The 60,948-nt window shown below is 46.3% G+C and overlaps 1 protein-coding gene across 10 annotated transcripts; it reads right to left on the bottom strand.

Annotated features, from left to right (window-relative positions):
* Window positions 1-772: 772 nt before the first annotated feature.
* On the bottom strand, window positions 773-44,638 carry LOC128326513 (uncharacterized). 10 transcript variants are annotated; one of them, XM_053253457.1, is made up of 8 exons: window positions 44,526-44,597; window positions 35,824-35,956; window positions 21,461-21,625; window positions 19,121-19,262; window positions 15,399-15,637; window positions 7,802-7,885; window positions 3,694-3,891; window positions 774-1,973 (listed from the first exon to the last, which is right to left on the bottom strand). In XM_053253457.1, exons 5-8 carry the CDS (start codon window positions 15,622-15,624, stop codon window positions 1,669-1,671), a joined length of 813 nt encoding a protein of 270 aa, XP_053109432.1. In that variant the 5' UTR covers window positions 15,625-15,637; window positions 19,121-19,262; window positions 21,461-21,625; window positions 35,824-35,956; window positions 44,526-44,597; the 3' UTR covers window positions 774-1,668. The 10 variants fall into 10 exon arrangements, with proteins under 10 accessions (XP_053109431.1, XP_053109436.1, XP_053109435.1 ...); XM_053253455.1 differs by lacking the exon at window positions 35,824-35,956 and having other exon boundaries at window positions 44,526-44,638; XM_053253462.1 differs by lacking the exon at window positions 35,824-35,956 and having other exon boundaries at window positions 15,414-15,637; window positions 44,526-44,638.
* Window positions 44,639-60,948: the final 16,310 nt, after the last annotated feature.

Here is a 60,948-nt window from a genome sequence, read left to right as displayed (position 1 = left end):
GATATACCCCATAGGGAATAGTGCTGTAACTCAGTGGTAGAACATCCACTTTACATGCAGAAGGTTCCAGGTTCACTTCCTGGCACCTCCAGGTAGTCTGAGACTCCTGCCTGTAATCTTGAAGAAGCTGCTGCCAGTCAGTGCAGACAATACCAAGCAAGATGGACCAGTGGCCTGACTCAGTTTAAGGCAGCTCCCTATGTTCTTAGATACACACTATGAAGTGATCAGGGCCAGGTCAACAAACCCTCGCTGGCACGGTAGTGAGAAAATAACCACAGAGATTTGTGATGAGCTGTCCAGTTCTGTCAAAATTTTGGGTACATTGTAAGCTGATCCTCCAGCATAAAGATCAACCAGGCATGCACTATACATCTAAATCCCAACATACAAATGGAAGTCTACCATACTCAGCACTCACCAGCCACCTTAGCCCTATGTAACCTGAGGTCCATGTGTCATGCCCTCCTGCTCCAGACCCTCACTGCTCTTGCCTCAATAGTTTTTCCAGGGTTCTTTTGGGATGGGGGAGATAATTACCATAGGAGTGACACAGGTGGGGAGAAGAAAAGATCAAAGGAGATGTGCAGAGTTGGTACCAGCTGACAGCTGGCCACTGTTGGAATGTGAATAGTGGATTAGATGGATGTAGTCTGATCTAGCAAAGCAACTCTCATGTGCTAAGATATTTTCATATCTACTCAAGAACTTCCCCTTTGAGTGTGGTGAGTTTTGCCACAGGATATACATTTATACTTCGAAGCTTAACACAATTCCCTCCTGTACCTGGTCACATCATTGCATTCTGTTACATTTCGCTGTGAAACAAGACATTGCATTTCTTGATATACGAGGGAAATGTTTTGGCTAAGATCTCCAGTTGTAGCAATAAGCCCCAGTCTCTGTCCATGGTCCTACATAACTCTAGTTCCTGTTATCATTCCTAATTCCTATCCTTTCATACTCTGCAATTCTGCTCTCCCACGTTTCCTAAACCTAGCCAGGGAATGGTCAACAATTTCAGTACGGCAAGTTCCAAAATGTAGTGGAAATGTACAAGTCATATATGTAGCCCAGAAGGCAATTTTGTACAGCCCAAAGATTTTTATTGCATCCTGAGAATACTGGTTTTCAAAAACCTCAAATATTTCTAATCCTTATGGTTGAAAACAAGGCTGCAATTGGTCCTAAAGTTCACCAGACTATCAAATTAGAGATATCTGGGTATAATAACTCATTTGGGGCTAGGAACATTTCAGTGAGGTTATAACCAAACAAGGCCTACTTGCCCACTTCTTGTGTGTGTGCCACATTCAGATTATGTTATATCACATCTAATGAAAATAGGCAGCCTTCCTCAGTAGTGCCTTGCTGGATAAATAGAAAGTTCCAGAAATCAAGACAAAGGTATGCGGATGAGCTCTTAGTAATAATTGTTTTCCCCCCTCCTTAGGCATGCCTCTCTTCTAGTATCTCCAGCCACAAATGTCACAGAGGAAGAACTCTGTAATGTACTCTGGTCACTTTTTCTTGTTAGGATCACAGCTGGGGCTTCTATGGACCAAACCCCTATTACATGCATCATCCTTCCAACATCCTTGTTTTGTGATTGAGGGAATGTACATCATTTCTGAGGGACAGCCTGCTAGTCTCAGCTTTTTATAACTGTTATGGTAACTCCTCATTGATGAAGTATTCTTGAGTAGTTTTGGTGGTCACTAATACAGTTGCCCCAAGTTCAGTTGCTGGAAGTGGAAAAGTATGATTGCATTTTTTATCATAGGAAGAAAGGGAAGGATCCTCAGTGACATCACTTCCTTCAACATGGTGTACATTCTCCTTTAAAATGTCAGCTCTGGCAGTTTTTGCTGTACCGTTGGAATATGGGCATCTACATAGCATGGGATCTTCTTCTGGTAGGCTTATCTCTTTGTGGACTTGATGTTCAAAGGGAATTGGGCAACTTTCATTTTCTAAAAGAAGAACAATGTATGAGTTAAAATACAAGCAGTAAAAAGCACAGACTAAGAGGCTCAGGGTACAACAGTATATTCCGGCCTCTCTTCCTTGCTAGAACTAGAAAGGAGCAATAGCTTGGGGGATGACTACATGTGAGCACTATCTGCTGTAAGATATAGGGATGGGCCCAGACCGTTCCGGAGCTGGGTGGTTCGGTCCGGGGGTGGGGGGTCACTTTAAGAGCGGCGGGAGGGTTTACTTACCCCTCCTGCCGCTTTCCCGATCTGGCGCCATAAATTTTAGAGTAATTGGGGTGGCAGGATGCCTCCCTGCCGCCCCTTCCCCACTGCTCCTCGGCAAACTTCCCAAGAGTCCTTTGCACGCGCGCACACACATCTTCACATCTCTGACGTGCGCGTGCGCGCAAAGGACTCTTGGGAAGTTTGCCGAGGGGCAGCGGGGAAGGGGCGGCAGGGAGGTATCCTGCCGCCCCAATTACTCTAAAATTTACGGCGCCAGATTGGGAAAGCGGCGGGAGGGGTAAGTAAACCCTCCCACCGCTCTTAAAGCAACCCCCCACCCCAGTGCCGGACTGCAGTGTGGCGGTTCTGTGCACACCCCTAGTAAGATATTCCTCTTAGGGGATGGGGCTGTAGCTTAGTGGTAGACCAGAGGTTTCCAACCTGTGGTACTCCGGATGCTGCTGAACTACAGCTCCCATAATTCCCAGCCACAATAAAGTATAGCTGAGGATGATGGGAGTTGTAGTTCAGCAACATCTGGTGTACCACAGGTTGGGAGTCCCTGTAGTAGAGCATCTGCTTGCATGCAGAAGGTCCCAGGTTCATTCCCTGGCATCTTCAGGTAGGGCTGGGAAAGAGTCCTGCCTGGAACCTTGGAGAGCCGCTACCAGTCAGTGTAGACCAAGGATTCTCAACATTGGGTCCCCAAATGTTATTGGACTTCAACTCCCATAATTCCTAGCTACAGCAGCCTTTGGCTGGGGATTCTGGGAGTTGTAGTCCAAAAACATCTGGAGACCCAACGTTGAGAATCCCTGGTATAGACTATACTGAGCTAGATGGACCAATTAGTATATGGCAGCTTCCTTACCACTATCTTCCAGTGGTAGGGAACCTGACTTGCATGTAGGAGGTCCCAAATTTAATCCCTGACATTCCCAGATAGAGCTGGGAAAGATCTCACCTGAAACCCTGGAGAGTAGCTGTCCATCAGTATAGATAATACAGAACCCAATGGACTATATAGTGCAGCTTCATATGTTCATATAAGTAGTTTGGGGAAGTGCTGAGAATTCTCTGTTAAAGGACCCCGGTGCCCTTCGCCCCACAGAATTACAGAGGGAATGACGATTACCAGTTTAAATCCTGAATGCAGATATGGCCAAAGGATATATCGACAAAAAACTAAGGGGTTTCACCATGTGACAGTTTGAAAGCTATTCCAAATTATTACCTCTGTAAGTTGATCATGTGTGGAGGCAAGGAGAATGTGCTCCACAATAACATAAATTAAATACTAGTGAATTTGGTCAGTGGTGGAGCAATTGGCACTTATATTCCACCAGTGACTGTCAGTAGATAATAAGACTTGATAAACTGTTCCAGTTCTCTGGCCTTTACATGCAATAACCACCAAATATATGGCCTATAGTATGTACATCGCCCACCTTGGATTAAAAGTGACTCTGTGGGGAATACTGGTAATGCCTACCTTCAGAATCCTCCTTATCAGTTTTTCTCCTCGTTTGCCTTCTCTTGCGTTGCTGCTTTACAAACCACAGCAGCATAACTATGGCCACAATGAGTCCCACAAGAGCGCAGACACCAAAGAGCAAAGCCGAGCAAACTTGGTATGCAGCAAGAGTTGCTGGTACTTGGATTGTAGTAGAGGTCACTCTCAGGATGGTAGCTGTGGAGGAGAACAGAGGTTGACAGGGGGCCGTGTCAACAGTAGGCTGGTTCACACAACCATTAAAAGTGGGGTAGGAGGAGGGCTACCCTGATTTGTATGATCACCAGAACCCATGCAAATCCCTTCAGCCCAGGTTGCTTCTAGCATGGCTACCCAGCTTTTGTACCCAGTTTTTAACTGAGGGTGGAGGAGAAAAGAACCCTCCTATCTTGATTCTCTGGTTATGAGAACTCACATGCCTCTTCCTCTTCTACCCGGTTGAATGGCACCCTCCCCCATACGGAACCATAGAGAGTGGTACACACACCCTCCTCCATACAGGAACCATAGACAGCATGCACGTGGTGTCCATACATGTGTGGGTGCCATTTGCATGGTCAGCATAGTGGTCATGCAAATTGCACAAATGGCACATGCACGGATGCCATGCAAATGGCCTCTGCATATCCAAGCAAATGGCCTCTGAATATCCAGCGGACTACTACATAGAGTGCATTTGAAGATCTATGCTCATGCAATACATGTAGCAAAGAAGTGATTCTTTTCCTCCCATATTATGTCCCGCAAGTTCACATCTGGCAGAGTTGTTCAGGGTTGTGAAGGGGCTAATATGTGCCCCTTCCCCCTTTAATCGGTACTTTGAACCAACAATTACTCGCTGTGAGGTTTTTAATGAGTTTTTTTGTGGACAAAATCTCTCGTATTCGGACCGACTTAGATTCAAACTCCACAGTTGTTACAGAGTCTGATGCCGAGGTGTCCAGCAGCTCCTCTTATGGCATGACTCTGGATCAATTCCAGTTTGTGATTCCTGAGGATATGGAAAAGTTGCTTGGAATGGTGCGGCCTACCACCTGTCCTCTTGTTCCTTGCCTGACATGTCTTATACTATCTGGCAGGGAGGCTTGTTGTAGAGGGCCTGATAGAGATTATAAATGCTTCTCTGAGGGAGGGCAGGATGCCTCCTTGTCTTAAGGAGGCAATAATTAGACTGCTTCTGAAGAAGCCTGCCTTGGCTCCCTCATTTAAGCAATGACAGACCTGTCTCCAACCTTCCATGGCTGGACAAGGTGATTGAGAAGGTGGTGGCCTCCCAGTTCCAGGTGGCCTTGGAGGAAACTGATTATCTTGACCCATTTCAAACTGGCTTTTGGGTGGGCTATGGGGTAGAGACTGCCTTGGTCGGCCTGATGGATGATCTCCAATTGGAAATGGACAGAGGGAGTGTGACTCTGTTGGTCCATTTGGATCTCTTGGCGGCTTTTGCTACTGTTGACCATAGTATCCTTCTGGAACGTCTGAGGGGACTGTGGGTGAGAGGCACTGCTTTGCAGTGATTCCACTCCTACCTCACTGGCAGGTTCCAGATGGTGTCCCTTGGAGACTGTTGTTCTTCAAAATCTGAACTTTCCTATGGTGTCCCTCAGGGTTCCATATTGTCTTCGATGCTGTTTAACATCTACATGAAACCGCTGGGAGAGATCATCAGGAGATTTGGTGCAGGGTATTATCAATATGCTGATGACACCAAAATCTATTTCTCCATGTCAACATAATCAGGAGACGGCATAACTTCCCTAAATGCCTGCCTGGAGACAGTGATGGGCTGGTGAGGGATAACAAACTGAGGCTGAATCCAGATAAGACAGAGGTACTTATTGTGTGAGGTTGGAACTTGGGAGACAATTTTGATCTGCCAGCTCTGGATGGGGTCACGCTACCCCGAAGGAACAGGTACACAGTCTAGGGGTGCTTCTCGATCCGAACCTCTCCCTGGTGTCCCAGGTTGAGGCAGTGGCCAGAGGTGCTTTTTATCCGCTTCGGCTAATACGCCAGCTGCGTCCGTTTCTTGAGAGGAACACCCTCAAGACGGTGGTACATATGCTGGTAATCTCTAGGCTAGATTACTGCAATGTGTTCTATATGGGGCTGCCTTTGTACATAGTCTGGAAACTATTGTTGGTCCAGAATGTGGTGGCCAGCTTGGTCCCAGGATAATCTAGGAGAGATGATATTACTCCTGTGTTGAAAGAACTACACTGGCTGCCAATACGTTTCTGGGCAAAATACAAAGCCCCATATTACAAACTGAGACAATGTCTGTGGGAAAACCCCCAAATTCCTGTTCTTATTGTCTCATTCTTCAGTTCCAAGTCCCACGTTTTGTTTTATGGTATGATGCAATCTTTTCTTTTACTGATTGCAGCAATGTATCGGTCTCTGAATCAGGCATGCCTTCAATTTTGTGCCAGTCTGCAGGTTCTGGGATTTTCTCCTCTTTGGCTGTCATTGACAATCTTTTAGGTTGAATCCCTTTATTAACTCTGCTTGGGCATCTCACTTCTTGTTTGATCTCTATCTCCCCTTCTTGATTGGCTATTTCTGGTTCCATCTCAATATCCGTTTCTCAGTTGAGTCTCTCTATTATATCATATTCTATGATTACTTGTTCATTTTGTCGCTGTGGTTACTGTTCAGCCCCTTTACTTATTGGAAAATCCAGGTGACAGTCAGACATCTCATTGGCATTTGATTTTTGCCTTTCATCAAAATATGCAACACTGCAGTGTTTAACAGTCTCTATTATAGGATCCAGTATTCTGTAGCTTTTACTACTCAGTGAATAACCTATGAATATTCCTTCTTCACTTCTGCAAACTAATTTTCCGCTTAGTTCTTTAGGAATATATGGATATGCTTTGCATCCAAATATCCGAATATGCTTTGTTAGGTTTTGTCCTATTCCACAGTTCAAAGGGTGTTGCTCCTTTAGTTTTACTTGGAAGTCTATTCTTCAAATAAGTTGCAGTCATTATAACTTCTCCACAGTATTTGTTTTCCAGACCTGAGACAAGAAGCATACTTCTAGACATTTCAATCAACACTCTTTTCTGTCTCTCCATTTTGCTGTGGAGTACAAGGTATTATTCTCTCATGTTTAATTCCTTGTTATTTGAAGTACAGGTATTGCTCAATAGCCTTCCCAGTATATTCCCCACCATTATCAGTGCACAACTTCTTAGGTTTTCTTCCAAACTTGTTGCTTACTCTAGCCACATTTTTAAAAAAACTTTTTGCAAAACCAAATTTTTCTCTTTGAGTAGGTAAGTGTAAGTATAGCAAGAAAAATCATCTATGAAAATCAGGAAATAGAGATTATTTCCTGGTGTCTTTTTTGGAAAAGGCCCACAAATATCACTGTGAATCAAATCCCAAACCTCACTGGATTGCCTTTCTGTGGATGATGAATCTGTGCCCCTTGTTGCTTTTGCTTTAACATATTTGACTTCAGATTTGCATGATTTAACTTGTAGGTTTCTTGCCATAAAGAAACATGGCTGCCGATATGTTTCCGGGCAAAATACAAAGTGCTGGTTATTACCTTTAAAGCCCTGAACGGCTTAGGCCCAAGTTACCTCAGAGAATGCCTTCTTTTGCGTGATCACCACCACACATTAAGGTCATCTGAGGATGTTCATCTCCAGTTACCACCAGCTCGTCTGGTGGCAACTCAGAGGCGGGCCTTCTCTATAGCTGCTCCAGGGCTGTGGAATGCACTCCCAGCAGAAATCTGTAATTTGAGATCATTACTGTCCTTCAGGAGAGCCCTTTAAAAGTATCTGTTTGGCCTGGCTTTCCAGGGTTTTAAAATCAGTTTTAATATTTTAACCCGGTTTCAGGGTTTTTAATTACTATGATTGTTTAATTGTTGTTTTAAAATGTTTTAAAATTGTTAATTGTTATTATATTGTTTTTTAACTTTTGTTTTAGCTCTTTACTGTTTTAATGGTTTGTTTTAATTGTAAACTGCCCTGAGCCATTTTGGAAGGGCGGTATAAAAATCAAATCAATCAATCAATCAATCAATCAATCAATACACTCATGCAATCTTTGTGTGCACACTCACTTGCAACATTAGCTTGCTCTCTTTTGCAATCTATTTCATGCAGTTGATCATCTTTCAACATGCCTTTTATCAGAAGTTTTCCTCCTTTGAAAATAAAGCAATGGTTCCTTCTGAAAAGAACTCTACATCCATGCTTGTGGCTATTTTTACACTCATTAAACTGTTTTGCAAATGTGGAACATAGTATGCCCTTGGAATACATACTTAATTCACTCTATTTGCACCAAGATTACAATTCAGATAAACTGTCCCTTTTCCTTCTTCAAAAATTTGCTGCCCATTAGCAAGGTATATGGGATTTTTATATTCCATGCTTATTTCAGAGAAATCTTGCAAATTATTGAAGAAATGTAAAGTAGCTCCATTATCCAAATATATTTCGTGTCTACTTTGACTTGCATCAACCCTGCAGATGATTTATTTTGCAACACACAATTTTTCATCATTCCCAGCATTATCTCCATTGTTTTCATTTTTGCCTGGGCAGCAAACCCTCCTAATTCCCCCTCCCCTTAGACGAGGTTAGCGGAACGAGCGCTCTACCCACAAACCCTTTTAAGGCGGGTCTCACTGATTGTGAGACTCACCTCAATGTTGCAGAATAATTACTTATCCTCTATAACAGTGTTTCTCAACCAGTGGTTTGTGGACCGCTGCCGGTCCGCAAGGCATTGGGTACCAGTCCGTGAGGCCTCACTGATAACCCCCCCCCAAAAAAAACCCCACAATTTTGGGCCGGGGGACCACCGGGAGCTCATTTCCAGGCAGCCCTCACTGCTGGATAACGTTCATTTCACTTCCTCGAAATGAACATTACCCAGCAGCAAGGGCTTCCTGGAAATGAGCTCTGGAGAACTGCCCAAAATTGTTCATTGGGAGGTGCCTGGGGGTGGGGGTGGGGTCCAGGAACTGCTGGTCCAGGGACCTGCACATGAATAATGTACCAGTCCATGACTCCAAAAACGTTGAGAAACACTGCTCTATAAGAAGCCAACTTTAACTGAAAAACAGGAGTTTGATATTTACTACTAACAAAACATAGGCTAAGAAAACAATATATAGACTAACAGTCTCATATGCAGAGAGAGGGAGAATCTCTCAGCTTGAATTATTCACAAGTAAAGAGGAGACAAACACTGTGACTCCACCCTCAAGCCAGTACATAGATACATTCATATAGAACAGCATGCTCCATACAAAGAAATGAGACAATGTCTAAATGTCTGAGCCATACTTGGAAGGGCGGTATAGAAATAGAAATACATAAAACAAACAAATGATAAATAAATAAATGGTATGGCGTATGGAATGCTTTCTATATAAGGAAAGGTCTCTGCCTTGACAATCTGAAGGAATGGTCCCTTCCATGCTTTAAGTTCGTCTAAGGAGGCTCTTCAGTGAGTGCCTCTCCACGATCTGAAATATTGAAGGTAGCTAGTAGATTGGCCGATGGGGAGGCGCTATTTGGTTGTAGTGCCCCCACCTCCGGAATTCTCTGTCCAGGGAACCACACATGACTAGCTCTTGTTGCCTTCAGGGAAAATGGGTATTTTTCCAGGATATTTCTTGCTTTGCAAGAAATGACCAGAGATTTTCCAGATTGAATTTATTTGGCTCTGGAACTTGGGTGAAAGTTCCTACTTGTGTTGTTTTTAGGAATTGCTTTATGATGGTTGATTTTGGTTGTTTTACTGTTTTTTTGTTTGTTTTTTTAAAATGCCCAAGGAAACTCGCATCAAATAAAAGATAATGATCCTTATACATGAGTAAAACAAAGCAATGAAACATAACAGAGCGTAGTTAAAAACAATCCAAACATTACAGGTATGGCAGCAAACAAAAAACAAAAAACATTGATATGCAGCCCAAGTCAAATGCCTTCCCCAACAGAAAGATCTTCATGTGATGTCTGAACTGTGGTATAGATGTGACCAAAACAGATCTCCCAAGGTAGAGAGTTCCACAACGTATATGCAACAGTGGATAAAGTCTTCTCATGCACACCTGCCAACTACACCTCCTACGGAGGTGGGACACAAAAAATGAGCTCCTCTTGTTTACTTCATCTCTCTTTTATTGGTTGAATTAATATTCTCATTGTAAGCTATTATGGGAACACTGGCTGAGAAGGAAGGAAGGAAGGAAGCCTTCCTTCCAGTATATTTAACTTCTTCAAATATTTCCCTGCCGCAGGATGTGGTGATGGCCACCAGCTTGGATGGCTTTAAAGGGGGCTTAGACAGAAATGCTTGACTAATAAGCAGAAGGTTATAACAAGCCCTTATACAAAACTATGGTGTGGCCACACCTGGAGTACTGCGTACAATTCTGGTCACCACATCTAAAAAAGGACATTGTAGAACTGGAAAAGGTGCAGAAGAGGGCAACCAAAATGATCAGGGGCCAAGAGCACCTTTCTTATGAGGCAAGGCTACAACCCATGGGGCTATTTAGTTTAGAAAAAAGACAACTGCAGGGAGACATGATAGAGGTCTATAAAATCATGCATGATGTGGAGAAAGTGGATAGAGAGAAATTCTTCTCCCTTTCACATAACACTAGAACCAGGGGTCGTCCCATGAAATTGATTGCCAGGAAATCTAGAACCAACAAATGGACATACTTTTTCACACAACACATAAGCAACTTGTGGAATTCTCTGCCACAAGATGTGGTGACAGCCAACAACCTTAATGGCTTTAAGAGGGGTTTGGATAACTTCATGGAGGGCCAGGTCTATCAATGGCTACTAGTCTGGTGGCTATAGGCCACCTCCAGACTAAGAGGCAAGATGCCTCTAAATACCAGTTGCAGGGGAGCAATAGCAGGAGAGAGGGCATGCCCTCAGCTCTTGCCTGTGGGCTTCTCAGGGGCATCTGGTGGGCCACTGTATGAAACAGGATGCTGAGCTAGATGGGCCATGGGCCTGATCCAGCAGGTCTGTTCTTATGTAAGGACAGAAGGATTGATGGATAATAAGAGTTGGATCAAGCCAAAGCACTATCTAGTCATTTAGTCTACCTCCCTGCACTCAGGAAACCAGCAAGCGGGACCGGAGGCACCCCTGCTCTTCCCAATCCACAACTGTATTCAGTGGCCTACTGCCTCTGAGGACCAAACTACATGTGACATGATCACTGCAAGAATGCTGGGGTATTTTCTTTTGTAAACAGCACATGAGCGACTGGGCCTGATCTGGATTGGGTCAACAGTGGAGTGTCTGTAATCCTCTGCCTCCACTGTGATCTGATCAGGCCTCCCATGGGTGCTATTTGACAAGGAATAATAGCATTGATTGGTGCCAAAATGAGCTTTTTTCTTTGTCAGCACCTGTGAGGATTTCTAATGCAGATCAGGACCACCAAATGAGCAAGAGTTGCTGCTTTCCTTCTCCTGCCCCCTTGTGATCCCAGTCTGGATTGGGTCCTCATGTGAGTACAATAATTTTTTTAAGCACCAACATGCTTGCAATGACATTATGAGCATCACACTCACACATTGCTTGACCATAAATCTTTTCTTAGAATTACAGAGTTGGAGGGAACTTTGTAGCCCATAGAAACCAACCCTCTGATCTATGCAGGAAATCCAGAGTCAGTGCCTCCCCAATAGATGATTGCCCAGACTTTTTCTGAAGAACTCCAGCTAGGCAGAAGAACCCATTGGCCCCCTAGGTAATTGGTTCCATAATTAAACTGCTCTTACTGTTAAGAAGTTTCTCCTATGGTATTTACCCAAATTCAAGATAAGGGTTTTCCCCAGTTCTTTCCTGTGGGGAAGTGGGGGTTCATCTTGAATTATTTTGGGTAAATACAGGTATAACCTGTATTTAACCTCTGTCTTTTAAGGCACAATCTTAAATTCAGTGTGGCTTTCTATTCATTGCTGCCCTGAGGCTTTGGAACACACTTCCTGCTGAAATAAGAGCCTCCTCATCTCTTACAACTTTTAAAAGGTTAGTCAAGACGCATTTGTTCACTTAGGCTTTTAATTAGATACTGTTTTAATAGTTTTAACTTTTTAATTTTAATCTTGTTTTGACTGTTTTTATTGTTTTGTAAACTGCCCAGAGAACTTGCATTTTGGGCGGTACAGAAATGTATTAAATAAACAAACAAATATTTGGGTAAATACAGCAATATTCAAAATCTATCCTCCTGTAAAAAGTCATTAGGTTTCATCCTGCAGTGTCCTCTGGCAGAGAACAAATTTTTGCCCTTATGTGATAGCCCTTCAGGTATTTAAAGTTCACTATCATGTTCTTCTGCAGTCTTCTTTTCCAGGGCGCTTTCCAGACTAGACCCTATCATAGGGTCAGGACGTATCTTGGAAGTATGCTCCCACACTTCCTGCATCATGATACCGCAGTCCCTACGTGGACAGCGGGTACCATTCACATTTCCAATGCTTTGTTTCAAATTTAATCGCTGCAATATAGAGCTAGGACATCGTATATCCAGCGTGAAAAAGCTGCTCCTTTTTCGGGTTGTTAGTTGCTGTGAGACTGCTCCCCCTGCTGTTTACATTTCAAATGCAACTTGCCTGAACAGAGGCATTTTGCTGCTGATGAGCAGCTAGTCTGGAAAGCGCCCAGGCTAAGCATACCTAGTTCCTTCAAAGTTTCCTCATAAGGTTGGCTTTCCAGACCCCTGACCATCTTTGTTGTCTTATTCTGTTCCCATTTGCAAACGTCCTTTTAAAATGTGGTGCCCAGAACTGGCCACAGCACCAGATGAGAGTGAGAAAGAGACGGCTCACAGAGGATATGACTCCACATATTTTATGTTTCTTTGTTTGTTTTTTAAGCCTCATGTGGGACTTGGAGGAAGGCCTAGGATGCAGATTGTAAGGTTCAAGCAGATGCATGAGGCAGAGTAGTTCATGGATAATCTGGTTCCCGGACATTTAGGGCTTTATAGGTAGCAACCAAAGCTTTGAATGGTACTTGGAAGTAGACTTACAGCCAGTCTGGCTGTTTAAGAACTGGTGACATATGCTCCCTGTAGCTGATACCAATTAATAACCGATAAGCCACATTTTTTCATTAACTGAAGTTTTTGAGAAGCCTTCAAGGCTTCCCCATGTATGACATGTTTCAATAGTCCAATGCAGAGTTGGGGATGCATAACTGTGGTCACACTGTCACTGTCAGTCCAATCTATCATGCCAAGAGAGATCAGAGATCGGCTTAACCCAGCGATCAATGGTCCAGTTCCAGGTTATGGCTTAGATGATCTGCCGTCTTTCTAGCACGGCAAGATTGTACTGATTGCAAATCAGGCTTGCCTCCTTTGCCCTTGTTCTTTTCTGTGACTTGCACAGAGTCCTCCCTTGTCTCCTTTATGCCATTCTCTCCTTAGATTCGTATCCATAATAACCTTTATATCAAGACCAACTACACAGTTAAAGTGCAAGGCACAGTTCTTTACAATATCTATGTTGTATTCACCTGGAGAGTGTTTAGGAACCTTGAACTAGTGTGGTGTACTGTTTAAAAGAAATGAGCTGTGGACCAGGAAGTCTCAGGCAGAGATCTCAGCAAGGCATCAGCTCAGGGGTGTAGCTATAACTGAGCAGATGGGTTCAAAGAACCCGGGCCCCCAAGCTCCTAAGGGCCCCCCAGTTCCACCCCTCCCTATTCTCTTCATCTCACTCCGAGGGGCTGCTGGGGAGAGGGGTGAACACAGGCCCCTTATCCCCTAGCTTTGCCCCTGCATCAGCTCACCCAGGGACCTTAGTACAGCCATTGCCTCTCAGCCTCAATGGTTGGGAAGGGCCATAACCCCGTGGCAGAGCACATGCCTTCCATGCAGAAGGCCCCACATTCAGTCCTGGTAGGACTGGGAAAGACCTCTATCTGAAGAGCTGCTGCCAAGCATCACTGGCTAAATGGACAAGACTGTGTCACATGTCTTCCCCTTGGAGTCAATGATACTCGACTTTATAGGGTCATTATAAGGACCACTGCGATAGTGAAGTCCTTTGAGTACTTAGGAAAGGCATGGTATATAGTTAATACATTAGATCTAAGCCTTAGGAGACCAAGAAGCATTTGGCACATGTGAGATTTGTGAGCTGCACACCACTCATGTGCAGTATGCGCTAATCTCCCATCTACCTGTAAAACAAATATAACAGATATGGGGATCTCAGAGTGCCGGAGTCTACACATGGGAAGGTGTATTTTGGCTTGAGAAACCAAATGCTATCTCTTTTCTTTGGGACTCTTCAGCCCTTCTGGAAAAAAGATTTAACAAGGGATCGTCCGATTATGGCCTATGCCCCTGTGGTGCAGGCCTCCCTGAAACAGTTTTGCATGTGCTGCTTCATTGCTCCCTGTACTCTGATACCAGGAAAGAGCTCATATTCCCCCTGTTAGAGCATCTCCCAGGAAGAGCTGACCCCTTTTATCTGAATTTCTGTCTCGAGGATTGAGATAACAAGATTACTAAGGTAGTGGCGAAATTCTTCTATGTTGCTATCAGATTAAGATCCTGCTTAAGATCCAAATTTTAGGTGCTACTGTTTATTATTATGTACTATACTATTGTTGGTATGTTTTGTTTTTAATCTTTCTTATTTTGTATGTTTTCTGTATGGCCTACGGCCGCAATGAATTGAATTGAATTGAATTTCTTTGGGACTGCTTCTTACGCTTTCAGCTGTATGTCTAGCATAGCACCAGACCATGAGGACTGGAAATTCCAGCATAGATGCGCTCTCACTAATCTAAGAACATAAAAGAAGTCTTGTTGCATCAGGCCCAAGGCCTCCCTAGTCCAGCATCCTGTTTCACACTGTGGCCCACCAAATGCCTTTGAGAAGCCCACAGGCAAGAGCTGAGGGCATGCCCTCTCCTGTTGTTGCTCCCCTACAACTGGCATTTAGAGGCATTTTGCCTCTGAGGCAGGAGGTGACCTATAGTCATCATACTAGTAGCCATTGATAGACCTGGCCCTCCATGAATTTGTCTAAGCCCCTTTTAAAGCCATCCAAGCTGGTGGCCATCACCACATCCTGCGATATGGAAATCCACAGATCTCATTGACCGGCAGCCCTGTATGTAAGTCACTATAATTCCTATTTTACAGAAGAAAACTCAAGACTGAAAGACAGCACAATGCCAAAGCAGTGATCTAAAATTAGGCCTCCCAAGAGCAGCAATGGAGCCAACTGGTGCTCTTCCTTGGGTGAGAGAGTACTTTTCTTGCTCTCTTTTCTTCGTTCCAGCCACTGGAATCTCCTTACCATCTCCTGCTAACTGAGCAAAGAGGCACCTTTTCAAAGTGGTGATTCTCTTTATTTTGCAGGGAAGAGCAAACTGGCCTTATCCAACCCCAGCACAGCATCCCTTCAACTGCTGTTGCTGGAGTCATTCTTATGTTTCTTTTTTAGATTGTGAGCCCTTTGGGGACAGGGAGCCATTTTACTTATTTATCAATATCTATGTAAACTGCTTTGAGAACCTCTGTTGAAAAGTTTTATATAAATATTTGCAGTAGTAGTGTAGGATCTATTTCCAATCTATCACAACCCTTCTGGACCACAATTCCCTCCCCTCCCACCCCAAACCAAGGAGGTCATTTGTCTTTCTTACTTGTTTCCTCAGTACCTCTGTTCAGCTTTCCACAGTCCACACATTGTTTGATCAAGCGGTCATAGCAGAGGCTGGAGGCAAAACAGGTGGTGTTGATGCTTTTCTCCTTCTCATTGACTCTCTGTAAGTTCTTGCAGTCCACACATTGCTTGATCAGTTGGTCATAACACATGCCAGGGCCATGACAAGCATTGGCAGTACTGGAGGTGCTGCTTCTGTTCTTCATTGTGGTTCAGAGTCTGTTTCAAAAAATCAGATTATCATGGCTTAGCTACCCAGCAAGTTATGTAAATGTCACCCAAATGAGAAACCACTGAAGCGTCAATAGAATCAGCATCACTCCCTTCAGGTTTCACTTCCTCCAGGAGGTCTTTTCTCAAGGGGACGAAGAAGAAACTTGCCCAAGCAACTCCCCCTTATTCTGTGACTATCTTTCTATTCCTACATTTGCTACATTTGATGTAAAACACATTCTCAGCTCCTTATGAATTTCGCTTTCTCTGATGCTGGGCCCTCTTGTGATTAGCATGGCAAGCCTTTGGCCACCGAATCTTGGGTCCCAGGTGCCTTAGGGACCACCTGCTCCCAGCTAAATCTACCCACCTGACTAGATCAGCCTAGGGAGGGCTCTGCTCCACATGCCGACACCTGCTGAGGCTTATTTGTTGAGCAGGGGGCAGGGCCTTCTCGATGATTACTACCATGTGGTGGGACTCGCTCACAGTTGAGATCTGCATGGCTCTCTTTCTGCCAGCCTTTTGGAAGACACTGAAGACTACCTGTTTTATACAGGCTTTTGTCCAATGAGTGGCCCCTGGCTCTCTTTTTCACATAGCTGTCTTTTGTTTTACTTTACCAGGTTTTTTTAACTGAAGTTTTATTATTGTATTTACCTTGTTCTTAACCATTCTGTGGTCTTAGGACAAAGGGTGGCATAAACATAATGAATGAATGAAGGCAGGCATGGGGACATAAGGTGAGATCTGTAAAACCATAGTGAGGACCTCTCCAGTTATAATTCTACAACAAATGTAGTAGTTCATTTGTTTCATAGAAGCCATCAAGGAAGCCTGTGGGCAATCACATTTCCCCAGCATTGTAACAGCATGATAGTTGGGAAAATGTAATGTAACTGTTTCCCCCAGCTAGGAGGGCCATTGTAATTTGGAATGTTGCTGCCTGGAATGGACATGTACAAATGTTGCAGGATAATGCCAATAATATCACTGAGGACTAGCAACCCAACAACCCGCCCCCGCCCCCACTTTTCCCTTAGTGCTGTGGCTCTAATGTCAGCACAGCTTCGAATGGAGCCGAAACATACTAGTCTCATACGACAGTGTGGATACACATCAACCATGCCAATTTCTCACACACACCAACACTTGCAGTGATTCTTTGCCTTGAGACCTGGGGTGTGGGGACAATGGATGGTGTGGGGACCCTCTTGCCCTTGGCCAGAGCACCTCTTGTCCCTCCCACACCAAGTGGCCAAACAAAGCACTCACCAGCTGGGAGTGTTAGGCGTACTTCTATCTTCCTCAGTCAGTGTTTCATCGAAATGCTGGCTGGGCTGGTGGGGAAAGCCAAGTGAAAGCCCACTGTATATCTCAGTGAAACGCTGAATGGGGAGGATGGGGAGAGAGTCTGAATGGACCCGAAGGAGTGGCCATGATCCCTGCATCTGATGTCAGATGCAGGGGGAGTGGCCAGTACCTGGCACAGGGCCAGCAAGCCCCTGCAGAGTTTCCCCAATCAGTGGTTCACTGAATCGCGACTGAGAGATTTCCCTGCCTCCTTGTGCACAATTCAAAATGGAGGCAGGAGAGGCAATGAGCTCCCTAGGCCCCTGCTTGCCAAAAAGTAAGTTAGCTACACTTTGGTTAGAGAGAGAGAAACAAGTCTGTTTTAGGTCCCATGTGAATGCCCATCTTTGCAGCCTAATTGCTCCCCTTCTTATGGGTTGGAAAGCATATCACCTAGCTGTTTAAATGGGATGGCGAAGGGCAGCAAGAGTGCTCCCCTGCTCTGCATCAAGGGGGCTATCCCCGACTGCATAATGGCTGCTTTCCCCACTATTACTGGTATGTGTGGGTTGGATAGTCATTTGATTTGGAACTTCCAGGACTCTCTCTCACACATGCTTCAAAGTGATTGTCTGGGTGAACTCTTGGCATCACAAATCATGTGAGAAATCCACATCAGGCAGTCAGAACTGATGTCCCATCATGGTTCTCCTGTTGTATTATTGCTTTACGGCCCTTAAGCCAGCGTGGTGTAGTGGTTAGAGTGCTGGACTAGGACCGGGGAGACCCGAGTTCAAATCCCCATTCAGCCATAATACTAGCTGGGTGACTCTGGGCCAGTCACTTCTCTCTCAGCCTAACCTACTTCACAGGGTTGTTGTGAAAGAGAAACTCAAGGATGTAGTACACCGCTCTGGGCTCCTTGAAGGAAGAGCGGGATATAAATGTAAAAATAATAATAATAAATAATTAAGGCCAGAAGGGTATTCAGTTATGTCATATAACAGCAGAGTTAGGGGAAAGTACCCAAAGGCCACTGAGTTAACCCACCTGCCCTAACCCTAGATCTTCCACATATTAGTTTCATATGACTAACCATCATAACCCAGTTCTGACTGGATTCTGGAAATGTAAAGTCTTGGGGATGTTCAAGCTCTGGCTTGCCTACATCAAACAGGAAATCAGGACTAGATGGACTGCAAGGCCCTCTCTCCATCTCTGTGTTTTTTCTGATTCTGCTGTGTTTGAAATCCTGGTCACAGAATGCCAGTTCAATTACAGAATGTGGGGGGAAGGTCACTTTAGGCATAATTTACAGACATTCATTTTAGTTTCCTTTTTATTGCAACAATGAAGGGTTTTTTAAATTTGTATTGCTGCTTTTGAAATCATGCTAATTTATGCAAATATAATCAATTAATAATCACTCTTTGAAAACTGATGGTTAATCAACTAAAAACCGTGAATCTATGTAAAGCATTATCACCACTTCTATTTATGATAGAGGTTGTTTGGTGGGTTTTTTTGTTTTTTGTTTTAGTAAGCAATCAGGTCAAATAGGTGTGACTGATCATTTGGTTGTTATGGCCTACAACCATGATAAATAAAATGACTTATCTGTTAGATCAAATAGCATTAGAAAGATGTCTGTGGTTTGTGCAGTTTATTTTGCAAACAGTGAGAATTCAGAAGTTGGCTTTACTGGCAACAGAATGTTGGGTTCTGATTTGTTGTAAATCATTGTGATTATGTTAGAGGCCATAACTTCTCTTCAGTGCTTGAACTTGGCCAAGTAGAATCACGCAGCCTGGAAATGCTATTGCAGTGGACAAGAAATTTGGGGTCTATCAGCTGAGATCAGATTATTTGTCCTTCTAGTTCGTTAGTCTCCCTTAGTCTCGTGCTAAATGATGCCAGGCAGAATATCTGACTTGCTGGCTCCTAAAACATATTGGATCTGATCTGAATCATAACACGATGCACCTTATCAGATACCCTGCCTCCTTCTACAGTGCTGTCCCTCTAGCTTGTTATTTCTCTTTTTGTCATGCTGTGAATCTATTACACTCAATGTTCCTGCAGGGAAATATGGCCTGGCATTCAGAGCACAGGAAGCAGATATGGGGAGTTCTGTCATCAGCAATGAGTCTTAACGGCTGGATGCTGCTGGGCAGCTCATACACATTTCATACTTACTACCCATTCTGCAAAACAGAGGTCATTATGCTTTCATTCTGATGAGTCAGCCTGGACCACTGGCAAGCGTGTTGGGCATAAATTTGGAAGACCTGTGTTCAGCGTCAGCTCAGCCAAAGATAGGCTACCCTCCAGCAACTCTCTATCAATTTTTAAAAGAGAGAGAGAGAGTTATAATGACCATATTTATGTATTTGATTTCTATTCTGCTTTTCCATCCAGAAAGATCCCCATAGCGGCTTGCATAATCTTAATTAAAATATGATTACATTAGGGCTGCTAAATCGTTTGGGACTCGGATACCTTAAGACCAACTTCATTCATATGTACCTTCCTGTATGCACTGGTCATAATCTGGGGTCTTGCTTTCAGTACCCTTGTTTTGAGGTGTGATGGGCACCCACTAAGAAAAAAGCCTTTCCAGTGGTGGTGACATCAACTCTATGGAACACCTTCCCCACAGAAGCTCCGTTGGTTCAAGCCCTGCATTTCTTCAGGTGTTGTGCTTGGTTCTTCTATGGTGCTTTTGGAGGTGGTTGGTGCACTGGCTGGTGGGTGGGGCATCATGTTCTGGGTCAGGGATTCTCAACATTGGGTCTCCAGATGTTAATGGACTAACTCCCATAATCCCCAGCTCCAGCGGCCTTTGGTTGGAGATTATGGGAGCTGAAGTCCAGTAACATCTGGGGACCCAACATTGAGAATCCCTGTTCAGTGTCTTAAGTGTGGGTTGTGGTTTTATTTTATTTTATTTATTTATTTAACATTTTTATACGGCCCAAAACACAAGTTCTCTGGGCGGTTTAAAAGACAATAAAAACAACCAATAAAAAGATTAACACATTTCAACAATTAAAATTTAAAAAGTTAAAACTATTAAAACAAAATTAAAAGACAGTTGAAACAATATCTAATTAAAAGTCTGGGTGAACAAATGTGTTTTGGCTGCCCTTTTAAAAGTTGTAAGAGATGGGGAGGCTCTTATTTCAGCAGGAAGTGTGTTCCAAAGCCTGGGGGCAGAAATGGAAAAGGCCCGTCCCTGAGTAGCCACCAGACGAGCTGGTGGCAAATGCAGACGAACCTCTCCAGATGATCTCAATGGGCGGTGTGGTTCATAGCGAAGAAACCATTCTCTTAAATACCCAGGGCCCAAGCTGTTTAGGGCTTTATAGGTAATAACCAAAACCTTGTACTTTGCCTGGAAACTTATTGGCAGCCAGTGTAGATGTTTTAAGATAGGAGTGATATCGTCTCTCTGAGATGACCCAGAGACCAACCTGGCTGCCGCATTCTGGACTAACTGCAGTTTCTGGACTACGTACAAAGGCAGCCCCACATAGAGTGCATTGCAGTAGTCAAGTCTGGAGGTGACCAGCAGATGTACTACTGTTCTTTATTCCTTACAGCCTGAGTCTTGGTCAATTTTGTTAAATTGTTATCATGTTGTGTGACCTTTTTGTTTTACCACTAATCAACTTGGGTTGCTCTTAAATTTGGCACACAGTGTGCTAAAAAGGGTGGCTGAGGAAAGCAAGCCAGAGACCAGCCAGGAGGCAGGCCCTTTCCACTCGGCTTCCACTCAGGGAGCTGTGGCACCCGCAGCAATGCAGCAAAACATCCTCTTTTCCTTAGACAGGCAGGGAACATTGTGTGGGTGGTTGGGTAGGTGGGTGTGGTGGCACCCAAATGCCCCCAAACTAGACTAGCTGGTTGGTATACTGCATGGCAGCACAGTGCCCGTGCCCACCAAAGCATGATTAATTTACTTGGGCAGGTGGGTGGGCAGCAGTGCTGGCGCCCCACAAGAATTGGTGCCCTAGGTGACCACCTAGGTCTGCCTAGTGGATGAGCTTGTTCTGCCTGAGAGTGCTTACACATATATGTGCATTGCTTGATTTCTCATCACTTATTACTGAGCCCTTGATAACCTACAGATGAATATATGAACTGCCTCCTTTGCAAAGTCTGCAGAATAATTCCCAGCTCCCCACCCAGGGTTTAGTCTTGGAATGTATGTGAGGTAACATTGCTTAGTAGCAGAGCACATGCTTTGTATAAAAAAGGTCTCAAATTCAGTCTTGGGCATCAGTGTCCACTCTAATTTTTTTCATCTGTGTGCGGAATGAGTTTTGTTCTGGATGGCAGTATCAAAGCAGTGTGTGTGCATGTGCATTCAGAGTAGAGCCTTCCTGATTCAACCTGAGTGGGATCTAAAATTAACTGAGCAGGCATCCAAAAACTTGTGTCCACATGCACGTGAGCATGCCTTAGAGGAAACCCTGGTGGGCATCTCTCCAGTTAAAAAGATCTCAGGTAGCAGGACTTGGAAAATACTTCTACCTGGGTGATTGGAGCAGTCAGAGCAGACCGTCCTGGGCTGGATGAAACAATGGTCTGATTCAGTACAATGATCTTCATGTATCCATGCCTACCACAACCTGGACTGGAACCACCACATGTCTTAAAGGGTTGTGCTCATAGGTATCACTGCTTTCTAAAAGGAGTCTAAGAAAGAAAAGATAAGTTTAAAATCCTTTCTCAGTCTCTGCCCACCAAAACCACCTCTCAGATACGTTTCGCTTCCTTTTCTCACTCAGTATGTGTAATTTATTTCCTTGTTTCTACCTCAGTTTCATGGGAGACTTCAGCCATACTGTGTTCCATGTTTCCCCCTCTATTTCTACCATTCAGCCTTTTATGTCTCACCATATTAGTCTTCCTCTCTACACAAACATGTACATTTTCCTATCTGGGCTAAGTCAATTTATGAATCAGTTATTTCACACAAGCATTGGTCAAAATGTATGTCATTACACCTCAGTTTTTCAAATGGGGGTTGGATGAACTTCTCCCACAGTCCCTCCCTCTAAGTCTAATTTTTGGGTAAGTTTGGATTGGGCCAGGAAGCAATGGTCAGGCTTGCTTCCTCCAGTTGCTTCCTCCAGTTGTTTGAGGTTCAGCAGCTATGTGGACTGCATATTTCCCCACATGTTAATTGAACTCAGGTCTGTGCTTGTAGTTCTGTGCAGGTCTGACGGGCATTCAATGCACGTTCAGTCAAAACATCTCTCTTGTCCCTCTGCACTGTAAATGTGGTTGAGCTTGATGATGCACTTATTGCTGCAGTCAGGAGCAGGGACAGAGCTACTGATGTTCAAAGGTGTCCCTTGAACAGAGGCCTGTATGCCCCTGTCAGCATCCCCCTCCTCCTCCCTCCCTCTGGATGGCTTGCCAGATGCTCTTGTTCCTCCAGCAGCCTCGTGCAGCGTCCTGCCTCCAGCCTCCAGTGTCCTGCCTTCCTCCACGTCTGCCTGCCTGCCTGCTTCCCATTCCCTTCCTCTTTCTACCCCTCCTCTTCCTGCTTCTAGCTGGGGTGGGAAGTAGCAATGGCAGCAGGCAGCATGTGGCAGGTGAACATACTCTTGGGAAGGTCATATGCACATCATGGGGGAGACGGGACAGGTCACATACATGTGTGACCGGGCGAAAGTTGCACATGCGCTACCATACGCCTGTTGTGGGGTGGGGAGGGCCATACACTAGGGGGCCTGAACACAGGCCTGCTGGCAACTAACAATGCCGGTGGTCAGGAGCAGAGTTGGTCCAGGTCTGTAATGGGCCACACTGTTTCTACTTAAAAAGGAACCTTATGTTGTATTCCAGATTTTAAAGCAGCAACAGAGGATCAGGATCAGGTATGTGGTCAAAGGTAGGCAGAGATGAAAATCCAAGGCAGCAGTGATGAAAAGAGAGCATGAACTTTCCCAGACAACAGGCTTTAGTTCAGGTTTTATGTGAGGCTTTACTGTGAGTTTGAAGTTGCCACCAAAAACCGACACAAAAAGTGGAATTTTTTACCCTGGATATATATCAGGCTACACTGTAACATGCGATGAAAAACCCGAATTGTGTGTGAAGTGCTTCTGGATAGCAATCATGGAATTCAGGGTAAATTTGGCCAATATGTGTGAACACACATCTCCATTCCAGAGGAGATGTCAACTATAAGCTGGGTGTGAAAAACTTCCATGAGCTAAGCAGAGGCCTTATGTTAGAGAAAGGTTGCTCAGACTACAGTGCAACCTCAAAGGCCTTGGCTGGATAGGGCTTGGTAGGCAGGATTAGCCCTTGAATTCAGCTGGCTGAATCGGGGTGGTCCATGATCTTTGAGCAACTGAAGCAGGGCACCAAATGCAACCCTTCCTTACCTGGTGGCAGCACAAAATGCCACCTCCCTTTCCTGGCAGTGCACCAGCAGACATGGAGAGTTACTCCTCCTCCTCCTCCCATACTGAATTGCAAACGGAGGAGGAAGACAGAGCAAAAGAGGAAGTGGATGAGAAGAGGGTAGTGGGCTAGAGCATCTCCACACGACTCTCCTCTCCTCCACATCTTCTTCTGCTCTGTTCCCTTCCACCTTTCCAAATCCAGCGAATGGAGATGATGGAGGAGGAGGAGGAGGAGGAGGAATGGAATGGAATTGGCAGCAGTAAGCAGCAAAGGCAGTGGGGACAGGCAGTTGCTCCCCTCCGTCCTGATCATCTGCCCCCTGCGGTGGCCACCTCAGTTCGCCTTATGGATGGGCTGACCTTGAACTGAATGCTCAGCTTAGATGGTGCCTTTAAAGCACAGAGCTCAGTCTACCAAGCTTGCTGTAGAAACAGAATGCTGGTGATGCAGGAAGGCAGGCAGTAGAGCCTGACTGCTGGAAGCCATGGCGTGAGACATTGCTTGGTGTCTTACTGCACTGTAGACACAGCCTGGCTTGGCAGGAAACAACAGAGCATGGTATGGTTTTGTTCTGTTTTGCTTAATTCTTCCCTTGATGGATCTTCCAAAGATTCCTTGATTGCATCTGACCCTACTTTCATTATAAATGAATGTCCCGCCAAGCTGTTTGTCCTTGACTTCACTCTCACGAACAAAGGCAGACAGTTTTAGATTATTAATTAATTAATTAATTAATTAATTAATATACTGCCCTTCCAAACATGGCTCAGGCGGATTAGGTACTTCTGTATGTGTGGCCTTATTTCTGAACTACTTCTACATCACTTTTAGAAATGCAAGTCCTACTTTGACTTCACAAGAACAGCTATGTTCATTGAAGTGCAGTGGTGGCTGGTGTTCCTGGGACGGGAATGGGTGAGTACAAGGCAGGGCAGGTGATGGGTGGAGCCACAGGTAGTGAGAGGTGAAGCCAATGGTGGGCAGCTGTGGAGGTGGAGCCAGGATGAGGCAGGTGCCTTAGCAATAACTGGCAGAGTGTAGATTTGTAGTTACAAGTGGGATCAAAATACACACACACACACACAACCACACAAATCTCACTTGCTCATCAGCATATATACAGAGAAATATGGAAAACATCAGTTGCTTTATAATACTTAGCAGGACTACAGTACTGTGTAGATTTGTATCTAACTCGGCAGGATCAAAAACAAGCGTGCATACAGACACATGCACCCACACACGAAAAGAACTGTACAAGCCACAAGTAAAGCACAGACCAGCTACAAAAGGCTGCTTCTATGGAGAATAAATGCATTCTGAAGTCACCAGGGCAGCTCTGTCTGCCTGATTATTTCAAAAATGAATACTAATAATAATAAATAAGAAAGAACTGAGCCAGAGTGGTACAGTGGTTAGTATGCTGGACTAGACTGGGGAAATCCAAGTTCAAATCCTCATCCAGCCATGAAACTCACTGGGTGACTCTGAGACAGTCACTTATCTCTCAGCATAACCTTCCTCATAGATGAAGAATCCAAGGGAAAGAGTTGTGGTGTGCAAGGACAAGGCAGTGGAGAGGAATCAGGAATATTAATAGTTTAATGAAACAGATATTCTGTACAGAGAGGCAAGTGCAGACTGCTTTTCAGGGCTCTTGCAGCTGGCTGTTTGTTAGCCCTGCCTCTACTCCAAGACTGGGATAAAAGAAAAGCACCATTCTAAAGGTGGCCTGGCTCAATGAAAGGATTAATCAAAAACACCACAACAGTGCTGTTGGGAGGATAAATGTAACCATGTGCACCACTCTGGGCTTCTTGGAGGAAGCACAGGCTATACATGTAAAAGTAAATAAATCTATATAAGTCATAGGTAAAGCAGAGACCAGCTACAAAAGTGAAGAACAAATGCATTCAGGAGTTACAAGGGCAGCTCTGCCTACCTATTTCAAAAATGCATACATAAATAATAGAAAAATCAAAAGGTGATGCATCAGGGATGCTTGCTGCAGCTAAGAACCACCTCCTGTAACTTAGAGGACACCATGGGAAGCAAAGATGCATGAGAACACCTTCTCATGCCTGCTGAACAGCTGAGTTCCACTCTCTGCCCACCTTGGGTGCCCACCATTTGTCCTGGGTGTCCATCCTAGCAAGCAACATTTTATAGAGAGCACTTCCTTAATCTTTGCCCAATGAACCATAACCCCCAGTGGACATATTAATGTTATAGATACTGGCCACCATCCATCATCATCAGTTATGGTCTTTGACCAGCCAGCAATTACAGTAATCAACAGTCACAGGCAGTATAACTTAAAAGTACTCTGACACCAATAATAATGAATAATACTGAATAACACTAGGACTACCAACCCACCACTGGAATAACGCATATACCACACATAACATAGGGGCTAACCCAGGCCTGCTCAGCTTAGCCCCCCCCCCCCCGCCCAGCTATTTTTGGACTCCAACTCCCACAACCCCCCGCCACAGTGGCCAATAGCCAGGGATTATGGGAGTTGTAGGCCAACTTCTGCAGGAGGGCTGAAGTTGAGCAGCCATGGGTTAACCATTTGATTCCTGATATTGCAAGCAGTAGTGCAAAATTTAGCCACACTATAGGTAATCTCAGCATCAGAATCAAAAAGAAGGAGATTTACCAAAAAAAAGTAATCCGGCCTGCCTTGACTCTAGCCACAAACCAGAGGAATACCTGGATAGCTCTCTGCATAGCAAATGGATTTTTAAAATTATTTTCCTTCCAACAGAATCCATTCTTTCTTTACATACACCACAAACATGGAAAGCTACTTCTGCAATTATTTGAGAAGTAATTTGGATTCAGAAATCCATGCATATGCCCTAAAAGCTCTTTCTGGCTTCTTATGCCAGTTTCTAATCTAATTAGTCTAGTCTTACAGTTTGCTGTTCCTTCCAATGTTTTATGGCATGCCATTTTGGAAATGGGTCATAATGCTTTGCATACAGATCAGGTCAGAGAACACAGGCAAGAAAGCAGAGAATTCATTCCTCCCCTCCAAACAAACACAAAGAAGCCAGCAAAAGATCAGACTTACCAAGATCCAGCCGGCCTACCTGCTCTCTAACCAAAATAGTGACAGGATTCTTCTGAATAGTGTTTTATAGCTGCTTCCCTTATACACACAAGGAAATCTTAAGTAGATTTAACAGAAGATTTATTCAGCAACAACTCTATTTTCTCCTTCCCTTTCCCACACTCTATACAGGATTCTCCCTGGGACAAATGTCCAAACAAACAAACTGCAAAAGATTACTGAATAGAATACAAGTACTTAAAGGAAAAAAACTTCCCCACCCTCTGGGCACTCTGATTGGCTGCCTTCTGGTTGATTCTAATTGGTGCTCAGGACATTTTATGCTCCACTCATCTTCTGAAAATCTGAAGCCTTGTAATTGTCCTGCCTCATTAATATTCAAATCCGAACAACTCTGTGTGTTCCTATTGGTGCTTACAAAATTCTGGTACTGTTGCCCACCCTACATACACACTGGGGCCAGGTTGCAGGCAGGGAAGAGGCACAGACAGGGAATCAGTAAGGCAGACTGAGAAATGGCTACAGAAGACAGACGAGGTAAAATGGCTGACAAATATTTTCAGGTATTTTCAGGTGGGTGCCGTCCACTCTGCCCTCAGGTAAGAGCCACCACTGCTGAAGTGGCTATAGGCTATAAACCACCTCCATATGCCCTTATAGACCAACGTGTAGGGGAGCAACAGCAGGAGAGAAGGCATGAAATCGAATGAATGAATGTGAATGAATGAATGAATGTCTTCATCTCTTGCCTGTTAGCTTCCTTGAGGCATCTGGTGGGTCACTGTCTGAAACAGGATGAGGAACTAGGTAGGCCATGGACCTGATTTGACAAGGCTCTTTTTATGTTCCTAAGTCAGGAGGATATCTCAGGACTCTTTCTGCCCTGGGCAATAGAAAGGAAACTCATTCTCTCTAAAGAAATGGAAGTATTCTGGGAATCTGTAGAAATGACCCTAATCTGGAACCATTTCTGAGAACATTACAGGAGTAGAAGTAAACTCTTCATATACTCCCACCTCCTCAGTTTAATTCCTGTTTCATTTGTTTGCTAATAGAATTTACAGAGGTAGATGAAGGGACTGCACAGGGACAGAAATGACACACACTTTACCACTGAGCACAGCTAACTGCACACAGAAGCAAAAAGCACAACTGGCTAGAGGCACATTTCCCCATTTATTCTAAAAGACACGGCTTCTGCTGTTCAACATACCACTAATAACAGTCCAGCCCTGGTACTCGCTGTTCCAGAATATGGAGCCCGCCAGGGTGGCTGCCTTCCATTTTATCTCCAACCATCTCCTATAATCTATGCATCCCAGTCCTGCTAACTGAACTTTCCCACATGCTTCTTAGAGGCAAGAGCCAAGACGGTGCTTTGGCCTAGTCCACCACAACTGCTGCCATTTTGGAGTTGATGCTGCTCAGACACAGAACATGCCATTCCTTAGTCATTGTGTTCCCAGGGCACTTGCTGTTTGGAATACTGTAATGAGTAGGATCAGCAGGCAGTGCCCCTCGCATAATGATCAGCTTTTCACAGAACAATTATCATTCTCACAGAATGAAATGTGTGTGCCACAGGGTGGTAGAGATTTGGCTCTCATTACCCTGTTTTTCAAGCTTGACGTCTGTGCTTTCCCACACATAGCTTCTGCTTTACTTTGGTTATCTCTAAACTTTTCAAATATTTCTGGAAATTAAAGTCCCAGAGGGATGATGAGTAGCCCCTTAACACCATTCTTAGAGGCCTCAAATACTTCTACTGTTGGGGGTTGTTAATTTCACCCCCAGAAGGTAAACAGCAGAGCACTAGGGAAGAGAGCACACACTCAAGTTACAGAGTAGGTAGCAGAGGGTGGTTTAGTTGTTGCAGCTATTTAGAGAAAACCCATGGAGATTCTTGTAGAACTAAATACTAAGTATTTATTGGTTAAGTACACTTGGATAGGAAAGACCTAATCCTAATCTAAAGGACTACATAAGGAATAGGTAAGGAGAGAGAGAGAGAGATGTTTCCATCTACTCTCTAAGAGGAAAGGAAGGATTGTGACTCAGCACAGGAAGTATTAAAGAGTCAGATCAGGGGTCACAGAGTAGGGACAGACAGGGAGACCCTTACTCACTGTCTCTATGCCCATTGCTCTTAGTGGTCATTAGGATAGTTGGTGCAAAAGGTTGATGCACTGGGACTCCATCTCCAACACCTACAAATGTCACCACTCCACAGATGTCCTGCAGATGTCTACCAGGGCCCTCTGTTCAGGCCTGGCCCATCCACTGTGGACCTAGGTGGTCACTTAGGGCACCAATACTTGGGCGGGGGCAGGCGCCATCGCCCTCTGCATGGCGGCTGGGTGAATGACAGCTGGGATGGTGCTGAGGAAAAAGAATATACCTTTTACAATCTGTAAGGCCGCCTCTTCCACCCTGTGCTACTGGCTAGTTCTGAGTGGAGTCCATGTGCCATGCCCCTGCTGCTCACTTGGCTGATGCACACATGCAATGGACAGTTGAAGGGCAAGTCCAGTTCTACGCATTACAGAATATAAGTATGTGTGTGTGTGTGTGTGTGTGTGTGTGTATACGCACATGCCATAGTAATACTTCACCTCGGGCACCAAAATCTCAATGGGCGGCTGTTGGGTCATCAACATAAACATCTCAAAGAGGACCTGGGTAAGCTAGTCCAGAATGCAAAACGTATAGTGGAAGAGATGTCTATGGCTAGCATTCATCATGGGCTATGTACTTGTGAACTCTGCAGTTTCTAACTAGCCACTGGCAGAATGCTGGTTTAGATGAATCTCTGATCTGCCAGCAAAGAGCTTCCTAAGAGTGGACTATTTAAACTGGCCCAACATCCTGACAGGGGGAAAGGAGGACATAGACCTGCATCTGCAAAAAGTAACAAGAGTGACATTTTAAATGAGTAGCTGCTCTCTGGGGCATGTTTGAGAACCATGTGATGGGTGGGGTGGGGGGAACAGTTATATCATAGGCACCTATTAGCATGACTAAAACAAATGCATAGAACCAGAACTCTGGTGTACTCCGTAAAGGAACTCTCATCTCTCATCTTCTTTATGAGGCCATGGGAGCCCCAGCGGGAGCTCTGGGGTCTAGTTAACCAAGTGTGTTTTATTAAACAAATAAAACAGCAAGAATACAAAAGCAGCGTTTAAAAATATGGTTTACTACAGGGGTAGAGAAATGCCTCAAAATAATTTTCTCAATTATTTCCTTGGCTAAATGAAACCTAGGATTTACCGCGACTATATTTGCATCCTGTTGTGCCCAGCAGTGGCAGCCGGAACAGGCAGATCGATGGAGGTGGTAAGTGAGCCTCAGGCAGGGCTCATTCTTCCTCCTCTCGCCCAGTCTCAGCTGACTTGCTCTCCTTCACCACGCACAGGTGAAAAACTGGGCAAATGACCAGCCTGCATGCAAAGGGTTAATGAGGGAGAGTAGGACAGCCAGGACTGGGTGAGAGGAGGGAGAATCAGCTGCAACTGAGGCTCATTTACCTCCTGCCTCCCTAATCTGCCTGTACTGGACACCACTGGTACCTATTGCCCAGAAAGGAAGCTGGCCCACCGAAGAGAATTTGGACGAGCTTGTGCTTCCACACACACACACACAAGTGTTTACAAGGTCAAATCAAGAGCTTCTGTGTTCTAATAAGCAGAGCATTGGACTTGGATGTAGATCAGAACTGGATTTAAATCATAAGAACCTAAATACTCCCCTGCTTAGAGAGGAGAGCTGGTCTTGTGGTAGCAAGCATGACTTATCTCCTTAGCTAAGCAGGGTCTGCCCTGATTGCATCTGAATGGGAGACTTGATGTGTGAGCACTGCAAGATATTCCCCTCAGGGGATGAAGCCGCTCTGGGAAGAGCAGAAGGTTTCTTGTTCCCTCCCTGGCTTCTCCAAGATAGGGCTGAGAGAGATTCCTGCCTGCAACCTTGGAGAAGCCGCTGCCAGTCTGTGAAGACAATACTGAGCTAGATAGACCAATGGTCTGACTCAGTATATGGCAGCTTCCTAGGCTCCTATGTTCCTATGCTAGACCAGATCAAAGAACTTATGCCTGAAACAGCCTCATTTCCTCAAGATATATGACTTTGGTTTTTTTAACTTCTTAAAAAATATGTCATTTCATTTATTTATTATTTAGTGTACCTAGAGCCTTTGGATGGATAGGGCAGTATAGAAATGTAATGAATTAATAAATTATAATTAATAATTATTATTCATTGTTATATATAGAACAATACAACAAAAGGTTAACATATATTAATCATTGTAACAGAAATGCTATCCCCTACTAACTGGGCAAAGAGGCACCTTTTAATGTGGTGATTCTCTTTATTTAGCAGGGGGAGAGTAACTGGCCCTATCCACCCCCAGCACAGTACCTCCAGTGACTGTTGCTGGTGTCTATCTTGTGTTTTTTTTAAAGAATGTGAGCCCTTTGTGGACAGGGAGCCATCTTATTTATTTATTATTTCTCTGTGTAAACCGCCCTGAGCCATTTTTGGAAGGGTGGTATAGAAATCAAATTAATTAATTATTATTATTAATAATAATAAGAGCCACAGAAATCACCATCAGCCAATTACAAAAAGCAGCTTTACTGGGAACAGCCTATATTCTGCGACGATATCTATAACAACAGCAACAACATTGACAATAAAATTCAGCCATCCCAGGTCCTTGGGAAGGACTCAATGTCTGGATAAAACAAACCAGTCAGTAACACCTGTCTGACTGTGTAAATAAATAATAATAATAATAATAAATGTAATTCAAAACATATAAACATAAGAATAATAAAAAGCAATGGCCAAGACATATAGCCAGTCAAACATGCAAAAAACCTAAGCCAGACATAATATCAACATAGTAGTAGTTTCTGAAACATTCTGATTAAGGCAGACTTCTTTAATACTTCCATTAGGGTGCTGAACCTGAACCCCAAAACCAGTTCAGAGAGTGTTTTTAGTGAAGTGGATCTGAATCTGAATCTCACATCTCTTGGTGATCTTGAGCCTGAACCAGAATCAAATCCCTGAATACAAAAGTGGCAAATGGTTTGAAATTCCAGGCTTTGGAATGATCTCCCAGCTGAAATCAGCTCCTCAGTCTCCTTGACAATGTTTAGGGGGAAAAGTAAAGACATGGCTCTTGACCCAGGCTTTTGAATGAGAGTATTGTTTTTTACTGCTGCTGCTTTGTTATGTATTATTATTATTTTATGGGTTATTAAATTTTAATATAGAGATTATGTTTATATTATCTGTACTTTTGTATTATGTGTTTTAATTTTTGAGATCATCTGTACCTCCGTTATATTAATTATGCATTGCTTTAATCATATTGTAAACCGCTTTGAGATTATTTTAATGAAAAACTGTATAGAAATGGAACAATAAATAAATAAATAAATAAATAAATAAGTGCTTCAGTAGTCAGAAATTCCATTTTTTGTTTGTAGGATTAATGTTTTAGTTTCCTGTTGCATGTGATCTGTTTGTTAAAAACCTTTAAAAAATTAAACAATAAAGCAAAAGTGGCCAACGCAGCTCTGGTGCAGAGCACACTGTTACCAGTAGCCTGTGCATCATGGCCAGTTTGTAATAAAAAAGATTAAAATAAGTTATCACTATAAATTATATTCATTTTATAGAATTGCACTGCAAACAAAAGAATCTGATATTATTCTGCATAAAACAGAGGTGCTTACTTGGATAGCGGGAGTGGCAGCCACCCAGAGTGCTCCTCAGCAGCCACTTTGGCAAGCTTTAAAAAAGAAACTTTAAAAAACTTTTAAAAAGAAAAATCAATAATGCATTGCCCTGCCTCCATTGGTGCATTATGACTGTGTTGTCCTCTTAATGTAGATTAAATCCTCCTGGGCAAGAACTCTGTCAGTTTTGTGCTCTTAATCGACAGCATTTAGTACACTGCTCAGAGCCTCAGACAAATGCCACATAGTCCATTCTGAGGCACAGAACACTCCAGTCCAGTTTCAGCTGTCAAAATGCTCTTGTTCTATGGCATCAACATGGCATCAATTCTTTCCTATGGCTGAGGGAGAGCTGAAACATCCACCAGTGTGGCCACAATTTTGTATGCATGATGAGGCATGATTTAGACCTGTGTCTGAATTCCCCACAATACAATATATGAAGTGAGGGGTGTGTTTGTGTATAATCTGTTCTCGCCAACTCCAGAAGGTAGCAAGGTGTGGTGGGGCAGGTGCTGGAGCACTGAAATTGACATGGGCTACTACTAAGGAGACTGGAAGAGGGCAGATGGAATCTTCAAACAAAGGTCTCTGCTTTCCCCTTCATCTGAGGCTCTTTGTTAACCATCTTGTCAAATGCACAGATAGGATGACAGAAGGGCAGAGTTTGCTTTTACACACTGTCAGTGAATACCAGTGGCTGAATTGGAGATTCATTCGTTATTATCAGTACAGAGGGCATTATCCTGGATGTTAAGGTGTGATCCTGTGTAGTAGGTAGCCTAAGATACCAGCGGAGAGAGGATAACACTTTTGGCATGTGAATTCATAAATAGCTCTTTGGTATGTCACTTGATTTAATTCCCTGAATCATCTGGGTAGAAGAAGCTGAAGTGCTCTGTCTGTGTGCCTCATCCCTCATTAGGGACCCATTGATAGTGTCTCTCTTGCCCAGAGTCTCTTGCACAATCCTGGAGCTACAAATCAAGAAATTCCTGGTTCATATTTAGTCTCTTCCATGATTTCACTAGGTGGCCTTTGGCAAACAACTCTGTGCTAGTTCCACCCTCCACCCCCATCTGCAACATGAAGAAAGCACTACTAACTTAATTTATAGGGTTGTGCAAGGATTGCCACAAGAAATGTGGACATTCAAAACACACCATACTAGTGAATTTTTAAAACACACCATACAAATGCTAAATATTATTAAATATGTATATCCAATCCCCATGAGCTTTCCACATTCAAAAGGGGGTGCAAGGATTATAGGAATTAGGAGTGCATTCAAACACACCGCATCAATCATTGCATTTGCATTACAATAGAGTTTGAAGGGCCTACCCAATGCCCATTGTGAGTGCACGACTAGTATAGTGGTGAATGTGTGAACCAACCTTGGGGTTGCCATTCAAATGTAGGTCTCTAAACCTGCCTTTTGAGGGAGCCACTAGAGCATGGGTGGGCAAACTTGGCCTGCCAGCTGTTGCTGAACTACAACTCTATGGGAGTTGTAGTACAACAACAGCTGAAGGGCCCAGTTTGCGCACCGCTGCACTAGAGCACTTCAACAGATGTATCTGTTCCACTGGCATTCTGCGGTGCCAGCTATTACAGTCATACTCAGAAAGGACCAAAAGAGCCTTTAAGCCCCTTGCATCCTTCCCAGCAACTGAGAATCCAGATCAGGGAACTTACAAGACTGCCACGTCATCGATGAGTCAAATCACAACCAACCAACATACAGCCCCAAGCACTTTAGCCTTTCTTCACAGGCAACACGCTCCATCCCCAATCAATTTAGTTGGCCTTTCCCGTCACCTCTTCCAGTTCTACAGTGTCTTTATTAATGTCTTTTTTGAGATGCTGTGACTAGAATTGTCCACAGTATTCCAAATATGGCAGCACCATAGATTTATACAATGGATGGCATCAGTATCCTGGCAGTTTTATTTTCAGTCTCTTTCCTAATCATCCTTAGCAAGAACTGATCTTTTTTACAGCTATCACATAGTAAGGTCATTCACATGACCAGTTTACCTGAGCCTGGGAAGGGCTAGTGAGGAGGCAAGCTCCTACCTGCCTTCCCACAGACAAACAGGTACCTCTACACTTGCTGCTCACATGCCCACACAAGCGCCAGGGCAGCGAGCAGCAGAGCCTGGATCCAGAGGACTTCCTTCTCTGGCATCTCGCAATGAACTGTGGCAAGGATTGCGGTGCATTGGGAGATTTCCCCACTTCCGGGTGCTCCTGCCACCCAGCTCTATGGATGCTTGGGCAGCAGGAGGCTTTTCACTCAGGGCTTTTATTGCGAATCCACTCCTGATTGGAGTGTGCCAGTCCACATATTTTCTGGATTTACTCCGATCTCCCTGCAGGCTATCAGGGATCAGGACAGACAGGACTTTGATTTTCCCCGAATGGAGGCTGCAAATTCTGGCTTAGTCCAAAGCATGTCCGGTTTTTTAAAAATCCTCTTGTTTCAGAGGCTTTTGAAAAATAACCCGTGGCTTGTGTTATGCCCCGCAGTTTTCTCTGTTATGTTTGGGGTGGTCATGCCAACAAAATCAGGGTGTGTTTTTTTACAAAACTCAATGAAGGGGAGTTTGACAGCAGTTTTGGGTATGGTCTGCTCTAAGTCAGTTGCAATTGCAAGCACTAGGGTGTTGCTGTTGTTGTTGTAGATTGGTGATATTCTGTTGAGGGAGGGAGAAATTCCTGAGTTAAACACAAGCAGAGACTGCAAAATGTGTGTCTTGCTATGTTTTACATAGGCTTTAGATATGCAGAATGGATGTAACTTGAGCCCTTTGTTGTCTAGGCTGATTCCATTAGGGGTGTGTGTGTGTGTGTGTGTGTGTGTGTGTGTGTGTGTGTGTTGGGGTAAACATTATGTGATGAAGGCAGTAACTCACAAAGGCAAGGGTTAAGCATCCTGCTGTTTGATTCAGCTGTTTGACAACTCTTTCTTGCTCTTAACTATTTAAAAAAGAAGCTCTCTCGCCTCTTCCTCTGTGTTGGAGGGAAAACCTGGACCAAGCAGATACGAATGCACAGGGAAAAAATCTGCCAGGGAGTGTGTGGAGGGGCCGACAGCTATTTGTGAACTGTCAAACTAATCCCCCAAAGTAAACATCTTACAAATCTGCTGAGAAGCAGATTCGCTCTTCAGATACCCTGAGGCATAAAGCCATGTGCGAAAAACCTCCAGGCAGCCCAAGTATCCACACGACCAGGAGGGGTGACATAGAAGGGTGTTCATGCCCTTCTAACTCACTTTTAGCTCAAATAAAAAACCCAGGCTACCTGGTTGAAGAGTGGTGGGATCAGGATTGATTCTGGCACTCCACACGACTAGCTCTACCTGGGTAGGGCTGGTCATGCGAACGACCTATTTGAGTTGATATTTTCACTGCACTTTGTCACAACCCCCAAATCATTTGCCTGACAATTAGTCACCACTATCAAGTTCCATTTATTGTAAACTAAACAACACACAACTTATTAAATTCAATCACAACACAAACCTCCCTCCAAACAGGAAAAAAACCCCAAGAATACACAATTCCAGAGGGTGTGTGTGTGTGTGTGTGTGTGTGTGTGTGTGTGTGTGTGTGTGTGTTAAAAAGGGTACTCACTCAGCCTAGGACTTTGCCCATGTTGCGTCCAGTTGTCCACTTCTGTGGTCTGCTCTCTGCTGAGTCTACTTTTTCTTCTTCAATCTTCTTCTCTTTCTTGAGTCTTCAGATTGGGGAGGGCTGGGGCAAAGGCCTAGAAAATCGGGGAGGGGGAAGGTGGCTGGCAAGGTGGCCAGTGGACACAGGGGCTTTGGGGCTGGTGGCTGGCACAGACAGCAGGCACAGGCAGGCAGTGATTATCTCAGCAGCAGGGAGGGGGTGAAAAAAGAATTCTTTCTTCTCTATTCCTGAATCATCAGCAGGAACAAAAATGCAATGCAGCAGAGAATCCACTCCAGGCTGGAACGCAGCAGGGGCAGGCAGGATGGGTGGCAAGCCAGGCTCAGGCTGGCAAGGCAAGGCAAGGCAATAGGCAAGGCAAAGCTCTCTCTCTCTCTCTCTCTCTCTCTCTCTCTCTCTCTCTCTCTCCCCTCCCACGAGGCATAAAGGCAGAATGGTGGCTGCTGCCTCTTTAAATCTATTCGAAAATCCCTCCTTGATCTCCCTCCACCCTTGCCCATTCTTCAACCCTTCCCCTGGCCAATGTGGGGTCAGTCAGCAGTAGCAAGAGCCAAAAGGGCCAATCTGGAACCAGGAAGGAACTGTCAGCAAATCAGTCCATGCTTTCGTTCACCAATCTAAAGCTTGGAATTCAAAACGACGTAAAAGAACAAAATGGAGACTGCACGGTGATCGCCACAAAATTGGGGACCGAAACAACAAAACATTCAGCTCTGAAATTGGGGCAATTTGTTTTGGACCCAAATTTGGCCGGGCTAGCAGAGAGGTGATTTGTTTTGTATACAAATAGCTCAAAACAGGTAGAGTTGGGTACAAATCGTTCTGTACCTAAATAGTTTCGCACATCCCTATTGCATATCTATATTAACCTTGTAGGAAATAAATCGAAAACACATGAAAAATCTGCCACTTGTCATCTTTTTAGAAACCAAATGTTTACCGTTTAGTGTTCATAGCTTGCAAGATTCCCCCTTTTTAGCCACCGTTCCAGTAGGCTTATGAGCTCACCCAGCCATGTGTGTCTGTCCCTATCAACTTTGCAGTGCCTGGACCAATCGGAAAGAAATTGAGTACAGTTGTAGGGACACACAGGGACACCTCACCGGCGTAGTTTGTGATATCAAACAACCAATTCAAGATGGCGGATGCATAAACATTTGAGGTGCAAGTGGCTAACTTGTGAACTGCCCCAGGTAGTATAAAGATATGATAAATAAATACAATATTTTTTAATGTGGATTTTAAACTTGTGGCTCTCAATGCTTTGGGGAAACTACCTGCTTTCTAAGCAAGCCTCACTGGGGGGTTTTCAAACTCTTTGTTCTCTTTCTGGCATCACCCTCTATGACATCACCTAACTGTCCTTTTAACTGTTAACTGCTCAGAAGTTTCCTGGCAGTCAATTTCTGCTGTCTCTGAAGCCATTTCGAGCCTTGAATGGGACAGTGGTCTGGGAGAGTAGCTGCTTCCTCTCTTCTCTGCTTTCCTCGGCCAGGGTTAGCAAAAGTTTTAACTCCTGGGCACCTTCAGCATCCTGCCAGAGGAGTCGTGGTCATCCTGATGGAAGGGCCTCTCTTCTGTGCTGTGGCCCACTTCATCAAGTGGTGAGTTTCAAGGGAGCCGTGCCCTCCCTCTGTTCCCTTTGGAGGAGACTAAGGGGGTTTCTATAAAATTTGCTCTATCTGCTAATAGCTGGACCCTGGTTAACAGGGTGAGCCAGTGGTGAGTGAGAGTCCTAGAAAGAGGAACAGTTTTCCAAGTGTCTGTAAGTACTGCAGTCCTTGTCTGCTTCATCATTTCAGCTGACATGTTAAATTGTCTAAGTCTATTCCTAATTGGTTGCTGTTTTATTTTAGTATTTGGTTTTGGGTTTTATATGAGAAACTGCTTAGATTATTTTCATAGATAGTACCTAGATGTAATCGAAAGCTTTCTCTGTTTTGTCATGTTCCTTCATGTATGCCAGAAGGACCAGACCGGCCATATACTGCTTCCCTGCCCTGAGGAAAATCCCATTACCTACTTCCAAACAAAATTGGCACCATTGAATAGCACTAGATTAGAAATAAGAAGGGTCCATATACAAACTTTGGTATTTCAGGAAGACCTCCCCACTTCTGCTGGCTGCCCCGGGACACTCGCACACCCCCCTTCTGCAGCCGGCCCCGGGACAGCCCCGCACCCCCCTTCTGCAGCCGGCCCCGGGACAGCCCCGCACCCCCCTTCTGCAGCCGGCCCCGGGACAGCCCCGCACCCCCCTTCTGCAGCCGGCCCCGGGACAGTCCCGCACCCCCCTTCTGCAGCCGGCCCCGGGACAGCCCCGCACCCCCCTTCTGCAGCCGGCCCCGGGACAGCCCCGCACCCCCCTTCTGCAGCCGGCCCCGGGACTGTCCCGTACCCCCCTTCTGCAGCCGGCCCCGGGACTGTCCCGTACCCCCCTTCTGCAGCCGGCCCCGGGACTGTCCCGTACCCCCCTTCTGCAGCCGGCCCCGGGACTGTCCCGTACCCCCCTTCTGCAGCCGGCCCCGGGACTGTCCCGTACCCCCCTTCTGCAGCCGGCCCCGGGACTGTCCCGCACCCCCCCTTCTACAGCCCACCCTGGGACAGTCCTGCACCCCCTTTTGCAGCTAGCCCAGGAACACCCCCCACACCCCTTCTGTAGCTGGAGCCAGGACACTCCCGCGCCCCCCCTTCTGCAGCTAACCCCCTTCTGCAGCAGGCCCCAGGACTCTCCCGCCTCCCCCCCTTCTGCAGCCAGAACCGGGATTGTTCCATACCCCCCTTCTAAAGCCCACCCTGGGACAGTCCTGCACCCCCTTCTGCAGCTGGCCCGGGAACACTCCCACACACCCCTTCTGTAGCTGGAACCAGGACACTCCCGCACCCCCTTCTGCAGATGGCCCCAGGACACTCCCGCAACCCCTTTCTCCAACTGGCAATAGTTCAGTCCTGCCCCCTCCCTGATTTCCCTCAGGGTAGGGATTAAAATGCTGGCCAAGAAACGAGGAGAACTCCTGCAGAAGTTACCACAGACATTCAATGCAAGGGAAATGTAGAATCCCAGGAGGATGGGGCAGCTCTAGATGGAGCATCTCCAGTCGGTGACCCAGGAGTGGAAAATGCTGTTGAGATTAACGTTGTCTTACCCAAGGCCTCGCCTCACAGCCGAACCAAGGTTAAGGTCAGTATCAGTGACTGTTTTTGTAATTTTGTTTTTGAATTGCTCGGTTCCTTTCCCCGTATTTCCCAATTCGGTTGCAAACACATGGCAAACCCGATTTGGGGATGGATCCTCAGAAGTCTTGGATGTGGGTGTGTCTGGGGAGCAAAGGGGCTATGCAGAAGGGATTGGCTGCATCCCAGTTCCAATTCTGTGAAGGGCTGGAGAAGACAAGAGCTGGACCAAGCCAGGATGGGTGGGGAGCTTAGGAGGAGAGTGTGGCAGTGGAGTTGGGCAGCCCTTCTGGCCTCCAGGGGACACTGGTGTGCTGCCCTCCTCTGCTTCCATTTATATTTAAGGTGGGGGGTTTTAAGGTGATGGTAAGCCTTTTATTCCATATATCTTTAAAATGTTTCTCTCTTTTATATTCAAACTGCTCTTTGTTAAGATACCCTGGGGTGGTGTGCAGCCCATCGGATCCCTAGCAGGGAGCGGCGCATTCTTGTAATTCATTTCAGTAGATCCCAGTTATTAATTCCAAAGTGGGGCTTCCCCCCAGTTTCAGGGAAGATAAAGCACCCCATCCAGTGCCAGCGCAAACACCTTTCCACTGCCGCGCGCTTTCCATGTTACAGTTACACCCGCCATAAAATGCTTCAGCTTGGCGGGATCGAATTGACAACGTAATGAAAGGGTGTGGCACAAGTCCACCAGCAGGGGGAGCAGTCTTTTTTCCTTTGTCCAAAATGCCCTAAAACGGAAATATACAGAGATCTTTTTACAACAAAGCCATAAAACCCGAAAGAAAGCATTGGAAATGTGAATGGCACCTTGCTGACAGTGCAGGGATTGCGATGTCAATACACAGACAATACGGAAGCATTCTTTGCAGCTCCGTATTGACACTGTGGTAAGGGTTAATCTGGAAAGTGCCCAGGCTGACCTGTGCAACTAACTCCTTGCAGCTGAGCACGCTTGAGTCTGAGTGTTTTCTTATCGGAAGCACACAGCTAAATCACCAAACAGAAATACTACCCGCCGGACAAAAGAAGGAGAAAGGGATGGTTGGGGAGGGGGAGGAAAGAAGGAATAAAGGAAAACCCGAGTGCCTACAACAAACAGCGGTGGGGGTGGTGGGAGTTGTAGCCCAATGACAGCTAGAGTTTGGCCACCCCTGCAATAATTAATATAGTCCACTGGAGCAGAACCCTATGTGTTTATGAAGAAAACCCAACACATTTTGGGCAGCAGCTCTTTGGCAGGGGCCAGATAAAGACAACAACATGAAACCAAGGTAGTTGAAAATGACATTTAAGTTGTAGCAGGTCTGCCAATCTGAAGCTCACACTTGTTATCCTTTTCTTCTCTCTCCATTCTAGCAGCAAAGAAGCCCTTCCCAGAATCCCTCTTGGCATTGTCATCGAGGCAAGTGCTGAGGGCAACCTCAGCCAGGTCAATACACATCAACACTGTGACAAATCTCCCCTCATGGGTGGATGGAATTGTGGGCCCTAGACAAGGCAGGAAGAAGTTGAGGAGAGCAAGCCCACACCAGATTCCCACTCTCTTTCTGGCTAGGTTCCCAAAAGCCTCAAGTCCATTCAAGGTGTTGGGAGACGACCCACACCACCAAAGGATTCTTCTGTGTGGAAGGGTGGATAATTCTCCACAGAGAGGATTTTTGCCTTCACCTCTGAGGCAAAAATCACCCCCTTCTTAACAGGGAGGCATGATTGCGCCCCCCAAACCTTCACGCCAGGAGTGGAAGCCACACCTTAGTTTACAGAACCCCTTACAAACTAGTTTCTAAAGTTGTGAGTTTGCAACCCTTCCCTCTGCCCCATCTCTTGATTCTGAGCCTGGGTGCAAGACCACACCTTCTCCTAGCACTGCATGCAGTGTGGGGGGTGCTGGTTTTGCATCCATTCCCGGCAGGGTATAAGAAACAAGCCTGGAACACACAGTGGACCATGCTGTGACTGCATCCTCGGTAGGGATGTTCCTGAATCGGCACGTCTGAGCCAGACGAATGGTTTTGGTGCCCCTCTAACGAGGCGCCGAAATGATTTGAGCACATCCCTTATCCTCGGTCCATAGGGCCGTCCAGGGGCATGAGGGCATGCTGATAAAAAGCAGTCCCCAACCTCTGCTGGCTTTCTGCAGGAACACCTTGGCATCCGCTCACACACACCCCCGGGCGACAGTGTGGGATTAGCTGGCCGCCTTTTGGGGCCGAGTAGGAATTTTCCCCAGCCACCCAGATTGGCCTGGAGGTGGCTGGTTTTTTGCCTACTCTGCACTGTTGCACTGGAAGCGGGTTTTGATCTGGCCCATGTTAGGAGTGGTGCCTTTAAATAGAGTAGCCCCGTGGTCACCAGCATCATGATGGCAGGTCAGAGGAGGGGATACGGTGCTGTACCCTAGGGGTGGCAGCTGCACTGTGGCTTGGCTACACTGCAGCTCTCTGTTGAAACTAGCTTAATAAAGTCATCGCCCTAGTTTTAACCCATTTCTTGTGTCGTGTCATTTATTTGGGGCTATAGATGCCAAGGAATTTCATGGCAGAACTCTGGCAAGATGTTCTCAGGTAGCCCTGAGTGGGATCTCTAGAGCCGCAAGGACAAGCTTTGCAAGGAGGCAGGATCCACAAATCCAAAAGAAGCAGGATTGTTCATTCTGCCCTAGCAGCGCTCTGGGAGCCAGCCCTGCCCTCCAAATCCTCCCAACAGGAGGCTGGTTCGGACACTCACACCATCCATCCAGTGGCAAAGCTCTGCATCCTGGTTGCCAGTTGACGATGGGGTTTTCAAATAATAATAATTTTAAGGAAACTCTCTGGGTGTGGAAACCTAGTATGTTGGGGAGAAGGCTCCCACACAGGTGTGCAGAAAGAGGGAAAGCTTGAGGAGCTTTTAAACTCATTCATTTATTTTGTGAGTAGATTTGGGTAGTTAGCTTTGGCGGCGGTGGGCGGGGTGCAGTAAAAGGTGCGGGAAACTCCTCAATTGGCTGGGGTGATGCGTACCCTTGGTTCAATGTAACCCTTTCCCCAAATTGCTATCTTTCTATGTGTGGTGACCTTTCGGGGGGAGGATCACACAAATCATACACCTGCAGCTTGAACTGACACAGTCCCGGGAAATGTCACTGCCTGGTTTTGCTGAATGTTTAGATGGGCAAATCTTATCAGAAGACCTTATTCTGTGAGCAGTGCACTGCAGAAAGCAAGAATCTGGTGATCACTAGCAGGAGCCAGCATGAAGAATGTGTCATGAACAAGTCATGACAGAGAGTTCCTAGTTTCTTAGAGCATGGAAATGCTGCAGCCATTGCTTTGTGTGTCGATTTATACCAAGCATTTGACACAGCCTTCACAATATCCTTTTCGACTTTTGTGGAGGATGTGGCCAAAACCTCCATTTTGTTGTACGTGTGCTTGTTCTTCCTTTTGAGATGTTTAAAATGGCTGTCTGTCCCCCATCGTGTGTTAGAGTTCCTTAGACCAAAGGTTAAGCAGCCTTGGCCTTTGATCCATCCCAGGTTTTTTTATTCTGTCTGGAGGTCATTCCATCCCGTTTTTATTTGCCATGATTGGCTAATCCAGAGGAGGTGGGCAAAATTTCAGGGATCAGAAAGGGGAGGTTGGAAACACTACAGCTAGGGAGCAGTAAGTGCCATTGAATCACAAAAGCCCAATTCAGATGTTATGCTGTATGAGTGGTGTGTGGTATTGATGTGAGCCTCGATATAGTGAACCTGGATACAGGCCCTTGGTACAGAAAGGAAGTGTACTTCTGTACCTGCATTCAATGTAACATGTGTATGACTGTACCTTTGTACACTCTACACTCGCCGTACCAGTGTTGAACAAAACATGCAAGTGGGCCTAAAGAAGAGAGCTGAATATCGCACAGGAGAACTGGATCGCTCCTGGGACAACCTGAGCAAAAGACAATAGCAGGATCAGACAAGGCAGTGCTGAGCAGAGAGACGGGCTGACGAAGAGCTGCTGGTGAGATTCTCTTAGGGCCAGCATAGAGTAATCACGGCCTGAGCTTATCCCATTATCATTTTCCTTCTTGCTCTTATGGTTATTGCTCTTAAAACACTGCAAATGCTATTGTTTGAACTAGTCCCTGCCCCCACACACTCCCCTCCGAGTAAAAGCTTCACCTTTATTTCAATTCTTGTGTACTCTGTCTGTATTCCTGTATTCGAATAACCAAAACTTATCCCCACCACGATCACTACACTGGTATGCAGTTTATACCGTGAATGGGCGAAACCGAGTGCCAATTGTATATGTCATAGACTGTAAAATTAAATCAATCTATATAAGCCACAGGTAAAGCAGAGACCAGTTACAAGAGTGGAGAACGAATGCATCCTGAAGCTAAAAGGGCAGCTCTGCCTGCCTATTTCAAAAATGCATACATAATCGAAAAATCAAAGGGTTTCCAATGATGCTTGCTGCAGCTATGAACTGTCTCCTATAACGTAGAGGACACCATGGGAAGCAAAGATCCATGGGGACACCCTCTCCCTACTCCATGCCTGCTGAACAGCTGGGTGTCACTCTCTGCCCGACTTGGGTGTCCACCACTTAGTCTGGGTATCCATCCGAGCAAGCAACAATTAAAAAAAAAATTGAAATCACTCCCTCCATTCATTCAACAAATATCTAGTGGATTTTCCCCACTTCGGCACCCACATGGAAAGCCACTTCTGCAATTATTTGAAAAGCAGTTTCATATGCCCTAAAAGAATCCATTCATATGCCCTCAAATAACTTTCTGGCTTCTTATGCCAGTTTCTAACATAATCTGTCCAGTCTTACAGTTTGCTGTTCCTTCCAGTGTTTTACGGCATCTAATTCTGAGAATCCCCCTTGCTTTTCCTCTTGACTCACCCCCCCAACTCTCTAGAGGAACCCCCTTGGGATAAATGTACAAACAAACAAACAAACTGCAAAAGAAGAAGATTACTGAATAGAATGCAACTCTCCTTGCCCTGTGCATTGGTATCCCATATGTGCCATCTGCTGGGATATCCAACTGAATGTGGACTTGTTCCTGAACTGATTCTGCAGTTGTGACTGGACACTTTCCGAGGTCCATGAACAACCCAGCGGACCTTCTTGCCTCCATCCCCAGCCTTGCTGCTCTCAGTGGCGGTACCAGTGGTGATGCCACTAGTGGATGGCGAGGCGGTGGTGGGAATGCATGGCTGGTGCCAAATTCCAAAGCAGGGGGTGTGGGTCAGTAACCTGTTCCCTTTACGTGAGTGAGAAGGGGAAGGGAAGGAGGTGTCTATCACGGAAGGCCACCACTGCGCGGGAGGGGTGTGTTCATCCATGGGCGGAACTGGGGTGGGGCAGCCAAGGCACGTGCCCTAGGCGCCACTGAGGGGAGGGCGCCACGCCAGTTCCTGCCACCCCCACCCCATTGCCCACCTGCCCAGCCCCAGGGCCCCTCAGCCTTACCATCCTGCTTGCCTTCTGCAAGGCCTAGGATCCTCCAGGGCTGGGCCTGCAAACTGCAGAGCAGCTCTTCTCTCCCCGCCTCTCAGCTGATTGGTGGGTGGGCGGGGCTTACAGAGAGGCCTCCGTGTAGGCCTCCCTGAAGCCTGAACTCGGCAGGCCCCAAGGAAGCCAGGAAGAAGAAGGCAGGCAGAGTTCTCTGCTGCAGCAGCCCCTCTGCCCAGAACATCCAGCACAGCTTTTCCCAGGTACTGTGAATTCCGTTGTTGTGGTTTACTCCCCCCCCCCCCATATATAGGGATCTGCTTGCCATAGGGCTTTGATATGGGTGGTGGTCGGGGGAGACTGAGAAGTCTGAATATTTAATTTAAAACAGAGTGGAAACTTTGCTGGCTTTAAAAACAAAAACTATCTAAAAAGCCCTATAAGTGGATTGTTTCATGGAAGAAAACTACAAAAACTTCTGGAACAATATTATATTATATTTATTCATTCATTCATTCATTCACTCACTCACTCACTCACTCACTCATAAATGCACTTATGTTCAAGTTGTTTTGCAACCCAGAAGGTCTGAGTGAGAACTGTGAAGCATGTGTATGCTTTTGTTTTATTTTATTTTTCTTATGTGTGAACTGCTCCCCAATAACTTGCAGGGACTTCAGGGTAAACCTGGCCAACATGTGAATGCAGCACCTCCATTCCAGAGAAGATGTGTGTTATAGGGCTTTGAAAGCCCCGTGTGAAAAACCTCCTGGAATCAAACTTTACTGAATTTGTTCAGAATTCTGAGAAAACAAACATAGGCTCACCCTGCATGGTTGAAAGTCTCCTTTGCTAATCTGCAGCGAGGGGGCCATTTTAATAATTAGTGTTTCTAGTGTGTTCTAGGCATTAAAAGTAGCACAAACATATAGTACTCAATGCATATCACTATATACTGTGAAGTGTGCATGTGTGTATTCAGTGAAATGTATTTCCAGGCAGCATATTTATTTTGAAATATCAGACTTAAATCCTTGGGGGCCTGGGGTGTGTGAAGGCCCTGGACTTTGAGGGGCTGGAGGCCCATTTTAAAATCTCATCTTGGCCCATTCCAACCTTGCTATGCCCCTGGTGGTCACTACACATGGGTTTCTGCACAACACCTGCACAGAAGAAACTCCCATGTAGAAAATGTGTCTCTTGTAAATTGACCCTGAATTTTCCATCCATGACTGGGATATCTGAGAGTTACAGTCAATAATAAAAGAACAGCACACTGCTTGTGACAGGAAGGGGCAAATTACAATGATTTCTTAGTTTGGCAGGGGCTGGTTTTGGCCCTGGCAGAACTTGGCTGTCTGCTCCTGTTGCAAATGCCTCTGTCTAGTGTGGCAAACTAATGTATCCTCCTCCCTCCTGGTGTCAAAGTAAGCACTAGTGTGGTGAATGCACATATACCCCATCATGAGCAAACAATCATCACAAGACAAAGGCTGGCAGGAATCATTCACTGGTTTATAGACTCCCCCCGCCACCACCTTCTTCCCCTGTTTTGCTAGTGGCTATTTGGTCAGGTGATCCTCTAGGACAAAGTCATGTTTTTTAAAAAGCATGAGATGAGACAGAGAAAATGACACTTGGAATCCTCACATAACTCCTGACTGTTGTTCTAAGTCTTTAATAAAAATGGCTCATGTTTTCAGGTTTTGATCAACAACCATATCTAGATGGTACAGTGTTCCTTTTAACAGGGATTTCCAGAAATTGTTTACTACAAGTCCCATCATTCCTGTTTGGACAGGGGTGCAATTTCACTGCTTGCCCTAGGCGCTATTTTCCCTAGATACGCCTCTGTGTTCATCAACCTCATGCACACAGCAAGTGCAGTGTGGAGACCAGCCATTAAGACCATCGAAGAAGTAACAACTTTGCTTTGACTGTTAAAGCCTTAATATAGGCATCGTACGCACAAGCAGCTGCCGGCCAGGAGATAACAACAAGGACGCTCAGTATGGACAGTGCTGAAAGATTCATGGACGGGCTTGTGGGGGACAAGTCTGGCCATGCAAGCTGCACAGGAAAAACAAGGAGCCACATGGGTTGGTCGTATCTGAACTTTTTGGTGACCAATACCTGGTTCTGTTTGGTTAGGGGGGGCAGCCCCTCCTGCCCTTATTGACCAGCCATCGCTGACTAAAGAAGTAGAATCTATGCCTAGAGAGTGTGAGCCATAGAGCTAAAAGGTAATCACCTAAAAGCTGTGGAACGTTTATGTTTTACATAAAGCATAATGTTTTGTGTAAAACATAATGTTTTATGTTTTTGCCCCTCCGCCATCACCCCATACCAGTCCCACTTCCAGGTGTCCATTAAAAAAGACTAGTGGCCAATGGGAGGGTAATGTAAAGCAACGGTACCTTGAAGGCTGCCACTGAACAGAGTCCCACCCCTCCAACACCACTTGACCATCTCTTCCTCCCAACTCTCCCCTGGTAGATGGACTCGACTCCTCACTTGATAATCAGAGAGAGGAGAAACTTGGGGAGCAACTCCTCACTTGTGGAGAGGAAAAACTTGGGGAGCAACTCCTCACTTAATTTTTGGGTGGGGGGAAGGGAAGGCACTTGCAAGAGGGAGATATGGATGATTAGATTTGGTGTGGAGGGAGTTCAGCAAAATGAGGTGGGAACTCCTCCAATGCTTAGGTAGGATCTGCACCCTTGCTTCCATTGGTTTTTGTTTTTACTTGAGAGCCAGTGTGATATAGAGGCTACAGTGCTGGGCTTGGCCATGGGCAATTCTGGTTTAGATAACCCACCCAGCTTTAAAGCTCATCGGATGGTCTCAGGCAAATCACCATTTCTTGGTGAAAAACACCATTTTAGGTGTTTTTCAAAAGCTGCTGGAAATAGAGGATTATTTTAAGTCGGACATACCTCAGGCTAAGCCAGAATTCACAGCCTCCCTTCGGAGGAAAACAAAGCCCTGTCTGTCCTGGTCCCTGAATGCCCACAGGGAGGTGCCTGAATGCCTCTGCAGACAAATACTGGACTTGGGAAGAGCGCACTATGGAACAGGTGGGCACGGTGGGTGGGTGGGGGCAGCTGGTGGATACTTGCACCCTTTGTACCTGGATGAACCGTATCTGTGTATAGTAGTGACTGAAGAGGGCTCATATCTTACACATGTACTCAGGTAAGTGACACTTTGGCTATCTATATTAACTTTGTAGGAAATAAATCGGGAACACATGAAAAATCTGCCACTTGTCATATTTTTAGAAACCAAATGTTTACAATTTGGTGTCCATAGCCTGCAAGATTCCCCTTTTAGCATACGTCCCAGTAAGCTTATGTGCTCACCCAGCTCTCTGTGTGTGTGTGTGTGTGTGTCTGTGTGTCCCTATCAACTTTGCAGTGCCTGGACCAATCGGAAAGAAATTGGGTGCAGTTGTAGGGACACATAGGGACACCTTGCCGGCGTAGTTTGTCATATCAACCACCCCAATTCAAGATGGCGGATGCTTAAACGTTTGAGGTGCAAGTGGCTAACTTGTGAACTGCCCCAGGTGGTATAAAGATATGATAAATAAATACAATATTTTTTAATGTGGATTTTAAACTTGTGGTTCGCAATGCTTTGGGGAAACTGCCTGCTTTCTAAGCAAGCCTCACTGGGGTTTTTTCAAACTCTTTGTTCTCTTTCTGGCATCACCCTCTATGACATCACCTAACTGTCCTCTTAACTGTCAACTGCTCAGAAGTTTCCTGGCAGTCAATTTCTGCTGTCTCTGAAGCCTTTTCAAGCCTTGAATGGGAGAGTAGGTCTGGGAGAGTAGCTGCTTCCTCTCTTCTCTGCTTTCCTCGGCCAGGCTTTGCAGAAGGTTTAACTCCTGGGGACCTTCAGCATCCTGCCAGAGGAGTCGTGGTCATCCTGATGGAAGGGCCTTCTCTTCTGTGCTGTGGCCCACTTCACCAAGTGGTGAGTTTCAAGGGAGCCCTGCCCTCCCTCTGTTCCCTTTGGAGGAGACTAAGGGGGTTTCTATAAAATTTGCTCTATCTGCTAATAGCTGGACCCCAGTTAACTGGGCCAAGAGGCACCTTTTAATGTTGAGACTCTTCTACTGGGCACCTGGAGAGCAATTGCCCCTATTCAGTCCAGCACAGTGGCCCTTCCAGGGTCCCCCTTGTGCAAAATCAGCCCTGCTGAATGGTTAAAGAGGTACATTTGAGGGTAGTTCTCATATTTAGAGTGTGTGTGTGTGTGTGTGTGGTGGGGGTTGTCTTTGCTAGGATACCAGAGGGGTTTACCATTGCCATCTCCCGCGCAGTATGAGAGGATGCCTTTCAGCATCTTCCTATATCGCTGCTGCCCGATCTAGGTATTTCCCATAGTCTGGGAAACATACCCAGAGTCCTTTAAAGGTAAAGTGTGCCATCGAGTCAGTGTCTTTGTGGTTGTCTTTGCTAGGATACAGGAGGGGTTTACCACTGCCATCTCCCACGCAGTATGAGAGGATGCCTTTCAGCATCTTCCTATATCGCTGCTGCCCGATCTAGGTGTTTCCCATAGTCTGGGAAACATACCAGCGCGATTTCGAACTGGCAACCTCTGACTTGCTAGTCAAGTCATTTCCCCGCTGTGCCATTTGGTGGCTATTGTGAGTCCTTTGGGGAAAAGGAAATCTCTTCAGGCCTTCTTGTGTCACACAGTTTGGACTTCACCCCTGCCCACTGCGCAAAGCACCACTTTGTAAAGTGGTGACTCTCTTCTGTTTAGCAGGATGGGGAGCAACTGTCCCCTCATCAAGCATCCTTCTGGGGCTACTGCTGGTCTCTCTGCTGCGCTGCTGCACAGACTGTGTCCCAATTCCCTTTGGGACAGGGAACTCTCTTCTCATTCCTTTGGCAATGGAAATCATGTTGGGAATCCTTTTTGGTTGCAAATAGCACATCCACATTTGTCATATTTGTGGAGCGCGAGTCTGACTGGAAAGAGTGACAAAGTCACACGGTCCCTCCTCCCTGCTCGTGTGCCAGGCTGCACAGCGACTGCGCCCAGACCTGGGTACTGTGGCTCAACTGCTTACACAACTGGATGCATCTGTTTTTTCCTTATATCCATAGAAAACGGGGCCCCAGAACAGGACCATGAAAGATTTGGGGGACAAGTGGTGTTTCCTTTGATCTATCTGGTGTAAGGTCAAGATGCGAAAAGATCAAGCAGGATCCGGCAAGGAAACGGCAGACTTTGAAAGAAGGTGTAGTATTCAAGAAGATAAGAGGTGTATCTGGGGAGGGGAAAGGAGGGGAGGGGGAGGGGGAAGAAGCAAAAGAGAACTTCACTGGGCAACAGAAGGGGAAAGGCATAGCTGGGCTGTGGGGTGGAAGACAAGAGGAGAAAGGCCTACTGGGCAGGAACAGTCAGTGAGGGCTCGGGAGCAACCAAGCCAACGTGGACACTAGCTAAGGAGGGATCCTTACAGCTTCCTCCAGAGCTGCTCTTACCCCTGGACTTTGGGGCCGAGGTCCAGGGCCTCCGCAGCCCCCAGGGGACCCCCAATCCTCTTTAGTCTGTCCCAGATGGAGTGGTCGCCCGGCAGAGCATGATGATGCTTAATTTGCGGGAGGGGGGGGGAGAGCCTCCAAATTGTTTTTGGTCCTGGCTCCAACATTACCTAGGTGCACCTCTGGCAGCCTCAGAAGAACCACAAACAGACATTTTCTCTGAGAAGAAGAGAGAACCCCTCTTTCCCCCTGCTGCAGCCTCCCATCTGCCCTGATTGGCAGGAAAAGGTGCCAGGCAAGTTATTCTGTCTTCTGATTGTTTGGGGACTACCTGACTTGGCGTCTTCTGCTTGAGTCTGTCCCACCAGGAGCTACAGGCGGCACTTGGACAAAGCAGTCACTGGCACTTAACAGCCAGCGGGGTGGGTAGCTGGGCACCCATCCACCCAAAGACTCAAAGAGAAAGCTTGCAAAATCAATCAATCAATCAATCCAGGAGACACCTGGGAAAAAGAGAGAGCCTGGCAGGTTGGGCAGCCACAGCCTACAAAAACAAAAAGTGCCCAGGCACACAGCAAGGCGCAGTTTGGGGCCACCAAAGGAGAAGAGGGGTTGAAATCTCAGCATGCCAGCTATCAAAGGCACCGAGGGCTATTACAAGTCCGAAGGGGGGGGGGGGGGAGATACAAAGATACAGAATATAAACCCACAGCAGCACCCAGTTCAACCCACTACCACTAGGGCTGCTGGTACAATTGTAAAAATAATAGAAAATAAGCAGTTGGGAAGGAAAATAAAAGGAGAGTAAGCCAGACACTGGCACAGTCTCTCTGCCACCACCCTCTGCTCTGCTCTGCTGCAGTCTCCCTCCTCTGATATCCTCTAAATGTGTGTGGCTCTCTCTGTCGAGCAGCCCCTTAAATACACGTTGAAACTCCCTCCTTTGGGCTCCCCCTCCCTCCTCCCTCCCTCCAAACAGTGGGGGCACACTGAGCCCTGACAACACTTGACTGTGTGTGATGACAAGCCAATCAAGGAACAAGGAGATCACAAGCCAATTGGAAGGCAATGCTAGAAAACCAATCAGCAAGGGGAAAAGAGCCCTCCAAAATGGCATCCACAATTGCCGCTCAAAACAGAAAACCAGTTCGCCACAAAACCGATTGGTTCTGGGTTGATCTCGAAGAAGACCCCTTTTTGTAGAGTGTTCTGTGGTGAGATTGAACTGCTTGAAATGCCCCGTATTGCAGGGAACCATTTCACGGGCAAATCGTTCTGCACATCCCTAGTTAAAACTGAAAGCCATTAAGAAAACAAGTCATTTAGGTAGCAGGTCTGCAGATGTAATGCTGACAGTGGTGAGTGAAGGTCCTAGAAAGAGGGACAGTTGTCCAAGTGTCTGTAAGTACTGCAGTCCTTGTCTGCTTCATCATTTCAGCTGACATGTTAAATTGTCTAAGTCTGTTCCTAATTGGTTGCTGTTTTATTTTGCTATTTGGTTTTGGGTTTTATATGAGAAACGGCTTAGATTATTTTCATAGATAGTACCTAGCTGTAATCGAAAGCTTTCTCTGTTTTGTCATGTTCCTTCATGTATGCCAGAAGGACCAGACCGGCCATATACTGCTTCCCTGCCCTGAGGAAAATCCCATTACCCACTTCCAAACAAAATTGGCACCATTGAATAGCACTAGATCAGAAATAAGAAGGGTCCATATACAAACTTTCGTATTTCAGGAGGACCTCCCCACTTCTGCCGGCCGCCCTGGAACACTCACACACACCCCTTCTGCAGCCGGCCCCGGGACAGTCCCGCACCCCCCTTCTGCAGCCGGCCCCGGGACAGCCCCGCACCCCCCTTCTGCAGCCGGCCCCGGGACAGCCCCGCACCCCCCTTCTGCAGCCGGCCCCGGGACAGCCCCGCACCCCCCTTCTGCAGCCGGCCCCGGGACAGTCCCGCACCCCCCTTCTGCAGCCGGCCCCGGGACAGCCCCGCACCCCCCTTCTGCAGCCGGCCCCGGGACAGCCCCGCACCCCCCTTCTGCAGCCGGCCCCGGGACAGTCCCGCACCCCCCTTCTGCAGCCGGCCCCGGGACAGTCCCGCACCCCCCTTCTGCAGCCGGCCCCGGGACAGTCCCGCACCCCCCTTCTGCAGCCGGCCCCGGGACTGTCCCGTACCCCCCTTCTGCAGCCGGCCCCGGGACTGTCCCGTACCCCCCTTCTGCAGCCGGCCCCGGGACTGTCCCGTACCCCCCTTCTGCAGCCGGCCCCGGGACTGTCCCGTACCCCCCTTCTGCAGCCGGCCCCGGGACTGTCCCTCACCCCCCCTTCTGCAGCCGGCCCCGGGACTGTCCCTCACCCCCCCTTCTGCAGCTGGCCTGGGAACACTACCACACACCCCTTCTGTAACTAGAACTGGGACACTCCTTCACCTCCACTTCTGCAGCTGGCCCCGGGACACTCCCACAACACCCTTCTGCAGCTGACCCTGGGACACTCCCGCACCCCACATTCTGCAGCTTGCCCTGGAACACTCCCACCCCCCACCCCTTCTGCAGCTGACCCCGGTACACTCCCGCACCCCCTTCTGCAGATGGCGCCAGGACACTCCCGCAACCCCTTTCTCCAACTGGCAATAGTTCAGTCCTGCCCCCTCCCTGATTTCCCTCAGGATAGGGATTAAAATGCTGGCCAAGAAATGAGTAGAACTCCTGCAGAAGTTCCTACTGCCAGTCAATGCAAGGGAAATGTAGAATCCCAGGAGGATGGGGCAGCTCTAGATGGAGCATCTCCAGTCGGTGACCCATGAGTGGAAAATGCTGTTGAGATTAACGTTGTCTTACCCAAGGCCTCGCCTCACAGCCGAACCAAGGTTAAGGTCAGTATCAGTGACTGTTTTTGTAATTTTGTTTTTGAATTGCTCAGTTCCTTTCCCCATATTTCCCAATTCGGTTGCAAAGACATGGCGAACCCCATTTGGGGATAGATCCTCAAAAGTCTTGGATGTGGGTGTGTCTGGGGAGCAAAGGGGCTATGCAGAAGGGATTGGCTGCATCCCAGTTCCAATTCTGTGGAGGGCTGGAGAAGACAAGAGCTGGACCAGGCCAGGATGGGTGGGGAGCTTAGGAGGAGAGTGTGGCAGTGGAGTTAGGCAGCCCTTCTGGACTCCAGGGGACACTGGTGTGCTGCCCTCCTCTGCTTCCATTCATATTTAAGGTGGGGGGTTTTAAGGTGATGGTAAGCCTTTTATTCCATATATCTTTAAAATGTTTCTCTCTTTTATATTCAAACTGCTCTTTGTTAAGATACCCTGGGGTGGTGTGCAGCCCATCGGATCCCTAGCAGGGAGCTGAGCACACTTGAGTCTGAGTGTTTTCTTATCGCAAGCACACAGCTAAATACTACCCGCCGGGCAAAAGAAGGGGAAAGGGATGGTTGGGGAGGGGAAGGAAAGAAGGAATAAAGGAAAACCCGAGTGCCGACAACAGCAATGGGGGTGATGGGAATTATAACCCAATGACAGCTAGAGTTTGGCCACCCCTGCAATAATTAATATAGTCTGCTGGTGCAGAACCCTATGTGTTCATGAAGAAAACCCAACACATTTTGGGCAGCAGATCTTTGGCAGGGGCCGGATAAAGACATCAACATGAAACCAAGACAGTTGAAACTGAGGGTCATTGTGAAAATGACATTTAAGTTGAGCAGGTCTGCCAATCTGAAGTTCTCACTTGTTATCCTTTTCTTCTCTCTCCATTCTAGCAGCAAAGAAGCCCTTCCCGGAATCCCTCTTGGCATTGAGGAGAGCAAGCCCACACCAGATTCCCACTCTCTTTCTAGCTAGGTTCCCAAAAGCCTCGAGTCCATTCAAGGTGTTGGGAGAAGACTCCCACCACCAAAGGATTCTTTTGTGTGGAAGGGTGGATAATTCTCCACAGAGAGGATTTTTGCCTTCACCTCTGAGGCAAAAATCACCCCCTTCTTAACAGGGAGGCATGGTTGGGCCCCCCGAACCTTCACGCCAGGAGTGGAAGCCACACCTTAGTTTACAGAACCCCTTACAAACTAGTTTCTAAAGTTGTGAGTTTGCAACCCTTCCCTCTGCCCCATCTCTTGATTCTGAGCCTGGGTGCAAGACCACACCTTCTCCTAGCACTGCATGCAGTGTGGGGGGTGCTGGTTTTGCATCCATTCCCGGCAGGGTATAAGAAACAAGCCTGGAACACACAGTGGACCATGCTGTGACTGCATCCTCGGTAGGGATGTTCCTGAATCGGCACGTCTGAGCCAGACGAATGGTTTTGGTGCCCCTCTAACGAGGCGCCGAAATGATTTGAGCACATCCCTTATCCTCGGTCCATAGGGCCGTCCAGGGGCATGAGGGCATGCTGATAAAAAGCAGTCCCCAACCTCTGCTGGCTTTCTGCAGGAACACCTTGGCATCCGCTCACACACACCCCCGGGCGACAGTGTGGGATTAGCTGGCCGCCTTTTGGGGCCGAGTAGGAATTTTCCCCAGCCACCCAGATTGGCCTGGAGGTGGCTGGTTTTTTGCCTACTCTGCACTGTTGCACTGGAAGCGGGTTTTGATCTGGCCCATGTTAGGAGCGGTGCCTTTAAATAGAGTAGCCCCGTGGTCACCGGCATCATGATGGCAGGTCAGAGGAGGGGATACGGTGCTGTACCCTAGGGGTGGCAGCTGCACTGTGGCTTGGCTACACTGCAGCTCTCTGTTGAAACTAGCTTAATAAAGTCATCGCCCTAGTTTTAACCCATTTCTTGTGTCGTGTCATTTATTTGGGGCTATAGATGCCAAGGAATTTCATGGCAGAACTCTGGCAAGATGTTCTCAGGTAGCCCTGAGTGGGATCTCTAGAGCCGCAAGGACAAGCTTTGCAAGGAGGCAGGATCCACAAATCCAAAAGAAGCAGGATTGCTCCTTCTGCCCTAGCAGCGCTCTGGGAGCCAGCCCTACCCTCCAAGTCCTCCCAATGGGAGGCTGGTTCGGACACTCACACCATCCATCCAGTGGCAAAGCTCTGCATCCTGGTTGCCAGTTGACGATGGGGTTTTCAAATAATAATAATTTTAAGGAAACTCTCTGGGTGTGGAAACCTAGTATGTTGGGGAGAAGGCTCCCACACAGGTGTGCAGAAAGAGGGAAAGCTTGAGGAGCTTTTAAACTCATTCATTTATTTTGTGAGTAGATTTGGGTAGTTAGCTTTGGCGGCGGTGGGCGGGGTGCGGGAAACTCCTCAATTGGCTGGGGTGATGCGTACCCTTGGTTCAATGTAACCTTTTCCCTAAATTGCTATCTTTCTATGTGTGGTGACCTTTCGGAGGGGAGGATCACACAAATCACACACCTGCAGCTTGAAGTGACACACTCCCGGGATATGTCACTGCCTGGTTTTGATGAATGTTTAGATGGGCAAATCCTATCAGAAGATGTTCGTCTGTGAGCAGTGCACTGCAGAAAGAAAGAATCTGGTGATCACTAGCGGTAGCCAGCATGAAGAATGTGTCATGAACAAGTCATGACAGAGAGTTCCTAGTTTCTTTGAGCATGGAAATGCTGCAGCCATTGCTGTGTGTCTTGATTTATACCAAGCATTTGACACAGCCTTCATAATATCCTTTTCGACTTCTGTGGAGGATGTGGCCAAAACCTGCATTTTGTTGTACGTGTGCTTGTTCTTCCTGTTGAGATGTTTAAAATGGCTGCCTGTCCCCCATCGTGTGTTAGAGTTCCTTAGACCAAAGGTTAAGCAGCCTTGGCCTTTGATCCATCCCCGTTTGTTTTTTTTTTTCTGTCTGGAGGTCATTCCATCCAGTTTGTATTTGCCATGATTGGCTAATCCAGAGGAGGTGGGCAAAATTTCAGGGATCAGAAAGGGGAGGTTGGAAACACTACAGCTAGGGAGCAGTAAGAGCCGTTGAATCACAAACGCCCAATTCAGATGTTATGCTGTATGAGTGGTGAGTGGTATTGATGTGAGCCTCGATATAGTGAACCTGGATACAGGCCCTTGGTACAGAAAGGAAGTGTACTTCTGTACCTGCATTCAATGTAACATGTGAATGACTGTACCTGTGTATACACTACACTCGCCGTACCAGTGTTGAACAAAACATGCAAATGGGCCTAAACAAGAGAGCTGAATATCGCACACGAGATCTGGATCTCTCCTGGGACAACCGGAGCAAAAGACAACAGCAGGATCAGACAAGGCAGTGCTGAGCAGAGAGACGGGCTGACGAAGAGCTGCCGGTGAGATTCTCTTAGGGCCAGCATAGAGTAATCACGGCCTGCGCTGATCCCATTATCATTTTCCTTCTTGCTCTTATGGTTATTGCTCTTAAAACACTGCAAACGCTATTGTTTGAACTAGTCTCCCCCCCACACACACCCCTCCGAGTAAAAGCTTCACCTTTATTTCAATTCTTGTGTACTCTGTCTGTATTCCTGTATTCGAATAACCAAAACTTATCCCCACCACGACCACTACACTGGTATGCAGTTTATACCGTGAATGGGTGAAACCGAGTGCCAACTATATATGTCATAGACTGTAAAATTAGATCAATCTACAGGTGAAACTTGGAAAATTAGAATATCGTGCAAAAGTCCATTAATTTCAGTAATGCAAATTAAAAGGTGAAACTGATATATGAGACAGACGCATTACATGCAAAGCGAGAGAAGTCAAGCCTTAATTTGTTATAATTGTGATGATCATGGCGTACAGCTCATGAAAACCCCAAACCCCAAATTAGAATATTACATGGAACCAAGAAGACAAGGATTGTAGAACAGAACAATATCGGACCTCCGAAAAGTATACAGTGTACTGTGCTTGATTGGCCAGCAAACTCGCCTGACCTGACCCCATCGTGAATCTATGGCGTATTGCCAAGAGAAGGATGAGAGACATGAGACCAAACAATGCAGAAGAGCTGAAGGCCGCTAATGAAGCATCCTGGTCTTCCATAACACCTCATCAGTGCCACAGGCTGATAGCATCCATGCCACGCCGCATTGAGGCAGTAATTGCTGCAAAAGGGGCCCACACCAAGTACTGAATACATATGCATGCTTATACTTTTCAGAGGTCCGATATTGTTCTATTCTACAATCCTTATCTTCTTGGTTCCATGTAATATTCTAATTTTCTGGGATTGTGGATTTGGGGTTTTCATGAGCTGTACGCCATGATCATCACAATTATAACAAATTAAGGCTTGACTTCTCTCGCTTTGCATGTAATGCGCCTGTCTCATATATCAGTTTCACCTTTTAATTTGCATTACTGAAATTAATGGACTTTTGCACGATATTCTAATTTTCCGAGTTTCACCTGTATATGAGCCACAGGTAAAGCAGAGACCAGTTACAAGAGTGGAGAACGCATGCATCCTGAAGCTACAGGGGCAGCTCTGCCTGCCTATTTCAAGAATGCATACATGCATAATAGAAAAATCACAGGGTTTCCAATGATGCTTGCTGCAGCTATGAACTGTCTCCTATAACGTAGAGGACACCATGGGAAGCAAAGATCCATGGGGACACCCTCTCCCTACTCCATGCCTGCTGAACAGCTGGATGCCACTCTCTGTCCGCCTTGGGTGTCCACCACTTAGTCTGGGTATCCATCCGAGCAAGCAACAATTTTTTTAAAAAATTGAGATCACTCCCTCCACTCATTCAACAGATATCTAGTGGATTTTCCCCACTTCAACACCCACATGGAAAGCCACTTCTGCAATTATTTGAAAAGCAGTTTCATATGCCCTAAAAGAATCCATTCATATGCCCAGAATAACTTTCTGGCTTCTTATGCCAGTTTCTAACATAATCCGTCCAGTCTTACAGTTTGCTGTTCCTTCTAGTGTTTTACGGCATCTAATTCTGAGAATGGGCCATAATGCTGTGCATAGAGATACCGATCAGATTCGGGAAAGAAGGGGCGCTTGCCTTCCTCCCCTCCAAACAAACACAAAGAAGTCAGCAAAAGAGCAGACCAGCCTGCTCTCTTATCAAAATGGTGATTGGATTCTTCCGAGTCGTGTTTTATAGCTGCTTCCTTCATACACACAAGGACATTTTAAGTAGATTTAACTAAAGGTTTATTCAGCAACAACTCCATTTTCTCCTTCCCTTCCCCTTGCTTTTCCTCTTGACTCCCCCCCCCCAACTCTCTAGAGGAACCCCCTTGGGATAAATGTACAAACAAACAAACAAACAGCAATAAGATTACTGAATAGAATGCAACTCTCCTTGCCCTGTGCATTGGTATCCCATATGTGCCATCTGCTGGGATATCCAACTGAATGTGGACTTGTTCCTGAACTGATTCTGCAGTTGTGACTGGACACTTTCCGAGGTCCATGAACAACCCAGCGGACCTTCTTGCCTCCATCCCCAGCCTTGCTGCTCTCAGTGGCGGTACCAGTGGTGATGCCACTAGTGGATGGCGAGGCGGTGGTGGGAATGCATGGCTGGTGCCAAATTCCAAAGCAGGGGGTGTGGGTCAGTAACCTGTTCCCTTTACGTGAGTGAGAAGGGGAAGGGAAGGAGGTGTCTATCACGGAAGGCCACCACTGCGCGGGAGGGGTGTGTTCATCCATGGGCGGAACTGGGGTGGGGCAGCCAGGGCACGTGCCCTAGGCGCCACTGAGGGGAGGGCGCCACGCCAGTTCCTGCCACCCCCACCCCATTGCCCACCTGCCCAGCCCCAGGGCCCCTCAGCCTTACCATCCTGCTTGCCTTCTGCAAGGCCTAGGATCCTCCAGGGCTGGGCCTGCAAACTGCAGAGCAGCTCTTCTCTCCCCGCCTCTCAGCTGATTGGCGGGTGGGCGGGGCTTACAGAGAGGCCTCCGTGTAGGCCTCCCTGAAGCCTGAACTCGGCAGGCCCCAAGGAAGCCAGGAAGAAGAAGGCAGGCAGAGTTCTCTGCTGCAGCAGCCCCTCTGCCCAGAACATCCAGCACAGCTTTTCCCAGGTACTGTGAATTCCGTTTTTGTGGTTTACTCCCCCCCCCCCCATATATAGGGATCTGCTTGCCATAGGGCTTTGATATGGGTGGTGGTCGGGGGAGACTGAGAAGTCTGAATATTTAATTTAAAACAGAGTGGAAACTTTGCTGGCTTTAAAAACAAAAACTATCTAAAAAGCCCTATAAGTGGATTGTTTCATGGAAGAAAATTACAAAAACTTCTGGAACAATATTATATTATATTTATTCATTCATTCATTCATTCACTCACTCACTCACTCACTCATAAATGCACTTATGTTCAAGTTGTTTTGCAACCCAGAAGGTCTGAGTGAGAACTGTGAAGCATGTGTGTGCTTTTGTTTTATTTTATTTTTCTTATGTGTGAACTGCTCCCCAATAACTTGCAGGGACTTCAGGGTAAATCTGGCCAACATGTGAATGCAGCACCTCCATTCCAGAGGAGATGTGTGTTATAGGGCTTTGAAAGCCCCGTGTGAAAAACCTCCTGGAATCAAACTTTACTGAATTTGTTCAGAATTCTGAGAAAACAAACATAGGCTCACCCTGCATGGTTGAAAGTCTCCTTTGCTAATCTGCAGCGAGGGGGCCATTTTAATAATTAGTGTTTCTAGTGTGTTCTAGGCATTAAAAGTAGCACAAACATATACTACTCAATGCATATCACTATATACTGTGAAGTGTGCATGTGTGTATTCAGTGAAATGTATTTCCAGGCAGCATACATATTTTGAAATTTCAGTCTTAAATCCTTGGGGGCCTGGGGTGTGTGAAGGCCCTGGACTTTGAGGGGCTGGAGGCCCATTTTAAAATCTCATCTTGGCCCATTCCAACCTTGCTATGCCCCTGGTGGTCACTACACATGGGTTTCTGCACAACACCTGCACAGAAGAAACTCCCATGTAGAAAATGTGTCTCTTGTAAATTGACCCTGAATTTTCCATCCATGACTGGGATATCTGAGAGTTACAGTCAATAATAAAAGAACAGCACACTGCTTGTGACAGGAAGGGGCAAATTACAATGATTTCTTAGTTTGGCAGGGGCTGGTTTTGGCCCTGGCAGAACTTGGCTGTCTGCTCCTGTTGCAAATGCCTCTGTCTAGTGTGGCAAACTAATGTATCCTCCTCCCTCCTGGTGTCAAAGTAAGCACTAGTGTGGTGAATGCACATATACCCCATCATGAGCAAACAATCATCACAAGACAAAGGCTGGCAGGAATCATTCACTGGTTTATAGACTCCCCCCGCCACCACCTTCTTCCCCTGTTTTGCTAGTGGCTATTTGGTCAGGTGATCCTCTAGGACAAAGTCATGTTTTTTAAAAAGCATGAGATGAGACAGAGAAAATGACACTTGGAATCCTCACATAACTCCTGACTGTTGTTCTAAGTCTTTAATAAAAATGGCTCATGTTTTCAGGTTTTGATCAACAACCATATCTAGATGGTACAGTGTTCCTTTTAACAGGGATTTCCAGAAATTGTTTACTACAAGTCCCATCATTCCTGTTTGGACAGGGGTGCAATTTCACTGCTTGCCCTAGGCGCTATTTTCCCTAGATACGCCTCTGTGTTCATCAACCTCATGCACACAGCAAGTGCAGTGTGGAGACCAGCCATTAAGACCATCGAAGAAGTAACAACTTTGCTTTGACTGTTAAAGCCTTAATATAGGCATCGTACGCACAAGCAGCTGCCGGCCAGGAGATAACAACAAGGACGCTCAGTATGGACAGTGCTGAAAGATTCATGGATGGGCTTGTGGGGGACAAGTCTGGCCATGCAAGCTGCACAGGAAAAACAAGGAGCCACATGGGTGGGTCGTATCTGAACTTTTTGGGGACCAATACCTGGTTCTGTTTGGTTAGGGGGGGCAGCCCCTCCTGCCCTTATTGACCAGCCATCGCTGACTAAAGAA

The sequence above is a fragment of the Hemicordylus capensis genome, chromosome 5 (assembly GCF_027244095.1).
Source record: "Hemicordylus capensis ecotype Gifberg chromosome 5, rHemCap1.1.pri, whole genome shotgun sequence".
Lineage (NCBI taxonomy): Eukaryota > Metazoa > Chordata > Lepidosauria > Squamata > Cordylidae > Hemicordylus > Hemicordylus capensis.
This window is presented reverse-complemented; position numbering and strand designations above follow the sequence as displayed.

Coding starts and splice junctions, on each gene's coding strand:
- LOC128326513 (XM_053253456.1), bottom strand. CDS start 15,624: ATGAAGAACAGAAGCAGCACCTCCAGTACTGCCAATGCTTGTCATGGC. Junction 7,886..15,398: donor CAGAGGTACTGAGGAAACAA/GTAAGAAAGACA, acceptor TTATTTTCAAAG/GAGGAAAACTTCTGATAAAA. Junction 3,892..7,801: donor AGAGCAAGCTAATGTTGCAA/GTGAGTGTGCAC, acceptor TCTCCTCCACAG/CTACCATCCTGAGAGTGACC.